This window comes from Ascaphus truei, chromosome 5, assembly GCF_040206685.1.
Source record: "Ascaphus truei isolate aAscTru1 chromosome 5, aAscTru1.hap1, whole genome shotgun sequence".
Taxonomy (NCBI): Eukaryota; Metazoa; Chordata; class Amphibia; order Anura; family Ascaphidae; genus Ascaphus; species Ascaphus truei.
In genome coordinates, this window is record NC_134487.1 from 271,385,960 (window position 1) to 271,458,048 (window position 72,089).

The window sequence follows — 72,089 nt, forward strand, 5'->3', positions numbered from 1 at the left end:
GAGGGGGGGCAGAAGGGAGAGAGGGTGGGTGGAGGGAGAGGGAGGGGGGAGGTATGAGGGGGTGAGGTATGAGGAGGGGGAGATGTAATGGTTTTTTTCTGTATCACAATTAGAAAACAGTTAAGTAAAAGTTGCGCGCTAAAAGATATTTTTTCGTGGTAGGTGCGCTATGGGTTCGGGGGGGGGCTCTGCTGGGAGGTGCAGGGGGGTGATTGGAGGTGCAGGGGGGGTCATTGGAGATGCAAGGGGGTGATTTGAGGTGCATGGGGGGTGATTTGAGGTGCAAAGGGGGACAGTGATGTGAGGTGCAAAGGGGGAGAGTGATGTGAGGTGCAAGGGGGAGAGTGATGTGAGGTGCAAGGGGGGGAGTGATGTGAGGTGCAAGGGGGGGTGATGTGAGGTGCAAGGGGGGGAGAGTGATGTGAGGTGCAAGGGGGAGAGTGATGTGAGGTGCAAGGGGGGGTGATGTGAGGTGCAAGGGCGGAGGGCGATGTGAGGTGCAAGGGGGGAGGGTGATGTGAGGTGCAAGGGGGGAGGGCGATGTGAGGTGCAAGGGGGAGGGCGATGTGAGGTGCAAGGGGGGAGAGGGATGTGAGGTGCAGGGGGGAGTGATGTGTGCTGTGCAGGGGGGTATTGTGTGTTATGTGTGTGGGTGACATTATGTGTGTGGGTGAGTGGGAGAGATGGGGGTATGAGAGATAGATGGGGAGTATCGCAAAGGTTGATAGTGAGGGGTTCTGGGGGAGATATGAGGATGATGATGAAGGGTGCTGGGGGAGATATGAGGATGATGATGATGAGGTGCTGGAGGAGAGATGATGGTGATGGTGATGATGATGATTTTACCTGTGCGGCGCATTTTTTTTTATCTTGGAGCAGTTCGTCCCTTCTCACTTTACGAGTTGTGCAGGCCTGATCTAAAGTCTACATACCGTTCCTAACACATCTTGATACAAAGATGCTCCTACAATAAATACACACAAGTAAATGCACATGTATGTATACATGCATGTATACAGCTCCAACTGTGTACGCAGCACCTTCCAAAAAAGACATTACAGGAAATTATAATACGATAAGTGGAATCGGACAATACGAAAGGAAATCCCTGACCCGGAGAGCTTACAATCTAAGTGGTATGTTGGGCTACGCTTATAGTGCCGGCGACGCGACCGATGATGTCACCCGTTGCCGAGGCGATAGTTGTAATTTAAGTTTAGGCGACATCGCTGGCTACAAGGCCAGTGATGTTAGAAAAGGGGAGGGCAGAGGGACGGAGAAGCTCTCTGATTGACCACAAGGTGAGACCGTCGCTTGAAAAAAAAAAAATCAAATAACAGTGACTGCCAGATTTTTGGTAGCGCTGTTGCTTGGTCGCGCCAGCGCCAGCGCCATCGCGTGCACTACAAGCGCCGACAATTCATTTGTTTTTGACGCGCTGTCGCTGTCACTATAAGCGCTGCCTTAGGCTGCGTCCAGGGTCAGCACTTACCTGCTGACCCGTGCGGAGGCGCTCTCTCGCTTACAAGTGAGCCCCTGCAGCCGCAATGAGAGCAGCTTTAACAGGGGCTCGTGCACGCTTCCGCAAGTGTGCGGAAGCGTAGGTCTTTTTCAATTTTTAGATTTGGCGCTCACGGGAGCGGTTCGCCCAATGAGGGCGAACCAGCTCCGTGATTTCACAGCCCCCCCCCCCACGCCCCCAGACGGCGTGCGGACCAAGGCCAGGGAAAGCACCCACTTTCCCTCAGACTCCGCGCGCCTCCGCACGGCTGCAGTCCTATGGACGCAGCCTTAGGCTGTGCTTATAGTGCTGGCGACGCGACCGATGACGTCACCCGTCACCACCAGCGAAAGTTATTTGTTTTTTCGCGACTGTCGCCAGTGACGTCACTAAAGGGGGCGGGCCGCGCAATTTGATTGGTTTATAGACAGTCACATGTGACGACTGTCTCTAAAAAAAAAAAATCAAATAGACCCGGCTTCCAATTTTCCAGATGCTCCGTCGCGCTTACTATAAGCGCTGGCGACTGAGTCAATTGTTTTGTTTTCGAGCTCCGTCGCATCGCCGTCGCAAGGCACTATAAGCGCAGCCTTAGGAAAGGCAGAGCAATCCTGGCAGTGAAACCTCAGACAGATACAGATGTCCATCCTTCAGTTCTAAGCAGTTTTATACACAAGCACAACAGATTAGCAGAATGTAAACCATAAACTGCATACATGGTCCTGACCTCCCACTGATGCTGAGCAGTATCAACCAGTGGTGAGTGAGCGTGAAAGGGGCGGCGCTGAATACCCAAACTCTCCATCCAGATGTGGGGCAGTATTACCAGCAACACAGAAGCCTGCAAACATCTTCAACCTCCCCCTCATCAAGAATAGGGTCCTACAGAGGGGGAGACCCCCAAACACACAGCCACCCCCCCCTTCCTTTACCGCACAAACCTCAGTAGGGGGCAGCACGACACCCTCTTCCGAATAGAGTCACCGCCAAGTCCCTTCTTTGCTTCGGGCTCAGGACCAAGTCTCCTCATCAGCAGTCCAGGCGGCACAGCAAGGGGTCGTGCTAACGTGTCCAGCGCAGAGCACAGCGGCGGGACACAGGCAAAGACCGGTCTCTCTGCTGGGGACAGCGATCCTCTTCATTCAGCGGCACAGGGAGAGGACTCCTGGCAGGGACACCCCAGAAGACGCGGGGACACGGTCTGGTCACCATGCGTGATCAGGTGGCTCTGCTGGCTTTTGTCACGGTGGCAGCAGTCTTGGAACAAGGTAAGCGTTACAGCAGATCCAGATAATGAAGTTGCGGTAACCTCAGTAATAGATACTGTACCTCAATATACGCCAGCAGACACACTCACTCTCCCTCACTCTCACTCCCTCACTCTCACACTCTCTCTGTCACTCTCTCTCTCCCTCACTCTCACTCTCACACTCTGTCACTCTCTCTCCCTCACTCTCACACTCTGTCACTCTCTCCCTCCCTCTCTGTGACTCTCTCCCTCCCTCTCTGTCACTCTCTCCCTCCCTCTCTGTCACTCTCTCCCTCCCTCTCTGTCACTCCCTCCCTCTCTGTCACTCTCTCCCTCCCTCACTGTCACTCTCTCCCTCCCTCACTGTCACTCCCTCCCTCACTGTCACGCTCTCGCTCCCTCACTGTCACTCTCTCCCTCACTGTCACTCTCTCCTTCACTGTCACTCTCTCCCTCACTGTCACTGTCTCCCTCACTGTCACTCTCTCCCTCACTGTCACTCTCTCCTTCACTGTCACTCTCTCCTTCACTGTCACTCTCTCCTTCACTGTCACTCTCTCCCTCACTGTCACTCTCTCCCTCACTGTCACTCTCTCCCTCACTGTCACTCTCTCCCTCACTGTCACTCTCTCCCTCACAGTCACTCCCTCCCTCACTGTCACTCCCTCCCTCCCTGTCACTCACTCTCACTCTCACTCACTCCTGAATATCTTGTATGCAGGTTTACATGACAGGTTACATCAGTTTAAACATTTGCTATGAATATTATTGCCGGTTTCTACTTGTTTTAAGCAATTGGTAATACAAACTAAAGTACTACAGTGGGTCTACATTTATTAAACGTTTAAGACAGGGCACTTTAATCTCAATTTTAGAAAGATTTGAACAATAATTATGTTATAAAAAAAAAAGGGCGAGAAATGCTTTGTAATCATAATAAAAGAAATAAATAAATGAAGTCTCATTAAAAAGAAAGTGGTACCCAGTAGTACCAGCACACTTTGACCCCCTTGACACCCTCTATACATATATTAGTGATGGAATGTTCTTTTATTTCGGAATATTATGTATTTTTGTCCCTCCATTTTGACTTTTGGGCAAGTGATTCCATGGATTATCTTTCTGGTTAGTTTCCAATGTAGTGTGTTTCTAGTGGTAGATGTGCCTTTTAAAAGCAGCGGCACCGTGTTTAAATACATAATAATAATTTACACCCCCAAAAAAATTACATTTATTAAACATGAAGAAAATACTCTTTGGGTTTTCTTTAAAAAAAATATTTAAACCATTTTTTGTGTTGTGAAATGGGCCAGCGGCTTTCTGACTGAAATCTCCTTTCCTTTCAAAAGAAAGGCGGTTCAAGGAGTAATCCAAGCAATATCCTACATGTGTGTTTTTAAATAAATCAGTCCTGTAGTATTTGATAATAATATCATTTGTAATTAGTTTTAATAGAATGAGCATCCTTTTGATTTCTATGGCCCGGGCCATAGAGGGGGGGAGCCGTGCTGAGGCGAGCGAACGCTGAGGCTCGCCTGCAGAAGCTGGGCGATTTCATGCCCATACAGGCGAGCCAGCGTCCGCGATCGCAGGTGGGGGGAGACTGTAGGGAGGCGGGGCAGTGACGTCGCTGGGCCAATCGCCCGCGACGCACTGACGTCGACGTCACGGCGCTGACGTCACGGCGCCGTGACGTTGACGCAGCCCCACTCTCATTGGAGGGTTTCAGCCGACAGCGCGCTGAAAAACAGCGTGGCGCTCGGCTGAAACCTCCAACTCCTCCGCACGCCTGCGGACGCTCGTGTGAGCCCCCTCTCAAGGCATCCTCATTGAGGATGCAGGGGCTCAGCGCGGAGCGTCCGCACGCCTCAGCACGGCCTGTCCATCTATGGACACGGCCTTAGGCAGGTTTTTCCCACTTCCCAAGCAGTGCAAGATATTTGCTACACTTTCCTGTTTGGGATAATTTGTTGCCAATATTCCCAGCAGTTTGAGCTGCAAACTGTAACAATAGATAAGGTTACCTTTGTAATTTAAGAACACATTGCAGCTGCTGAGTTAGACTGGGGCCATGGCGCCTTCTCCCATGTGGAGGCGTGAGGTAAGCGGGTGTTTTTCCTGGCCATGGTGGACGGGCCGTTGGGGGTGTTCCTAGGGGCATCACGGAGCTGGTGCGCCCTCATTGGGTGAACCGCTCATGTGACCTGTCTGTCACGCTGAGAGATCAGTTTAACTGATTTCTCTCGCGGACACGCCCGAAGGCGAGAGAACACAGTCTGTTCGATCAGCGTGCGGACGCCTCCGCACGGTCTCTAGTACCATGGCCCCAGCCTTACACTGACTGAGGGATTGATTGAAACTGAAAGGCAGCCATTTAGTGAACCCTGGGAAGCAGGACCTTTGCTGATCGATCACAGGAGAACAAATCGATCGGCAGCTCAGGTTATTAATTTTCAATAAATGTAATGAAAGGCGGCATATATTAAAAAAATATATTTTTTTAATTTAAAGGGCCACTTGGATTGCCTCTTTAAATTTGTAAATAAATAATCTGTTGGTACTACAGGTGCAAAATAAAATGAGTGCTACTGCAAGTTCCAATGCACTTCATCAAGTGACTTGCTATTATTTTAGTCATCGTCTCTTATTAATATTACTATTATTATTGTTATAATTAATAATACAAGGCTTAATCGCCACATTTATGTGTATTCATTGGTCAGAAATCTCCAGTCCTATGTAAATCGTAAAAATGGGAAAGGCAGTAAAGTTAATCCTACAGAAAACACAACAGGAGTCTTATTATTATAATGTTCTTAGCAATTATATAATCTGCCTTAAATCAATTAACAGCAAAAATATTACTTCCCAGGGGAGAACTGAAACAATATTAAAACATGCAATCTGGATGTGTTTTAGCATTTAAGACGTCTTCTCAGCGCTGGTAAAGAGCTCAGCTCTATTCAAATGCACTGGGCTAAACTCCCCCTTGCATGGGATGGGCATCACAGTAGATTGAGTAGGGGGAAAAACTAAGACGATTGACAGTTGACCTCTACACACCAGCAGTGTTACCATGAAAGAGCTGACTGTAAAGTCTCAGAAGCATTTGTCTTCTAGGGAAGCATGGAAAGTTAAAAATAAATACTTTGTGTTTAATATTAATTACAAAAACAGTGTGTATTTACCTGGCCGCCGGCTTGATAACCTCCCTCCTCTCCCTTAGTTAGCCGCCAATGATTTTCTCCTAGGTTATCAGGACTCAAGACAATGTGGGTTGATGGGTTGATGGGTTGATGGGTTGATGGGTTGATGGGTTGATGGGTTGATGGGTTGATGGGTTGATGGGTTGATGGGTTGATGGGTTGATGGGTTGATGGGTTGATGGGTTGATGGGTTGATGGGTTGATGATGAGCAAGGCTGCTGGTTAAATAAGGCTGTGCAATCTCCTTATTTACATGTGAAGCGCATATATTGAAAGTCACTGCTTAATTTCATCCTTGTGGGAAATCTTTTAATTCTCTGGGGATCTTTAAGGAAGGATCACGTGGAAATTTGAGTACTGCAAGAAGCTGTCAACAAAGTTGATGCTGTTGCTGTTGTCTAGTACAAACACAACAGAAGATGTTGGAAGCAATTTGCAAATAAAATGTATTGATTATAGCAGATCCAGGCACCTACTAATAGGGAACAATCTTACCTGTATTCTGCCCCCTCTAGTGGCACATGGGTAGGATGATCAGATTTTCAAACATAGAAAGCGGGACACATTCAAGTATTATTTATAAAACAAATTATATCACTTAAATGAGTATTTTATAATGGCATTTGTCTAACAGCACAATTATTTATGCAGTATTATTGATTTATTTTCTAACATAACACAAACTCTAGTGTGTAGCAAAATGACGGCTTGGTTTATATTAATAAATCGCTTAGAATTTACCAATATAATTAAAATGTTTACTCTTTGATATGGGCGATCACATAAAAACATGCAGTTTTAAAAACATGCAGTCTATTTTTATGTTTTTAAGCGTTTTAAGTGAGTCCAAACAGGTAAAAGCCAAAAAGCAGGACATTGGAACGATTTTGAAACAATTTGTCAGGACATCGGGATGTTTAATGAAAATTCGGTACTGTCCCAGCTAAACCGGGAAGTATGGTCACCCTACACATAGAGTGCAAATGAGTAAGCTACTGTATATATTTCAACCAATGTACTCGTTTGTGGGGGCGGGGGGGGGAGTGTACACTCGAACACAAGGGGCTCCAAATCTGTGCACTCACTTTGCCTTCCCCCGGCACACCCGTGCTGCGTCCTCTGGTTCCTCCGATCAAAGGCTCTGTCAGTGTCAGGGGATTAACGCAGTGGGACTGTGCAAGGAGTCTGAGAGCAGGAAAGACCATTACACTGATGGAGCCTTTGATCGGAGGAACCAGAGGACATATTGAACCTTAATACAATTTCAGTTCTATGTTCAAGTTCTGTCCATCCTTGTGAGTGGCCTGTTTTTATCCGGATTTTTCATGAAATTGTTATACCGAATTATGCTATGGAGGCTGCGCTGTCTTCTTTTGTTTTACATTGAATCGTAGGCGGTGGTTGATCCTGTGGACAACTTCACAGCATCCCCAGCGTTTATTTTTTATACTTTTGACATTTTATACTTTTGGCACTTTTTTGCTGTTGGCATTATCCTCTTGTTTCTGTCCTCCTTTTCTTTGTTCCCTTTCCCTTGTTTATTTTCCTTGTTGTTTTTTTATGGTTGTTTGTCTGTTTGTTTTTTTTATGTTGAGCTTCTCATGGGGTAATGTCGCGGTCGGTGTAGCCGGCCTTCCTTAATAAAGGTGGAGTCTGGCTGGCTGCCCCTGAAACCATATGGTATGGGCTGAGAGTGTCAGCTCTTGGGTCTAATATTGTACCTTACTGTGTTGCCTGTAATTGTGTTCCTCTGTTATACTGTCCCCCATAGGGTTATAAACTAGGAACTGTGTATGTGGGGTTAACTGTGTAAGCCCAGTGGGCTAGTTAATGCATTATCTGTGTATTCCCTTTGCCTCATGGGCCTGCAACTGCCTGTGTCAGCTTGGAAGTGGATTGCCTTGTATGGTTGGCCTCTTATGAGAAATAGCTGCAGGGCAGGGGCTTCTGGAACATGAGGGAAAAGGGGGGAGGGGAATATTTTAACCTCTCTTGTCTGCCAGCAAGGTATTCTTAGCTGGTGTTTTAGAGAAGAGAAGGTTTTAGAACCTCACATGATAGGTGCAGATGGGGAAATGCAAGCTTGTGTCTAAATATTGGTTCTCTGGGTTTTAAAACTGCAATGCATTGTGTTTGTCCTGTGATTTAAACCCAGGTTGGTGACAAAAGGCAGTCTGAATTAGCATGTGAATTACATGTGGATTAGCATTTCAATGCCCCAGCTCAGATAGGGATTCCAAGCCCAGATCTCCCCAATTTATGTCCCTTATAGGTATAAGGTCCCCCAAAGTATATTCTGTAAGGAAGTGTACTTTATATTGTGTTTTAATGTTTACTACTGTATATGGTTCTATACAGAAAGCACAGGCATATGGAAGATGCTAAATAGTTTGCATAGATTCCATAGTTCAGAGAGGGGGGAAAACCATTTGGTGAGCAGGATGTTCAGATTAGGATGTCTCTTTTAGGTAGACACAGCGGAGCCAGGGAAAAAACATCCCTGGATGTCAAAACTGATAAGCAAGGTTTCTATTGGCAAGTTTTGAATTTATCCCTCCTATCAGGGAATGCGTAATTTCAATCCCTGCTTTAATTGGCTATTACGCTCCTCAATGATTTAGATAGGAATTCAGCCTATATAAGAGCGTGCAGTAAAAGCAGCTCTCTCTCTCTTTTTCCTGTTGGAGATCTGAAGACAAGCAGCTGCTGGCGGGCCTCTCAAAAGATGCTTCTGTGAAAGAGCTATTCACACATGGAAGCATGGGGAGGCCTAGCCAGCAGGCTGGATTTCGGTCCAGGAGCCCAGAACCAGGGTCCTATCAAGGTAAGCCTTTGCTGAACAGGCGCCTTGCAACTAGGAAAGGGTAGATCTCTTCCCCAGACCCCAGTAAGTGTGTATATTCTCTGTTTCTTGTATTTCTGTGTGTTTCCGAGGTCTTGTCCGAATAAATCGCAATTTATTTTACTGCCTGTTTTGCCTTGTGACTGATCCCTTAAATATAAATGTGTATTTGGCCTGCGCTCCCGTCACAGGCTTATTTACTGGTGGCAGCTGGTGGGATCATAGGGCTTTGCACTATAACTTCCTGCGGCCACTACCCGGGCGCTTCGGTCTGGATGGTACCGGTCCTGGAGACGGGCAGCCGTGGCTGCCCGATGTAAAAGCTATATGCTACCAGTGCATAGGCAGTCTAGGGCATCCCTAGAAAAGGAACTGGAGTGGCATGAAGCCCGCGGGGCTGAATGCACTCCTGAGGTAGTGGTCCTAGCCACTACCGGCGGGATAGTGAGCCCGGAGAGCGAGACCCTCAAGAGTGTCTTGGAGGGGGACCTCAACCCTCCTGTGGCTCCCCCTGATGGAGAGGGCAGAAACAGTGATTCAGAATATTTCCTCGTACAATCTGTCACCGGCAGAAACCTCAGTTCTCAGTATATGTCTTTCATATGTTCCAACCTATCAACAAAAACCCTTTGATTGGGAAATGTATATGTTTAAACTAAATCGACAATTGAGGATGAAGGAGTATTTTAGTCGTGCAGATGACAGGTTTGGATTCTGGTAATGCAGCTATAATTGTGGGGTGTACTAATAAGTTCAAACTGAGTAGTACGTTTGACCCACAGATGGTTAACTTCAGTATATCAACCTTTATGGGTTTGTTGGAAAGAGACACAAGACAGGCGATTAAATGCCATAAGACTAGTTTTTACAATTTGACTAGAGAAGAACATGGAAGGTTGAAATCTCTTAGGGAAAATAGAAACATCATCATAAAAGCTGTGGATAAGGGGGGAGCCATAGTGTTTATACAAGTACTACCGTGAGGAAATCATGTCTCAGCTAAGTAACCTTAGTCATTATAAAAGACTACCCGGTGACCCAACAACTATCTATAAAAAAAGAAATAGATACGATCATCGAGAGGGGTAGCAATAATGGATGGATTTCTGATGACACCGCTGCTTTTCTTACTCAGGATTTTCCGGTAATACCGGTTTTGTACACACTACCGAAAGAACATAAATCTTTGACATCCCCGCCTGGAAGACCTATTATTTCAGGAAGTGGCTCTCTCTGCCATCCTATCTCGCAGTATGTGGACTTCTTTTTGCAGCCCATTGTACAACAGATGACCTCATATACAAAGGACACCACCGATTTCATCAACCAACTGGCGGTGGTTGAACAAGCTCTGACGGACATCATGTTGGTGACTTTAGATGTGTCAAGTTTGTACTCAAATATCCCGCACCATGATGGAATTGAGGTTATCAGAAACCAACTTGAGAGACATCCTATGGTGATGGGACCACCTACGGAATTCCTTGTGACATTGATGGAATTGATTCTTCATAAGAACTTCTTGAAGTTTGAAAAGTCATATTATTTGCAATTAATGGGAACTGCGATGGGGTCGAATAGGCCTCGATCATTTGCAAATCTCTTTATGGATGCCTATGAGCAAACCCACCTTCTCAACGATGCACCACATTCGGTGGGTATCTTGCATTACAAAAGATATATTGATGACATCTTTATACTTTGGGATGGGACCGAACAGAATCTTATGGAGTTTGTGGCACACATCAATGGGATACCATCTACCATTAGGTTCACAGAATGTCAATGCCCAATGGAAATTAACTTTTTGGATATAGTGGTTTTCTTGAAAAATGGAAAACTTGGTACACGAGTTTTCCATAAGTTAAGAGACAGGAATACCCTGCTGGACGCTAGAAGTCATCATCCCTCCACACTGAAAAAGGGTCTTCCATATTTGCAAATGCTGAGAGCAAGGCGCATCACAAGTAAACCTCTGGAGGTGGACACTGCATTGGATAATATGGTGGATTGCTTCAGACAAAGAGCGTATGACAATGAGGAAATGGAGCATGCCCTCATTAAAGCCAAAACTATAACCAGAGAAGAGCTATTGTTACCGGTCATCAGACCACAAGGCCCTGAGCGCTTTAATGTTGTCACAACATACAGAACGTCCTCGAGATTGATACAGAATAGTATCAAGAATAACTGGCATATTCTAACTAATGACAGAAAAATTGTAAAGAACTTTATATCACCACCTCTTTTCTGTTACAAGAGAGGGCGTAGCGTGGGGAACACATTGAATATTTCTCCACAGGATCAGATGATATCAAAGGGTACGACTTGGTTAAGGAAGACACTTGGTGTACACAAGTGCAAGGGATGCGTGAATGGTCAATACCTTCTGCTAGGGAAAACCTTTGCGCATCCACACAGTGGAATCCCTATCAAAATCACTAACTTTCTGAATTGTGAATCACGCTATGTAGTGTATATCATCAGAAGCCCATGCGGACTGCATTATGTAGGGAAGACCTCAAGAAGGTTGAAGGCGCAGATTGCGATGCATAGGTCCTCCATACGGAAGGCACTTTTGGAGACCACTGATCATGAAGAGTTGAAACATCAACCAGTGGCTAGACATTTCAAAAATCTCAAACACAGTCTGGCTACGTTCCGGTGTATGCCGATAGCACAGACACATGTTTCTAGCAGGGGTGGCAATAGGAACAAATTGATATTACAGATGGAAGCTAGATTTATTTACAGTTTGAATACAATGGCCCCAAAGGGTCTTAACGAGGACCTTAATTTGGGGTGCTTTCTGTAATTTGTTTATTGACCAAGTAACAAATGTTTTACTGGATTGTATTGCATACCGTATGCCAACGTGTGGACGTGGCTGTATTTAACATCAGAAATCTCACCTCCTATATTTTGATTTCTCTGTGTACTGTCTCTGGGTTTTAAGGTTTTTGTAATATATATCAGACACCGCGTTATTGGGTTGGTTTTATATTCCTTTATATGTATATATGTATGTCCCTTTTGTTTTCACATCCCTTATTCCCTGTGTTAGTTTGGATGCTTGTCTCTTTGTGGTGTTTCACGTTTTGACACACGTGGTTTTGGGAATCCGTAAATCAGTAGTGGGTGTGTTGATTCAAGCTTATATATAGAAATCTGATAAGGTTCTTTCTATAGGCTTGTAGTTGTGGTGGGGTAGTTATTGGGACAAATGCTGATAGTATATGTGTCTATATGACCATATTTGTATATGATGTGTCTTGAGCATAACTAGCTCACAATGATAGGGGGTATAACTGTTATTTGTGAGTGACTGTATATACTTTAGTGTAATTGTATAACGTGGCCACCTATGTATCACTATACATTTATGGTAGCTGGTTGCTTTATGTGTTTCCTTTGTACATGTGCAGCAAGGTTGCTTAAGATAACCGAGTTTACTGTGTATATGTTGTGATACATATTAGGCAAATGAATAATGGGGCAGTGCCCTTAATGTTCATAGTAGCGTGTTCGCGTTGATCAGTGGGCATTAATAGGTGCATGAAATGAGTGTTCAGTTAACTCTAATAATCTTAATTATACTGTAAAATGAATATCCACTCATTAATAGATAGTTTTGAGCTCTTTGCCTTACAATGCTGCTTTATTATGGCTGTGACGGAGGGTGCATGGCGTTGTACAGGTGAGGTTGGTTGCTATGGTTCCCGAGGCGCTGCTTGGTGTGAATGGTGGAGAGGGGACCCGGTTGGCACATGCCCAGTGGAATCTAGCTGGAGCTTTGCCCTGACGGCGGTTTTGCGCATGGCCAAGGTGGTGGCGTCTCCGATGGCGTTCAGGGGGCGGGCCGTTGAGTCGGCGGCCACGGGGATGCACAGGGAAGTCCATCATGGCCGGTGGGAGGTAATTCGAGTGGTAGGTGAGCGTTTGTGAGTGTGTACTTTGAGTGATTGGTGGGCATGTGGTTGTGGTGCTGGATTGAGTCCCGTATTGCGCATGCGTGGTGGTTTCTCTAGTAACCAGGACGCCTTTTTGACATGCAGGTGTTGAATAGCAGGTAGTTAATGTACACCTCCTCCAAGATGGTGGCTCCGATTGAGCACTGCAGGAACTGATTTTTGCAGGCTTACAGAGGGCAGACAATTGCACACAGGTGTGTTTGGCACATGTGGTGAGGGTATATATATGTATGTTTGTCCGTCTGTCTTTGCACCCCTTGAGAAAGGTGCCGTTCTGGGACCGAAACGTCGGTTTGGGCGGCCTATTTTCGTACTTTATGCCCAATACAGATCTTTTGGAATTCTAAACTTGAGTGCAGTCTTTTCTTACCGGATGCAAGAATGGTAGTGTGTGTGTGTGTGTGTGTGTGTGTGTGTGTGTGTGTGTGTGTGTGTGTGTGTGTGTGTGTGTGTGTGTGTGTGTGTGTGTGTGTGTGTGTGTGTGTGTGTGTGTGTGTGTGTGTGTGTGTGTGTGTGTGTGTGTGTGTGTGTGTGTTCCGACCTTAATGGGTCTCATCAGTGTGAGGTTGGATATACTGGCTTTGCAAAATGAAGCATGTGATAGGTTTCACCACACTTAGTTAAGTTATGGTGGGTAAAACAAGTGACAGAAACCCTCCACAGTTAAGCATATAGCAAATGGAAATATTACCGTGTGCTCATTTGCATGTCTTAGACAGGTCTGCAACCCCGCCTTTCACCATTATCATAGAGAGGAGCACATTCACACTGAAATATGGTGCTGGAGGGGGGTACTTATCTGCCGGTGCAGATCCAGGGAGGTCCAGGGAGGTCCAGACATCCCAGTGAGAACAGTGTAGAAAATGGAAGCAGGCACACGGTCTTATTCAAAGAATGTGGGCATCGACGTCCTGGAGACTGGTAGCAGCAGCCATGGAGGGGTGAGTACCCATTAGGTATATATAGTGGTGATTTTAGATGTATGTTGTAGCCCTCTCCTTGATAAAGGCAGTTCACTGCCAAAACGTTGGACCTTCTTGTGGCACATTAAATATTCTTTGCATAAGACCGTGTGCCTGCTTCCATTATATATATATTCTTCAGTATTAGGTGATACCTTTTTTATTTGGACTAACAATTTATGTCATCGGACAAGCTTTCGAGAGTTCTACTCTCTTCTTCAGTTCAGCAATACTGGATTACAAGGGAGTCAATGCTAAAACAGAGGTTTAGAAGGCTGGAAAAAAAACAGATTTAGATAAGGGTGGGTGGGAAAGGGATGTCTGTAGACATTTGTAGGTTCATAAAATGGTGAATGTGACATGCTTAAAGACACACACACACTCAGAGAAATGAGAGCGGGCTGTGCATAGTCACAGTGTTCCCTCTTTCACTCTCCACACCCCCTTGCTCTCCCCCTTCGCTTTTTCTCCCCTCACTCTTCACACCTCCTCGCTCTTCCCCCCCCTCGTTCTCCTCCCCCCTCCTTTGCTCTCCCCCCCTGCTGACCCCCAGTAGCGTAGTAGCACAGGCTCCAGGATTGAGTTCTTAAGTTCGGGCACCGGGGGGGGGGGGGGGTTCTATCCCTGCCTTAGTTCCTCTTTTGCCGTTAGACAGTTAGGGATTTTATCTTTTGAGTGGAAAAATAAAAATCTTTTTCTACACACGCAGAATCATATTTTTGTGCACTAGGGCTCGTTTCCTTTTTTGCACCGATTTGTTTTTCTAACTGAATAAGAGGAGAGTTTAGGGGAAACATTAAAGCGTTATTGCTGCAATAGAAACCATGATAACATCTTAAAGAGAATAGAAACTAATTACAACGAGACATTCCACATTATATCAATCACTTTCATGAACCTGGCCCAGGAGGACCATTTATAATGGTTAGGATCCAGAAAACGTCATACCCTGGAGAAAATAAAGACAAAACCCAATATGGTCAATGTGTTTCTCATTTGGTTTCATAGATTGTGCAACGGTGCATACTCCAAATAACATGAAATAGTGTCCTTATCCAAACATTTCTACCAGCGGTTCCCAACCTTTCCTACATTGTGCCTCCGCTGCTGGAAAATATTTGTTCAGTGAGCCCCGAATGAGTAAATCTTAGGCTGCGCTTATGGTGACGGTGTCAGCGACGCAACGTCGCGGCAAAACAAATGCATTGCCGCCGTCGCGTGCGCTTATTGTAAGCACGGCGCGATGGCTTGATTGCGATCTCAATTTTGGCACTATAAGCGTTGCCTTAGGCTACGATTATATCTAAACTGCTGGGCGGCAGCGCTCTCCGGTGACGTCACCGCTGCGATCCGGCAAAGCGTCAAGTTGAACTGAAGGCAGGAGGCAGCCGGAGGAGACAGGGAGGTGTGATGGAGGCGTGGCCGCGAGCGGTTCGCCCTCATTGGCTGAACCGCTCACGTGACGCGGCCGTCGCCCGGCTAAAACAATTTTCAAAGTCTCCTCACCAGTCTGCCACTTTGCCATTCGGCGCGGTGCGGCCGTCGCGATAGGTATGCAAGGTTTCATTTGATTCGTGCACTTTGTTTTTAGGCCGCCGGGCGATTTTAGGTATAATCACGGCCTTATATCCTACTCAGACTATTGCTAACAAAACTGTGTGACCGATCCCAGGCAGTATAATGTCCTGAGATTGAGGGGGGAACACACGCTTTATAAGGCCCCAAACTTTACCTCACTGTGTGCAGACAAGGGCCAGCTTGACTGCACCTGGCCCAGGCTCTCCCCAACTGCGGGCCTCCCTCACTGACACTGTCCCACGCGGAGGCTCAGTGTGGGACAGTGTCAGTGAGGGAGGCCCACAACTGGGGAGAGCGGCAGCCCCGCGGCAATGAGAGGACCGACAGCCAGGCAAAGAAGTTGGGCCCGGCAATGGGGGGTCGGTGAGAGGTTGTATGTATTTGGTTGGTGTGAGGCGGTTTGTATGTATTTGGGGGGGGGGGGGGTTTAATGTATAAAGGGGGGTGGGTGGTTATGTATATATAAGGTTGTATGTATTTGAGGTGTGGGGATCTTGTATTGGGGGATTGTAAGTATTTTATGGGGGGGGTAATTATTGTGGGGGGGGGGGATTGTGTGTGTGTGTGTGGTTGGGTGATGCCAAGGTCGGACAAGAGGCTCCGCGCATCACGTGATGTTGCGTCGTCAAGGTGATGCGTTGTAGCAGGAGGAGATCACGGGTCTGTAAGAGACCCCGCCATACGCTCTCTGCACCGGGCCCCACCAAACTCCCAGCTGCCCCTGTTACAGACAGCATGTGTGGTATACTGCAGGAGCTTCCAAAGCCACTCCCCAAAATTGTGGTGCAAAGCATTGTGGGCAACGACTTTTGAAGCTTCTGCTGCAATTGAGAGCTATACCTCCCACGCTAAGGTGCAGTCTTAAAGGAGACACCCAAGGCCAGGTCCCCGCTGGCCACTCCAGCACCCGCTGTGGCGGACGCCGGAGGGACAAGAGCTGCCACAAAATAGGGCCGGGCCCGCTGCAAGGGGGAGGCGCCGCGCCGACAGAAACTCCTGCTCTCAAGAAAATTGAGATCAGGTGTCGCGACAGAGTGCTAGGCAACACCCCCCGTCGGTTCAGCCAATGAGGGCAAACCTGCCGGGTGACGTCACGGCCGCGTAGGGTGACCAGTTGTCCCGGTTTAGCCGGGACAGTCCCGTTTTATTAATGGCTATCCCGGTTGCCCCGCATTCTTTAAAATGTCCTGGTTTTTTTGTGGCTGTTCCGGTTTTGGCCATCAGAGCAGGGGAGGCAGCAGAGAGCAGAGAATGCAGGAACAGAGCAGAGGCCGGTCTGACTGTAGCTGCAGAGGGTGGGGGCGGGGTTAGAGGCAGAGGAGCCCCAGCAGTGAGACAGTGGGAGCTTCGGTGTCTGCTGCCAGGGCTCAAGATGGCTTCCCCCCCCAATGTTCCACAGAGGCAGGTAGGGACCAGAACGGACACACACGAGATGCAGCATGGGGGAGAGAGAGAGGCAGCATGAGAGGGGGAGGGAGAGGCAGCATGAGAGGGGGAGAGAGGCAGCATGAGAGGGGGAGAGAGGCAGCATGAGAAGGGGAGAGAGGGGCATGAGAGGGGGAGAGACAGGTAGCATGGGGGGAGGAGAGAGGCAGCAGGGGGGTGGGGGAGAGAGGCAGCATGGGGGGAGAGAGAGAGGCAGCATGGGGGGGGGAGAGAGGCAGCATGGGGGGGGGGGAAGAGGCAGCATGGGGGGGGGACAGAGAGGCAGCATGGGGGGGGACAGAGAGGCAGCATGGGGGGGACAGAGAGGCAGCATGGGGGGGGGACAGAGAGGCAGAATTGGGGGGAGAGAGAGGCAGCATGGGGGGGGAGAGAGGCAGCATGGGGAGAGAGAGAGGCAGCATGGGGGGAGAGAGAGGCAGCATGGGGGGAGAGAGGCAGCATGGGGGGAGAGAGAGGCAGCATGGGGGGGGAGAGAGGCAGCATGGGGAGAGAGAGGCAGCATGGGGAGAGAGAGAGGCAGCATGGGGAGAGAGAGAGGCAGCATGGGGAGAGAGAGAGGCAGCATGGGGAGAGAGAGAGGCAGCATGGGGAGAGAGGCAGCATTGGGGGGGGGAGAGAGAGAGGCAGCATGGGGGGGAGAGAGAGGCAGCATGGGGGGGAGAGAGAGAGGCAGCATGGGGGGGAGAGAGAGAGGCAGCATGGGGGGGAGAGAGAGAGGCAGCATGGGGGGGAGAGGCAGCATATGGGGAGAGAGAGAGGCAGCATGGGGGGGGGGGAGAGGCAACATATGGGGGGAGAGAGGCAGCATATGGGGGGGAGAGAGAGGCAGCATGGGGGAGAGAAGGGGGCAGCATGGGGGGGGGAGAGAGGCAGCATGGGGGGAGGAGAGAGGCAGCATGGGGGGAGGAGAGAGGCAGCATGGGGGGAGGAGAGAGGCAGCATGGGGGGGAGGAGAGAGGCAGCATGGGGGGGAGGAGAGAGGCAGCATGGGGGGGAGAGAGAGGCAGCACACAGAAAATGGGTGAGAGACGCACACAGAGAATGAGGGAGAGAGACACACACACAGAGAATGGGGGAGAGAGACACACACACAGAGAATGGGGGAGAGAGACACACACACAGAGAATGGGGGAGAGAGACGGAGAATGGGGGAGAGACACACACAGATAATGGGGAAGAGCGAGACACAGAGAATGGGGGAGAGCGAGACACAGAGAATGGGGGAGAGAGACACACAGAGAATGGGGGAGAGAGACACACAGAGAATGTGGGAGAGCGAGACACAGAGAATGGGGGAGAGAGAGACACAGAGAATGGGGGAGAGAGACACACAGAGAATGGGGGAGAGAGAGACACAGAGAATGGGGGAGAGAGAGACACAGAGAATAGGGGAGAGGAGAGAGGCAGCATGGGGGGGAGGAGAGAGGCAGCATGGGGGGGAGGAGAGAGGCAGCATGGGGGGGAGGAGAGAGGCAGCATGGGGGGGAGAGAGAGGCAGCACACAGAAAATGGGTGAGAGACGCACACAGAGAATGGGGAAGAGCGAGACACAGAGAATGGGGAGAGCGAGACACAGAGAATGGGGGAGAGAGACACACAGAGAATGGGGGAGAGCAAGACACAGAGAATGGGGGAGAGCGAGACACAGAGAATGGGGGAGAGAGAGACACAGAGAATGGGGGAGAGAGAGACACAGAGAATGGGGGAGAGAGAGACACAGAGAATAGGGGAGAGAGAGAAACACAGAGAATGGGGGAGAAAGAGACAGAGAATGGGGGAGAGAGGGTCACAAACAGAATGGGGGAGAGAGACAGAATGGGAAGGGTGGAACGAGAATGGAGTGATGGGGGGAACGACAATGGAGGGATGTGTGTGTGTAAGGCTGCGTCCCCGCTAGCGCTGAGAGGGCGGCGGTTACTTAAATATATAGCTATATGTAAGTCCCCGCTCACGCTGTGCGCGCGGTGCTCGTGCGCGGGCACACATGCTCACCCGTGCTCGGCGCTTAAGTAAACAAAAAAACTATACTTACCCGCGCGCTCAACTACCCGCAATGCCCCACGCGCGCATACATGCAGGACACCTGGTGCTCATGCTTGGAGCGCTCTCCAAGCATGAGCGCCCTCAGTGCCAGCGGGGACTCAGCCTAAGGCCGAATCCATAGAAGGACAGGCTGCGCTGAGCCGTGCGGACGCTCCGCGCTGAGCCCCTGCATCCTCAATGAGGATGCCTTGAGAGGGGGCTCACGCGAACATCCGCAGGCGTGCTGAGGCGCTGGATTTTTCAGCCGACAGCCAAGCTGTTTTTCAGAGCGCTGTCGGCTGAAAACCTTCAATCACTGCACAGCAGCGTCGGTGCATTGCGGGCGATTGGCCCAGCGACGTCACTGCCCCGCCTCCCTCAGTCTCCCCCCGCCTCCGATCGCACCCGCTGGCTCGCCTGCATGGGCATGAAATCGCGCAGATTTCAGCAGGCGAGCCTCAGCGTCAGCGCGGCTCCGAACTGCTCCCCCCTCTATGGCCCCAGCCTAAGAAGGGGGGACAGAGAGCGGCGGAAAGACATAAAGGGGACATAAAGCGCAGTTGGTGATGTCATGTGTTTTATAAATATTTTTTTTTTAATGTGTCCCGGTTTTTACTTTTGTCACCCTACGGCCCCGCCCCCATCACTCCCCCCTGTCTTTCCCGCTGCAGCTCACTGCAGACCGGGGAATTCAGCTGCACGCGCCCCCTGCCTCGCAGGCGCGTGTGCAGCGCAGGCAGTGGGGCCGCAGCCTAAGGCCCCACTGCATGCACCCGCATGGCTGCCTTGCTTGCCGGGGGTGCGTGGCCAAAACGGGTCGGGTGGGCGCGGCCATGATGTGGGAGGGGCGGGGCCATCACACAAACTCAAAGCACAGCACTGCCTGTCCTCAGATTGGCTGCTGGGATCCAATCTGTGATTGGCTCCCTTGCGTACCATGTGACGCGTCACCGCACCGGATCACCAGAGCTGCGGCCGGCTGACTCATCACAGCACGTAGTCAGCCACGGAGGGAGGAGGCAGCGGGGACCACCAGAATGCAGGTAAGGGGCTGGTGGCGCACACGCCGCCGACCGCAGCGGTCCTCAGCCTTAGATAGAAATGTAGTATCTCATACGTTTAATTATTTAATTAAGTGGGAAATAGAAAAAATAGACATATTTATAAATAATTAGTAACTTTTACTTTGCTATCCAGAAATATTCACACCGCTTATGTAATCTGTCTTTGGGTAAGTCTGTGAGTCACTTCTCTTCCTTCACATGGGAAAGTGTTACCCTTTTGAAAATAATGACCATGCTGTACACAGCTAAACAGGCAGCTTAAAGAACAATAAGTCATTGATGCAACAGATAATTAGTGTTCTCACCGGAAAGATAACACCACGTTCACTTTATCGGTGTAAAGCAGGGGCGCGCAACTCCAGTCACCAACTGGTCAGGTTTTAAGGAGATCCCTGCTTCAGCACAGGTGGATCAATCTTCGACTTGTCTTCAACTGAGCCACTGATAGAGCCAGCTGTGCTGAAGCTGGGATATCCTTAAAGCCTAACCTGTTGGGAGGTCTTGAGGACTGTAGTTGAGCACCGCTGGTGTAAAGTCCCCAACAGGTCAGGTTTTAAGGATATCCCTGCTTCAGCACAGGTGGCTCAATCTTCAACTGAGCCACTGATAGAGCCAACTGTGCTGAAGCAGGTACTGATTGAGACACCTGCGCTGAAGCTGGGATATCCTTAAAACCTGACCTGTTGGGGGATCTTGAGGACTGGAGTTGAGCACCACTTGTGTAAAAGTTGTTTTTTTGGGGGGGTGGGGCGGGGTAGGAAGGCAGGTACACCGGTAAGCATTTACATGATCCTGCTGTCTCTGCTCTCTGTCTGTGCAGCATACTTCTCCATGCAAGTGATCTGGGCACGCAGAAGGTACAAGATCACCCCACCTAACACAACTGGTCCTCCAGGTTTTGACCGTGTCTTCCGAGCGCAGTGAGTTTCTGCCATCTATTGTCATTTATACCTCAAACTGCATGGCACCTATGTTAATAGTTATTGAATGAACCAATACATTATGTCAGCACTATGCAGGACAATTGAAGAAGAAACCTATGAGGTTTCGAAAGATCTGTACACTATGATTTCTTCTATGAAGAACTAATGTTGGTCCACTGAAAGATATCACAGCCAACAACTAATCTGCCCACCTGCACGATAGCAAGGGTCTTTTCACTTCCCCGAGTTCATTCTCCTCCTTACCTTTAAGGCTCTCCACTCATCTGTTCCTACCTACATATCGCCGTTGATCTCTCGTTATGCCCCTGCTCGTCTCCTGCGCTCTAGACATAACTGTCCTGTTGTTTTTTGTGTTCTCTCTCTCGTTCTCGTTCTCTCTCTCTCTCTCTCTCGTTCTCTCTCCCTCTCCTCACCATCAAGACAAACCATAAAACTCACCTCTGAAATGAAGCATTCCAAAAGCCTGGACTCATGGCTACTGTCCCACCGGAAGAAAGGTCCATGTAGGACCTGAAAGGTTGTCTCGGTTTCTGCTGGTTTTCTACAATAAATCTACTCTGAATTCATAACACAGAATTCATACCAAGTGATCTACCTTGCTTGGGTATAGCTGGCTCTTGTTTTTGCATATGTGATTTGTGTTGGCTACAAGGACGGTTTGGTCCCCCATTTTCTTATTCCCCATTTTTTTCTTGAACTACTGTCCCCCGCCCACAGTCGCCCCTACCAACCATTGTGACCAAGCACTGCCATCTACTGCACTTGTTCCCTCACCTGCTGTCTCTCAGTCTCCCATCACACCACAGTATCTTTTGTAAAGCTCTGAGTACAGCAGTGAGTGCTATATAAATAAAGATATACATACATCTTAACTTTTCAAATGTCAGAGGGCATGTTAACATATGCCATTCCTATTCAAGGGTTTACAGGGAATGTTGACAAGAGTTATTCCTGTGCAAAGTGAGAAGTGCTGTCTAGTGAACTATACAAAAGATGAGTATGATCAGGGGCGTAGCTATATACCGGGGGTCCGCGCTCTTGAGGGGCCCGCTCTCTAGGTTGAAAAATGCATATCTTTGCAGCTGCGCATGTGCGACCGGCACTTTTCACCACTTGCCGGCCGCTCGCGCGCATGCGCAATCGGAACTTTCCTGTTGCGCATGCGCACGAGCTGCCAGCAAGTTTCGATCGCACATGCACAGTAGACAAGTGCTGGCCAAACGCAATAGAAACATTTTGCCGGGGGCCCGCACATGCCTTGCAGCGCCACTTAGTGTTGTTATGTTTATGAATGATAGAAATGTAAAATGTATAACAGGCTGTGTTTACGTGACTTTATGAAGATGTTCCCTTGCAAGCCAGGTCCCCCATGGCTCCCCTGTACTCCGTTTCACCCCCCCCCCTTACCTCCGCTGTTACGGGGAGGTGCAGGTGGCGACGGGCTCGGCAACGGTTCCCTCCGCAGGGTGCCGCCATGTTGTGTGTGCACGCGCAGAGGCTCACACATGCGCAGAAGATTCAGTGGTGGCCATTACAGGTTCGCGCATGCGCAGTACCCTAGGCGCACACGGCGGCAATAGGGGAAGGCTCCGCAAGGGACTACAACTCCCAGTAGGCATAGGGACATGCTGATCACATGGCGCGAATCGGCCAATACGGCTGCGAGGATCACTCATGGCTACTGTCCCACCGGAAGAAAGGTCCATGTAGGACCTGAAAGGTTGTCTCGGTTTCTGCTGGTTTTCTACAATAAATCTACTCTGAATTCATAACACAGAATTCATACCAAGTGATCTACCTTGCTTGGGTATAGCTGGCTCTTGTTTTTGCATATGTGATTTGTGTTGGCTACAAGGACGGTTTGGTCCCCCATTTTCTTATTCCCCATTTTTTTCTTGAACTACTGTCCCCCGCCCACAGTCGCCCCTACCAACCATTGTGACCAAGCACTGCCATCTACTGCACTTGTTCCCTCACCTGCTGTCTCTCAGTCTCCCATCACACCACAGTATCTTTTGTAAAGCTCTGAGTACAGCAGAAGGGCAGGAAGGGCAGTCGGAGCTGGGTGGGACGGTGAAGGGGTATCCAGGCCATAAATAAAGGTATTATGCCCGGTTGGGTGCCCCTGAGCTATATTGGGGAATTGTGTCAGCTCTTCAACCCAATTGTGGTATATAACTGCTTGTATAATAAAGATGTATATGTTTCTGTTCCTGGAGTGACAACCAGCGGGACGCACCAGGCGTGAGCGTCAGGGATGATTTTACAGGAAAATGTTGTCAGGGTGTGTTTGGGTAGAAGGGGACCCATGTTGCGGATTACCCGAAACATGCACTCAGAAATCCCCCCAGATTCCTGAGTACATGAGGAACACAGACCACTGGATAAAATCCTCCCTAGAACGCAGTTTGCAGCTCACCGCCAAATCCCCCTGCTTCAGCACAAACAAGAGCAGTACGACCAGGCAGGGAACTTGGTTACATTCCAGGTCTCAGGATATGCCCGAATCCCAGGACCCAGTGAGGGGTTCCATAGCTCTCTCACCAGGGATAAGGTGGAGAGAGTTGTAGGGGTTACATTTTAAGTTAATACGTAGTGTGTCAGCTCTGCAGCCAACTGGTGGCTGCAGTCCTGTGAATGTGTATAAATTGTCTATATGCGCCTGGCTAGGAAGAAGAGAGCCATATCACCATATTAAGGGTTAATGAATACCCACAACCTACATGAGGCATAAGCGGTTAATGTATATCCCCACACTCTACACAGGGTTCCTAGGATAAAGGGACACTGCCCAAGTAATGCCAAGGTACCCTGAATCCAGTATAGGGGTTCAGGGGGGTTACTCCAGCTCAGGATAACGCTGAGAGTTTATTGGGGTGTAAGGGAAATGGGAAAGTCAGGTTAGAATAAAACTGTGTAAGTTAGGTTTTTGAAGTAATGTCATAGAAAGTCATTTAGTATGGATAAACAATCCATTTGCATAGAAAACAGGGAGAGCTTCAAAGGGGCAGCAGGCACATTTGGGATTCACAGTGAGTCATAACTTAAGTCCAAGACTTCTAAGGCATCACATGGAGATAACTCCGGCATGTCTGGGGAGACCCAGATTTAACAAAAGAACCTAGCTTGTAAGGTGTTACTTGGGGAGGAGGAGAAGTGAACATTTTGGCCTGACAGGTGGCTAGGTGTCAGGGAGACATTAGGTCTCCAGGGAAGTAGGCTTGGCTAGGTATGCTAAGCAGCTGAAGGGCGAGGTTTGCACATGCTCAGTTGCTATACTGAAGCTCTCTGCCAGGGTCTATAGAGACCGGCAGAACTCTGCTATAGGTGGGAGGATTGGTTCCCACGCAAAAGATTGGCTGCACATGATACAGATAGGCTTTTGGTGTTTTTAAAAAGCCCGGCGCAGCCAGTCAGGGGTTAATTCCATCTTGTAAAAAGTTCCATCAGATTCATCTGAGCTACAGCGTGCGGTGCAAAGGTCATAAAATCGTAACTAAGAATTGCACCCTGCTTCAAAAGTTCGTTAGAACTAAGGATTGGCAAACGAATTCTGCAAGGACAAAACGAAAAGTTTACTTTTGGCAGAGATACAGGGGTTGCTGCTAGCGCCCCTAGCCAAGGACTATTACACGGCTCTTTTTGCGCATCAACCCCACATCTGGGAATTGATGCCTAGAGACTTGATTTCTGAGGATTTCGTTCCGTGGACATTTTATTTAGTTTTGCCCCATCCCAGTAAGTGTTTATTTGTGATAATTTTGTAATTCAAGCGGTGTGTGTTCTTTATGTGAATAAATACAATTTATTTTATTTCGTGCTTTATTCAATCAAAGGCTCCAGATGGTAAAGTGTTGATAAGCTTGGTCTCCCGTGACACTGGGACACAGACAAGGGAGGGTGTAGTTGCGCAGGGGTCTGTGACTCCTGCACTAGGCCAGACATCCCCCCTAGGCCCCGACTCCCCTGGTGAGAGTGAAGCAGTGACAGGGACAGGCCCTTAGGTAGGGACACTGCACCATTAGCTGTGTATGCCAGGGACACAATTGCGACGTTGCGCATCACTGGAGAGCAATGATCTGGGACCAGATCACCAGAGCAAGAGAGAGATTATCTGCGTGTGGGATCATTCTGCGGGATATCACCCCACGCGGAGGCAGACATCATTGCGGAGGACATCGCTGGATCGGCGGATCCCATTGTTTCCTCAGTCGGCACGCCCGGGTGCTGAAGCACCCGGCGGGTACCTATATCCTAAGTGCACCAACAGAGTACATACACAATAGTGGAAGCGCTGACCACATATAGGGGTGGGGGGCTGTTATCCTTGTGGACACCAGGGTGGTTGTGCCTGCAAAATGTCTCTGTAAAGCGCTGCGTAAAACTAGCAGCGCTATACAAGAACATGCTATTATTAGGTGCACTAATACATAGAACAGTGATATGATATGTGTATTTAAACAAACGTGCAGCAATTGAATGAGCAAAAAAACAATAAACTGCACACCGAATGCGGCTTAATATATATATATATATATATAATAATGAATAATTTTGAACAATTTACAACCCAAATAAAGTTGTGAATTAGAAGTGCACTTGTAAAGGTTTAAGGGAATACAATGTTGTGTTCCTAAATGTGAAATAAATAAATTGAGATGAAAATAAGATACAAAAAACCTTTAACATCCGCGGAGAGTCTGCGGCCTGTCAGAGTGGATGGCTCAACATCACACAGGGAACATGCAAAAAAAGGCGAAAACACAGCGCACGACTCCCATAGTGTAGTAAAACGTAATTATATTGTGACAATATTAAAATGTATATGATTGCACGTACAAGATAAATTAATCATAAAAGCAGGACATGTTTAGGGTACATGTTACCACTCTGGAGATTGATGACTTGCTTCGTGAGGATCCCTTAGCATACACTCCTTCTGGTGCGGGCAGGAAACTTAACCCCAGTTGCAGCAAGAGTATCCAATCACGTTAGTGTAGCAAAGTCCGTTACATAGTACCCACAGGGTTACAATGAAGACAACAATAGAGCAAACCTCTCCTACACCGCTAGACCCACTTCAGCTTTGACCCGTCAGTCAGCCACAGACCTCCACCCTGTAGCAATCGTGGATCAGGGTAATGACGTCACCTCAGTGCGTCGCAAGTCCGCAGCAGCCAATTCAATAATCAGCAAAACAAACAGGGTCCCCTAAGCAGCATGTGCAAGGTCAAAAGCACGCTGATAGTTGCAGGAGAGAGTCCAGTATACAGCAAAACAATCCTACGCACATTTCGTAGCGAACGAATTTTTTATTCATTTATTTTTATTCATAAAAATGTTTAACCGGGAAGTAATACATTGAGAGTTACCTCTCGTTTCCAAGTATGTCCTGGGCACAGAGTTATAAAAAAATCAATGGTTACATTAACGAACAGGGTTATACAGTCAAATCACGGACAGATAGAGTTGGAAAAAATGGGTACAGGGGATATGTGAGTTTTAGATTGAAATAGAGCAGCTTTAACATCACTTTTACATCACCAAACAGCAGCGAACGGCTCACACCCTTTGGCTGCGCCTCAGGCTGTGCGCATTTGGGGCAACACAGATGTACACTGGAGTGGCTGAGATGCAATGCAGCTGTGAACAAAAGCTCTTTGTGTCCTCTATGCTCATTAACATTCCAGTGGGTGGGGTTGACGTTCCACAGAGAACAAGCACATGTTAACCCTTAGCACACTGGTCCTTTGCAGAGGGGTGCCGTCCTTGGGGAGCCCCATCAGGCTGTGCGCCTTTGGGGCAACGCAGATGCACACTGGGGTGGGTGGCTGAGATGCAACTTTGTCAGGGATATTAAGAATGACTAATCTAACAAAATATATATCCATTACTGACTTGGTGGGAAAAAAGAAACCAATTAACCTATCATTGCTTAGGGCATGTAGCTGGCACAGGTGCAGTCCTAACTAGCAAACATTTGCACCATACAAAAACCTAATAAAAACATACATAGACATTCTTTATTACACCGAATAAGTTTAAAAATAAATAAAAATGTTTAATAAGCGTTATGGCCTTTGTAAAGCGGACACTGCAATGAGAAAAACAATATTAGTACATGTTTGTAATATCATAATAACAGAAATGACATAAAACCTAAATAAGATAGGCGAAGGGGTAGCTGTAACCAGTAGAGTTATTATCTGGTTATCACTGTTTATTATAAGTTTTTCAGTAAAAGGTTATTCTTATCACATACTGTGTGTGTATATCAGTGTTGTGGTTCCTGTGAGGGGCTACTCCCAATACGTTGGGATCCCTCTCAGGTGGAGGTGCTGTACCCAGTTGTATTGTGGTATCACCCCGGGCTCCCCGTGGTGGAGGTTTGGGATCTCTGCGAGCCAACAGGTAAAGCCAGAACCCATAGACTCCTTACCCTTGGGGGAAAGAGGGCTACATATAATAGAAGAGTTGTACTACCCAAAAGCTTCTGGCGCCCAACTTATCATCGCCCAGCCAACCACAACAGCCCCTGAGATAAGGTAAACTATTGCTGAGTTGGCGATTACACCATGACACTGATGTAACCTCCTTAGGGGGCGGGGCAAGGAGGGGTACAATAATAATGAAAAAGTATATAAAAAGGTGAGTAGCGTGGGAAGAGCGGGGGGGGCATGGAACTGAACCCTTAAATGTAGTTGATCCAGACACACTACGTGTATTTCCTTAGCAGGCTGACATGTTTTCTCCCTCTAACCTTACAGCGGGGGCTGGTATCAATGCTGCAAGATTAGATGCAGAATAAAAAAAAGCTTTGGTGAAACTATAATGTGTGAGAATATCACAGCTTTGTGTTGATCAATTCAGCTTCATTGCGACTAGATTTACATATTACTATAATACTGCAGATTAGCTGTTTGATATTCAGGATGCTTGGATAGGTTTGGGTTGATTTGTATGTTGCCAAAAAACTGTGTAGCCAGGTCCCCCAGGTTTACCCTCACCTCCGCTGTAGTGGGAGAGTCAGGGAAGGTTGCAGAGCGTGCAGGGAGCGCTCCGGTGCACAGGAGGCTCCACGGCGGCCCGAGCATTCAGGGAGCCGCCATTTTGGTACTCGCACATGCGCAGTGAGTCCCGGAGACGACGGCGCCAGAAGAGAGTTTGCGCATGCGGATAGAGTGGCTGCGGTAGCGCGCAAACACGGACCAACCAGAGGAGGCCTAGAATCGGGAACTACAAGTCCCATGAGCCTCAGCCAGACCAGGTGACGCCAGGGAGCTAATAGGGCGACAGGAACTCAGCAGGAAGAGGATAGGAGGTTGCGCAGGGGAGCACGCTAGTCAGAAGATCAGGAAGGGGAAGAGATAGGAGCTCTATGTGTAGAGAGGCAAGTTGCCTCTACACTAGGCCCGAACCAGGCCCAGATAGGCCCCTGAGTCCCAGTCAGTTGTAGTCAATTCAGGGACAGGCCCTACAATAGGAACCTGCCCCGCTAGTGTGTTGAGTTAGGGACACAGAGATTGCTACAGCATCATTTCAGAGGTTTGGGACCAGACCTCTTCAGAGACATTACCAGCCCTCCGGGTGGGAATCGCCCTGGAGGACAGCGCAGACGGCTCCGCGTCATCGGATCCTTTGCGGGCCCGAGCGCAGTAGTGCTCGGCAGGTAACATCCATTAAAGTGCACCAACTTTAACATTGCTCATCTTAGTGGCTGCGCAGTCACACACACTCACACACATTTAGGGTTTGCAGTGTGGGGTGTTGGACACGGTGTGGGAACACGGTGAAGGGTCGCGTCCTGCAAGACGCGTTATCTACTGTGTCTCCTCAAGGAGAAATACTGAAAGGTTATGGTACATGCAAGGTTATGGTTACCGATAGTAAAGCTACTGTTTCTTTTACATACTGTGTGAGTAGTAGTGTGTTATTGTCATGCGAGGAACCACTCCCGCTCTGCTGGGAGCCATCGCAGGTGGAGGCGCTGTACCTGGTAAGAGATAATCCATATACATATATATATATTAAAGTGAAAGAATTATAGACAGCGCCCCTTACCAAACACACCAAAACTGCTGCAACGCTGATATATGTGGTAGGTGTTTGCACCAGGTTGATAATTTAAGTTCAAACAGATCAATAACAATATAAAAATATAAAAAGTGGCAGGGGCCGTATATATGCCCAAAAAATGAATGTGTTAAAAAGAAAAGAAAAAGTGTGCATAAAAATCAAAAAGAAAAATAAAAAAATTGTGAACAAAAATTAATTCAAATTGTATCAAAAATAAAGGACAAAAGAATATCTGTGCAATAGATATAAATGACTAAAAATATGCAGGGTCCAACCTAACCTAAATTGTGAATTGATTTCAAATCATAACAATTAATGGACCAAATATATTAATATTCAAAAACCAAAAGATTGAAAAAATGGTAAAACAATTGTAAATGTTCACAAAAAATACTTAAGTCCTCAGATTGTCCAGGATAATGATTCACAGAAGTACAGGCTGCTTCTTCTTGGGTTCACCGAACTCCCACAGCACCTATTTAGATAAAAAAGAAAAGAAGCGCCCGATCCTTGTGTAAAATCAGATAAGAATTTTAATATATCACGGACAAGACAAATGCACACTTACAATTTGTCTGATAAAATCAGGCATGTTATGGGACCAGCCCATGCACCAACTGAAGACTCCACGATCGCCTCTGTGTAATCTGAAGTCCTTTAGAGTGCTGGATCTTATGTCTGTATCAGCCTTTGTTCCAGAGAGTTGTCCCAGAGAGTAAGGGAATCAGTAGTTTCCTTTGCGGCTGCTTAGTTGTAGCGTGCGGCCGCCATTCACCTCTCTCGTGGAGCACTGGGACCCGGATGGGACTTCACACACGTCTCTGCGTCTCTGCGTCTCTGCGTCTTCACGTTGGTAGCTGGGAACTGCTCGACCACCGTAGGTTCACTGCCACATATCCCTACGCGTTTCTTCCGTCCTTGCGGATTTCATCAGGGGATGGATACCACACTGAACTGTCTGGTGTTAAATAGTCCTTTCGACCAATGTCTAACGTTTTTACACAGCTGTATTCAGTTCAATGGGCAATGTTTGAGCTTATTTAAATTAATTTAAACCTGGTGCAACGATGTTCATCTACAAATGAATTAACTAAAAAGTAATAATACTCAATTAGCATGTTAACATCTTTAAAACAAATAGCAAATACATTGGACTAATATATAATATATTGGAACATAAATATCTGAATACTGAAAACAAATTATATAATAATAATATCTAACAACAAAAGCTAATATTTAAAAATTAAATAATATAACCTTTTTCACCTAATCAATTTAGTAACAAATAAAACGGAACATAATATTAGTAGATTAACCATATGTATACAAATAATAATAATAATAAAACTCATGTTATATAATAGCCCCTGTTGACGAGAAAATTATTTTTCCTTTATAAAAACATTGAGTGCTTTAAGAGGACAACCTAGTATAAATTATTTTGTTGAATCATAATAACCCAAATAATTACTAATTGGAACTTATACTATTAAAGATAAACCATGTAGTAAGAACATTACTAGAATGTTGATTTAAGCTTGTTTCGGAGAGTGGATGGAAGTTAAAACTCTCCATGTGTATTGCAAAGGAAGAGATGAACTGACATCGTGTTAATGCTGTAATGTTAAGTTCGCATGAGTGATTTTATATTTGTTAAATCAAATGATAGACATAGAATGATAAGTTTCACATATATAATTAACTTTATATTTTTATATATATTCATTTATTATTTATAGTTGTATTAACCCCACTGAGATTGATTATATGATTGGAGATTGGGATACCACTGTTCCCACTTGCGGTCCCCACTGGACTCCTAAATGGAAATACTAAAGTGACAAGAGATTTATATGATGTGTAAATACTCAGAACAGTCTCCCTATTTGTATGGGAGATTGGAGATGATGATGGAAAGAGTCCACGCTACAAATGAAGATTGATGAACTAAGAAGCAGCAATCCAGAGTTTGTTGTGAAAAAAGGTTGATAGTATTTGACTAAATATAGAAATTGTGTGTACTGTGCAATATTAATATTGATTGTAAATGAACAAGTGATAAGTGTAAATAAATTCCCATGGTTCTAATTTATTTATTTATTTATAAACATCATTTTGAATATGTATGTGTTAAGTGATATAGTGCAAACCTAAAATATGTTTTGATTCTGTGTTAAATATTCTATATATTAATAAAGTGTAAAAACTTTTAGTAACATTTTATAATGAATGTATAGTGTTTGTGTGATTGTGATTAATACAGTTCAGACCAGGGGTCTCTCATTGCCTCCACTAACCGGGACCCCAAAGGGAGCACGATAAACATGCTCAACCCAGACCTCCGAGATCCCAATAGTGGATACACGAGATGCATTATACAATAGTGCTAATATCGATACAGTCATTGAGACCTACTGGACTCAATGTTTCTAACATATATATCCAGTAGGTCTCCCTTAGATTCAGTTTCTTGACTCTGTCACCACTTAATACAGTTAGGGGAACATGTTCCAAACACAAGACTCTTAAAGAAGATGGATCCTTATTATGTTTGTCCAGAAAATGCCTAGACAAGTTATGAGTTGTAATCCCGTGTATGATGTTTCGTCTGTGTTCCAGGAATCTTGTGCTTAGAGTTCGTGTGGTTCTCCCCACGTATTGGTATCCACATAAACATGTGATTACATATATAACAAAGGAAGATAGACAGTCCATATAACTTTTGATTTTATGTACAGATTTATTATGATGAGACTTGATTTGGTCAGTTTCACACATGTATTTACAGGTTAAGCATCTACTTCTACCACAAGTGAAATTTCCTTTTGTTATTGGTCCAATAATGGGGGAATCGATAGTTTGTTTCAGGCGACTTGGAGCCAACATGGTCTTTAGATTCCTGGCTTTTTTATATATAATTGGAATATGTGTTGGTAAATTGTTCCCAATTATAGGGTCATTTAATAATATTTTCCAATGTTTGTTGAGAATTGTTGTGATACCCCTTGCTGAATTGTTATAAGTCGTAATGAATAATGGTGACTTGAGTCTATCTTTAGACTCAGCCGTTTTCTGTTCTTTCCTATTAGGTTTGTTAAGTAAGGTATGACGGTCTAACAGACTCACTTGTCGGAATGTCTCCAGTATGGTATGTCTATTGTACCCCTTGGCTAAAAACCTTTTTACCAGTAGTTCCCCCTGGGCCAGATAGTCAGAATGTAATGAACAATTCCTCCTAATTCTGAGAAACTGGCCCCTGGGGATGTTGGCAAGCCATCTTTTATAATGATTGCTATCATTATGTAAATAGCTATTTGTTGCAACTGTTTTGAAGTGAGTTTTTGTAATGATGTCACCACCTGGACTGGCCTCCAATACAAGATCCAAAAACACTATACTAGTTTTATTTGTGTTAAATGTGAATTTTAGATCCATGTCATTTTGATTGAATGATGATAATTTTTGTTCTAAATGTTCCAATTCACCGTCCCAAATAAAGATTAAATCATCTATGTAACGGCCATAGTACACGAGACCCACCCCCAGATCCGCATCACCCCACACGTTGAGCTCCTCCCACAAACCCATGTAGAGGTTAGCATAGCTGGGGGCAAATCTCGTGCCCATGGCCGTCCCACAGATCTGCAAATAATATGTGTCTTCAAAAAGAAAATAGTTGTGCTCTAATATGAATGAAATTGCCTGTAAAATAAATGTGGACTGTGTGTTGCCTAAATTGCTATCCAAATTAAGAAAATGCTCAACTGCTTCAAGACCTTTGTTGTGTTTAATGCATGTGTATAGCGATGTAACATCGCACGTGGCCCAGATGTATGTTGGTTTCCACCTTATTTCAGAGATGGAGTCGAGGACGTGCAGCGTGTCCCTCAAATGGGACCTCAATCTGCTCACTAATGGTTGTAAAAAATAGTCCACATATTGGGACACGCTGGACGTCATCGACTCCACCCCCGAAACAATGGGTCTACCTGGTGGATTCGAAATGTGTTTGTGTAACTTAGGAATATGGTAAAAAATGGGTGTTCTGGGATAACGTATAAATAGAAAATTAAACTCAGCTTTTGTTATGATTTCCAAAGTGAGGGCTCTATTGAGGAAATCCTTGTACTGTTTCTGGAACTCCTCCATAGGGTCCTCCATCAAAACTATATAGGATATTTTATCGTTTAACAGCCTGAGAGCTTCTGACAAGTAGTCCGTTCTGTCTTGTAGGACTATTCCTCCTCCTTTGTCTGCTTGTCTTATTACAAGATCTTTCATATTGCTAAGCTCTTTTAATGCAGTATTCTCCTCTTTTGATAGATTTCTATTTCGTATCGAGGTAGTATTTAGACACATTGACTCAAAATCTTTAAGTACCATTGTGTAGAATGTTTCTACAAATGATCCTTTTGAATGGTAAGGAAAGTACGTGGATTTGGCAGAAAAAGGTGAATGGACTATTTTATTTTCTTTTAACTTCTGAATGTCAATTTGTTTGGTAATGCTTGATTCAATCATTGAGTTTAATGATGGTCCTGTTTCCAATGTATTTGGAAAAAGATTCTTATTTGATGAAATGGAACTATCCATCTCATACATGGATAATTGACTGTGATCTAACAGATTTATTGATTTTTCAGTTTGACTGTTTTCCATCAGCAATGTTGTCATTGCTTCAATACAAGCCACTTCTTGCGTATTAAATATACATTGTTGTTCCTTATTTTGTATAGTGAAATGTCTCATTAAGGTGATTTTTCTAATATATTTGTTTAAGTCCACAAACAGATCAAATCTGTTTGGCAGACTACTTGGTGCAAAAGAGAGGCCCCTGGTCAGAAGTGAAACATGGTTGCTAGACAGTATAAAGGTGGATAAATTAAAAATACCGTGTGTCTCTGGATTGCTGGTCCTTAGCTCACCTTCCTTCTTTCTTTGCTCGCGCCTCCCTCCCCTGGTTCCTCGCAACTTCTTTTTCTTCGTTGTGGGGTGTTTGAATGATAGGTCGGTTTCCGATCCCACAGAGGGTAAGATTTCCCCCTTTCTCGATTCTCTTCTTGTGTCACCAATTCTAAAAAAGAGGCAGTGTGAGATTTAACAGTGGGAACAGTGGCATCCATTCCATTTTTACTCTCTTTATTGGGATTTTTCGGTATAGCTCCACTACTTTTAGTGGCTACCAGATTCTCCTCACATGGTTCTCCCTTATCCTGTAATGCATCAAATCTATTCTCTGTAGGGCAGGAAAAATGTGTTTTTGCTGGTTTATTGTCACTTTTTTGGGGGTTGGATCCCTTTCCATTCACTGTTGAAGGGGTGTTTGAGTGATCCTTACTACTATCCCTATGTCTATCATTTGTGTTCTTTTTATAATATCTATTTGGGGTATAGTGTTTAGATCTATCTCTCCTATCATATCTTCTCCAGTCTCTAATTTTGTCTGTAGCATAATCCGTTTGGTCTCTAACATATTTGTTACTCTTACGTTCACTAATGTCTTTTTCATATTTGAGTACCCTAGAGTCAACTAGTTTATCGAGTTCTTGGAATTCTTCACTCTCCACATAAGGGATCATGATATGCTGAGTTTCCTCTATTTCTTTTGCAATTTCGTTTAATTTCTCCTCCCTATAATTGATTAGTAATTTAATTAGGGTGAAAGAACAAGATTCCATTGCATCGTTCCATTTAGTTTTAAACTCAATATTTGTATCAAATGTTGGTTTCTTTGTAAACCTTAATCCCCTAGGGACTATTTTGGCATCCAGATAATTCTGTAATGATAGGAGATCAAGCCAATGTTTCATCTCTTCCTTTGCCAACCTTTCAAGCTTAAAAAAGTTGGTTTTTAAATCAATGTTATCCTCATTATGTTCAGTCATATCAATCTCTGCTGATTCAGCATATTGCTGTCTCCTAATGAGACGTTCCTTGCTAGTTTTCATCATCCTTCCAGATATATCAGAACTTGCAAATTGCAGGATGAGTGTAATCGGGGAGGGGCTGCTATCTGTTTGGGATGGATATTAAAGTGAAAGAATTATAGACAGCGCCCCTTACCAAACACACCAAAACTGCTGCAACGCTGATATATGTGGTAGGTGTTTGCACCAGGTTGATAATTTAAGTTCAAACAGATCAATAACAATATAAAAATATAAAAAGTGGCAGGGGCCGTATATATGCCCAAAAAATGAATGTGTTAAAAAGAAAAGAAAAAGTGTGCATAAAAATCAAAAATAAAAATAAAAAAATTGTGAACAAAAATTAATTCAAATTGTATCAAAAATAAAGGACAAAAGAATATCTGTGCAATAGATATAAATGACTAAAAATATGCAGGGTCCAACCTAACCTAAATTGTGAATTGATTTCAAATCATAACAATTAATGGACCAAATATATTAATATTCAAAAACCAAAAGATTGAAAAAATGGTAAAACAATTGTAAATGTTCACAAAAAATACTTAAGTCCTCAGATTGTCCAGGATAATGATTCACAGAAGTACAGGCTGCTTCTTCTTGGGTTCACCGAACTCCCACAGCACCTATTTAGATAAAAAAGAAAAGAAGCGCCCGATCCTTGTGTAAAATCAGATAAGAATTTTAATATATCACGGACAAGACAAATGCACACTTACAATTTGTCTGATAAAATCAGGCATGTTATGGGACCAGCCCATGCACCAACTGAAGACTCCACGATCGCCTCTGTGTAATCTGAAGTCCTTTGGAGTGCTGGATCTTATGTCTGTATCAGCCTTTGTTCCAGAGAGTTGTCCCAGAGAGTAAGGGAATCAGTAGTTTCCTTTGCGGCTGCTTAGTTGTAGCGTGCGGCCGCCATTCACCTCTCTCGTGGAGCACTGGGACCCGGATGGGACTTCACACACGTCTCTGCGTCTCTGCGTCTTCACGTTGGTAGCTGGGAACTGCTCGACCACCGTAGGTTCACTGCCACATATCCCTACGCGTTTCTTCCGTCCTTGCGGATTTCATCAGGGGATGGATACCACACTGAACTGTCTGGTGTTAAATAGTCCTTTCGACCAATGTCTAACGTTTTTACACAGCTGTATTCAGTTCAATGGGCAATGTTTGAGCTTATTTAAATTAATTTAAACCTGGTGCAACGATGTTCATCTACAAATGAATTAACTAAAAAGTAATAATACTCAATTAGCATGTTAACATCTTTAAAACAAATAGCAAATACATTGGACTAATATATAATATATTGGAACATAAATATCTGAATACTGAAAACAAATAATATAATAATAATATCTAACAACAAAAGCTAATATTTAAAAATTAAATAATATAACCTTTTTCACCTAATCAATTTAGTAACAAATAAAACGGAACATAATATTAGTAGATTAACCATATGTATACAAATAATAATAATAATAAAACTCATGTTATATAATAGCCCCTGTTGACGAGAAAATTATTTTTCTTTTATAAAAACATTGAGTGCTTTAAGAGGACAACCTAGTATAAATTATTTTGTTGAATCATAATAACCCAAATAATTACTAATTAGAACTTATACTATTAAAGATAAACCATGTAGTAAGAACATTACTAGAATGTTGATTTAAGCTTGTTTCGGAGAGTGGATGGAAGTTAAAACTCTCCATGTGTATTGCAAAGGAAGAGATGAACTGACATCGTGTTAATGCTGTAATGTTAAGTTCGCATGAGTGATTTTATATTTGTTAAATCAAATGATAGACATAGAATGATAAGTTTCACATATATAATTAACTTTATATTTTTATATATATTCATTTATTATTTATAGTTGTATTAACCCCACTGAGATTGATTATATGATTGGAGATTGGGATACCACTGTTCCCACTTGCGGTCCCCACTGGACTCCTAAATGGAAATACTAAAGTGACAAGAGATTTATATGATGTGTAAATACTCAGAACAGTCTCCCTATTTGTATGGGAGATTGGAGATGATGATGGAAAGAGTCCACGCTACAAATGAAGATTGATGAACTAAGAAGCAGCAATCCAGAGTTTGTTGTGAAAAAAGGTTGATAGTATTTGACTAAATATAGAAATTGTGTGTACTGTGCAATATTAATATTGATTGTAAATGAACAAGTGATAAGTGTAAATAAATTCCCATGGTTCAGTGTGGTATCCATCCCCTGATGAAATCCGCAAGGATGGAAGAAACGCGTAGGGATATGTGGCAGTGAACCTACGGTGGTCGAGCAGTTCCCAGCTACCAACGTGAAGACGCAGAGACGCAGAGACGTGTGTGAAGTCCCATCCGGGTCCCAGTGCTCCACGAGAGAGGTGAATGGCGGCCGCACGCTACAACTAAGCAGCCGCAAAGGAAACTACTGATTCCCTTACTCTCTGGGACAACTCTCTGGAACAAAGGCTGATACAGACATAAGATCCAGCACTCCAAAGGACTTCAGATTACACAGAGGCGATCGTGGAGTCTTCAGTTGGTGCATGGGCTGGTCCCATAACATGCCTGATTTTATCAGACAAATTGTAAGTGTGCATTTGTCTTGTCCGTGATATATTAAAATTCTTATCTGATTTTACACAAGGATCGGGCGCTTCTTTTCTTTTTTATCTACATATATATATATATTTACATTGCCCCAGGCTCTCCGTGGCAGAGGCTCAGGCCCTGCGAGCCAACAGGTTACACAGCATTGGTAGTTACACTGTACCCAGGGGGAAACAGGGCTACAACTGTTTAAATATATAGTGTGAGAAAATACTTTAGGAAGGTTTGTGTATGTACAGTTTTATTTATATAGTGCCAACAATGTACGCAGCACTTTACCAAATTACAATGCGAGGTAAATACAACACAAACAAGGCAGATAAGTGAAACAGGTAAATGACAACATTGGGGAAAAGGAGACCCTTAATTCCAATAATATTACCTGATCCGGGGACTTCCTGGAGCTGATTTGTGATTCCTCCACCTCCAGGGACAGCCCCTAGTTCCTGAAATATTTAGGAGAGAGGAGGGGTTTTTTATTGCGCTGGTTTCTGACACAAACAGCTACAAATATGTATATAACGCAACTCCTGGAAGGTTCTTATAAACATGTTAGTTGGTGGTACCCTAGGTCCTAGGGTAAGGGTCAGCAGAGTAGCTGACCCCGACTGACCAAATTTGAAATGTTCCTCCAGTCCATTCCTGCTGCCTCTAACATAGGGGTGCGCAAACATTTTGGCCTGCGCCTCCCTGCCTGCTCTCCTCCGGTACTCGGCTCCCCCCTTACCTTCTACAGAGCATCAAATAACGTTGCGGGGTCATGTGAAATGACGTGTAGTGACCCCGCGGCATCATTTGATGCTGCGTTACCATGGTGACGCGGTGTCAAATGACGTCACGTCATGTGACCCCACGGCATCATTTGACACCACGTTGTGATGGCGAAGCGTCGTCTGAATCAAGGTAAGAGACGGTTACAGAGGCCTCGCGCGGTCCCCGGGCATTTAATTTAAAGGCTTTGGGGAAGAGCGTGGGCCTCTGTAAGCCCTGCGCCCCCCCCAAAAAAAATCCTGTGGCCCCCAGTTTGCGCATCCTTTCTCTAACGTATGCAGGAATTAGCACACACCTCTCTCTTAGATACTCAGTGTACTTTTCAGACAGCTGACATATTTAATTAGGGATTCATGGTCAAATCTATCTCTTTATTATGGTCTTTCTTATTCTCTTTAATCACATGTGGTCTATGAAGGGGAAATACCAAAATATATAACAGGAAATAACACCCCTACTAGTATCGGTATTAAACAATTGGTCTCTATTGTTAAAAACAAGTCTGTAAAGCACAGCTTAGCAACACGAGACGGCAATGACCTGTTGACTCCTCATCTGTGTTCTGCACATCTACATAAACAGGAAAAAGTCATCCGTTTCAGGGTGTGACAATGGCACACAGACAGAAAGAAATTAAGGGAGTATACTCATTCTATGCTCCTTCCCAGTTTGGGATAACATGCAGGCAGCACCTACAGTAGGTTATACTAAATTACATCCATCTCACTTCAGCGTGGAACAGTAACCCAGGGAGAAATGCACTCATGACCATTTAAAGGTGCAATACCACATATTTGACCAGTGGGATTTCTTAGGGGCCTCTGAATGGGGAAGTGTCACGTTAATGCCTTTTACTGTGCAGCTGTATTAACAAATACAGCAACAAAAGGGCTCATGCTTATTTTTCTGTATTGCTAGGGAGGTTATCTAAAAATGACGTGGTCTTGGTTTGTTGGGAGGGTAACAAAACACCTGAACAAACAACCATGTTTACAGTGAGTTGACTAGCAAACAGTATACAGATGAGCCAGAGCGTGACTAGGCATGACGACGTAGCCTCAAAAGCTGATCATAAAACGTTATGGACTCCCCTTAGCCAGAAACTATTTGGGAGGATTCGTTGACACCAACATGGATGTGTCCTGACTTCACCAGGTGCACCAAGATGACTACCTATACAGGAAGTCAACCTCGGATTGGAATATTAATATCAATTGGTTGCACTTTGTCCTTCAATTTTTTTTTTTTTAAATGAAGGCCTTATAAAGGGCAAGGCCAGGTGCAACCAATTGCCATTCTAATCCGAGGCTGACTTCCTGTATAGGTTGCCATCTTGGTGCACCCGGTGAAGTCAGGAAGCATCTATGTTGGTGTCGGCGAATCCTCACACCATTCACTTCCCCACAGATTTACAAAATGTAAGCTAAATAAAAATCTGATAGCAAATCACAAGGATGAGAAATATAGATTTGTGACGAGCGAGTTTAGCTGTATAAATTAATATCAAACATGCCAAGGGTATGTGTGCATATTTCAGATACCTGTTTACTTATACAAAAGTAGAAATTGTGTTGGAAAAAGGGGCATCTACACCTTCGGGAGAATCATGTGAGCACATTAACGCAGGTAGCATTATTCTGGGGGTTACGGGGAGAAAGTTATGGGGTATTTCATACTTTCAGATTAATTTCATCTCCCAAGCCAGTAGAGATGCCAGTAGAGATGGATGAGTGGGACAATAGGACACGCCCAAGAGGGTCAGATTAGTCTGGTCCCATTGCAAAGTTTTTGGATAAAAACCATGTATTTGGGATATAAAACTAGAATTCAACATAGAGGTGTGTTACGACAAATAACATGTGGATTGTCATATTTCAACTTCAAGCCATCTCTGAAGTAATTTAGTATGTGGTAACGTATGTAGGTTTTTCTGATTTTACCCCATTATTTTCTGAAACTGTCTGCACTATTACATTGAATGTCTTGTAACGGTCTTTTTCTGTAACTAAGCACTGTACCACTTTTCGTATATTACATCTAAAATTTAAAAAGTACTGTCTTTGGGCTCTAATTGAACCTAGTACCTTTTTTTCTTGGTAGTGGAAGCGTATTGAGGTGTAGGGTGACGGTTTTTGGGGAGTTATTGTTCACTTTGAGGGCGGGGAGGTAAATGAGTCAGCAGGATAACTAGATGTATTAACCCTTTTCACATATGTAACAAACCTTAGTATACATTTATGTATACACGCTGTCCCCGGTGCATACCACAGTGTCGTGTATTGATGGACATACTTTCCGGTCAATGGTTGAGAGCAGAAGAAAGGAATAAGCCCATTGGACCCTGAGGAGCTGGAACGTCATGGCAACGAGAGTGTGGAAAAAGACAGGCAGGGCGGAGTGAGCTGGTCGGGCCTCTTGCTTCCGCCCGGCATCTCCTCAGCTGCTGGCCTGCCTCCTACACTGTCCCACGCCGGGCCTCTCATGCCAGTGCACGCCGAAAGTGCGTGTCGCAACTTCTGGCGTGCGCCGATGTCACAGAGTCTGGAGTGGGACAGTGCAGGAGAGAAGCAGGCAAGCAAATGGGGAGATGCCGGGTGGCAACAAGTGGCCCGAAGAGCGCCGGCCGCCCCTGCAGCCACCAACAGGACAGACAGTGACAGAGGCAGCAACTGGGGAGCGGCCCCAGGGAGTCTTATGTAGCCCTTGTACGCCCGGGGTACTACAACTACACGTGCTGCTGTCACCTGGGTGGCTAACAGGAGGCCTGAACCTCCGCCACTGGTAGCCAGGGGTATACTTATACACGGTGCAGCGCCTCCACCGATGAGGGATCCCAACGTGGTGGGAGTGTTCCCTTATCAGAACCAACATACACAGTAAATACACACACAGTATGATAAGAACAGTATTTACTAAGCATATGCATATAACTTCTCTACATAGACCTCATTGCATCATTCCTCATGTTAATCATGGCATCACCCCACATGTCAATCATTGCATCAGCCTTTGTCCTTTCAGTAGCAATGTGCCTGGGCACTTAACCCCGAGTGTTCACAAACAATAGTGCGAATGGAATGGTAGCGCTTCCCTGTGTTGGGGCCCGGTGGTGTACTTATAATACCTCCCTGGTCATAGTCCTGACCAGGATAATCAGCGGCTCTGCAATGTGGTCTTGCTGTGTGGCACGCTGCTCCTTGCGTGGATGATCCTTTGGGAACAGTCTCTACTATTGAGTCCAGATCTCCTTTCAGCTCTCAAGCTGCACTGACATTCAGGCAATGTCCTGCAGCATATCTCTCTCTCTATTGCTATAATGGAAAGAGTCCCTATCTTAAGGCCTTTTCCCTATATCATGCACCTAGAACACTTTTACAGTGGCTCAGGGAACTAACTGGGCCCTGGGGGGTTACCTCTGGCCTAGTCCCTGGAGCACAGCTCTGTGGACACTACCTGCACCTTCAGGGTCTAAGTCTTGACTCTGTTTCCTGTCCCAGCATGCAGTACTCTTTCCTCCGTTCAGTAGCAATCCAGCCATCCTATTGGTTCCCTGGTGTCAGGTGGTGTATCTGCCCCTGAGCATCATGGGGCTTGTAGTCCTGTCTGCAGCCTCTATCATTGGCAGCCTCGTGCGCTCTCTCTAATGGCCGCCGCTGTGTACTCTGTGCTGGCGCGAACCCAGTAGTGGCCGCTGCATATCGCACTGCGCATGCACGAGCCCTGCGAGTGCGCGCGCAACCCAACATGGCGGCGCCCTGCTGAGGGAGCCGCTGGCGAGTCCGTCGCCACACCAGCAACACTCCCACTGTAACAAGGGTAAGGGGGCGGGGGGTGGAACGGGAGAGCGGGGGACCCGGCTACACTTATATCAAAGAGAGTCCTGAATTGAAGTGCTATCAAGATGGATAACACATTGATCAAACTCCTCTGTGGGTGACGCCATCATAATGTTCATCGACGTGGTTTGTAGCCTTTAATTTTAGATTTTGATTACTTAAAAATATAATTGGCTTCAAATATTGAGAAACTGTGACTTTATGGATGGCAAGTTAAGTTTAAAATGCTATGTCTATTACCTTTGTTGCAATACAAGGCTCCTCAGGTGGTATAGAACATTTCAAGGTTGTCATGAGATTATTGAATACATTATGAAATTACATTTCCTAAAGGAGTGCTTATGACTAACATATCAATGTGTATTAATTAACCCCTTCGTGATTGACTTCCTGGCAGTGAAGGGGTTAACTCCGATAGTGCATCTTCCTCTCACCTGAATGCTGCAGCCATGCACTTGATGAAAGTTTTTGTCACTCTGTTTGTCATAATGTTATAAAGGATCAGAGGATGTAGTCGAGGGGATCTATCAAAGCTCTGATAAATCAGATGCTTCTTTGGCATCAGGTTTGCCATCAAAGACAAAACTTACAGTACATTTAGAACAATGCTTTTGTCTTCCTTCTGGGACAGTACTGGTATACAGTACTGTAAAATGATTGCCCCAATATTGCAGCCTCGAGATTTTCTGTAGATTAGTAATGAACTGTTCATTTTACCTTTGCCAATTTTGCATTATGTGAATGTAACTTTTCTATATATATATATATATATATATATATATATATATATATATATATATATATAATATATATATATATATATATATATATATATATATATCATTTGAAATTGACATCAGTAACATTAGAAACTTAATTAATGTGCCTTAAATGTGTTTGGTACGTTAATGCAGCATGAACGTGTCCTAAATAACATGGGGACATCTTGTACTTGACTCCAGTGTGTGTGTGTGTGTGTGTGTGTGTGTGTGTGTGTGTGTGTGTGTGTGTGTGTGTGTGTGTGTGTGTGTGTGTGTGTGTGTGTGTGTGTATGTGTGTATGTGTGTATTTAGGAGGGGTTGAGTGTGTGTATGGGGGGGGGGAGTAGTGTGTGTGTGTATTTAGGAGGGGTTGAGTGTGTGTATGGGGGGGAGTAGTGTGTGTGTGTGTATTTGGGAGGGTTGTGCATGCATATATTTGTGGGGGGAGGAAAGGGTAAAAAAAAACAATGAAAAAAACAAATTATTGTGAGATGCATTTTATTCCCCCACATTTTTTCCTTTCCCTAATTCTGATTTAGTTTGTCGTATGTTAATGCTTATACCGTATATACTTATTAGTGTGTGTGCAGTATATGCATGTGTTTGTGGGGGTGTAATAGTCATGCATGTGTTGCAGCTCTTGGAATATTCTAGACAAAGACATTTTTTATAAAATGGCTCTTCTTCCTTGCAAGGTTGAAGATCCCTGGTCTAGCCGCACAACTGCTCCCAATGGGAATGGAAGGAGTTGAATGTTAGGGGTATGCCAGATAGGCTTCCTTGAAAAGTTGACTTTTAAAATATCGAAAGCTGAGAGAGAGTCTGGTGATATTGTACTTAGTAGGGAATTCCAGAGTGATGGGGCAGCACGGGATAAGTCTTGCAGACAGGAGTGAGAGGATGTAATAAGGTAGGAGAAAAGGCGGATGTCTTGGGTAGAATGTAGGAGGCGTTTAGGTATGTGTCACGGGAGACCAGGACTTTTAACACATTTACACCTTACTGGGATCATTCATTAGGCAAAACAAGATTGTGGAATAAAATGAGGTTTATTCGTGTAAACCCACGTACACACAAATGAAATACAAAATACAGACAGAATACACACTTACTGGGGGTGAAAACTAGCCTCAAATATGTGCAAGGTGCCTGCTTCAGCAAAGGCTCAACGTCACTGGACTCCGTCTGGAGCAAGTAACATTGTTCCTCAGAACTTGTCCTCAGCTAGGCTAGGCTTCCCTGGCACCTCAATGTCTAGTGCTTTGCTATTGCGAGCAAAACACCTGGGAAAGCCTGCCGGAGCTTCACTGGAGCAAGTCCCAAGATTGCCTGTAAGTCAGAGAGACAGAGAGCTCTAATTGGGCAGTCCCTTACATAGACCTCTGTGTCCTATGTCTAATATGGAAGAGGGACTAACGGCCAATCAGAGAGTAGGAATTTTTCCCACCAGCCATTCAGAACGGGGGCTCGTCTGGCTGCTGATGTCAGAGGGGGCATGCCAAGCCAGCTTGAAAAACCGGGTGGGCGGGAAATATGAATTAGCCAATTGGAAAGACGCCTACAAGCAGCATCTTTCCCCAGCTATTCCATTGCCGGCCCCACTAGGTCTGGCAGTCACAAATGGGCCCCAGTGGGGTGCCCCTGTTCTCTGGAACTGGCACTTAGCCTTTCCCTGCTCACCAAAAGGTTCTATCACCTCTGAAGTTCAAAGGAGGAAAGATGTACAATGTCTATGCAGACATCCTGGCACCTACAGTCATGTGAAAAAGAAAGTACACCCTCTTTGAATTCCATGGTTTTACATATCAGGACATAATAACAATCATCTGTTCCTAAGCAGGTCTAACAATTAGGTAAATACAACCTCAGATGAAAAACATGGCATATTACACTGTCATGATTTATTTAACAAAAATAAAGCCAAAAAAAAGAAGCTATGTGTGAAAAACTAAGTACACCCTTACTGCTTCCATAGGAATTAAGATGCTAAGTAGCAGACATGTGCTCCTAATCAAATGCCCTTGATTAATTGATCATCAGCAAGTGTGACCACCTCTATAAAAGCCGAAATTTTAGCAGTTTGCTGGTCTGGAGCATTGAGGTGTGTGTTAACACAATGCCAAGAAGGAAATACATCAGCAATGATCTTACAGAGGCAATTGTTGATGCCCATAAATCTGGGAATGGTTATAAGGCCATTTCCAAACAATTTAAACTCCATCATTCTACAGTGAGAAAGATTATTCAAAAGTGGTAAACATTCAAGACAGTTGCCAATCTTCCCTGGAGTGGACATCCCAGCAAATTCATCCCAAGGTCAGACCGTGCAATGCTCAGAGAAATTGCAAAATACCCAAGAGTTACATCTCAGACTCTACAGGCCTCAGTTAGCATGTTAAATGTTAAGGTTCATGACAGTACAATTAGAAAAAGACTGAACAACTATGGTTTGTTTGGAAGGGTTGCCAGGAGAAAGCCTCTTCTCTCTATAAAGAACATGGCAGCACGGCTTAGGTTTGCAAAGTTGCATCTGAACAAACCACAAGACTTCTGGAACAATGTCCTTTGGACAGATGAGACTAAAGTGGATATGTTTGACCATAATGCGAAAACCAAACACAGCATATCAGCACAAACACCTCATACCAACTGTCAAGCACGGTGGTGGAGGGGTGATGATTTGGGCTTGTTTTGCAGCCACAGAACCTGGGAACCTTGCAGTCATTGAGTCAACCATTAACTCCTCTGTATACCAAAGTATTCTAGAGTCAAATGTGAGGCCATCTGTCCGACAGCTAAAGCTTGGCTGAAATTGGGTCATGCAACAGGACATTGATCCCAAGCACACCTGCAAATCTACAACAGAATGGCTGAAAAAGAAAAGAATCAAGGTGTTGCAATGGCCCAGTCAAAGTCCAGACCTCAACCGATTGAAATGCTGTGTCTGGACCTTAAGAGAGTTGTGCATAAACAAATACCCACAAACCTCAATGAACTGAAGCAACGTTGTAAAGAAGTTACAAAAAGCCAAAATTCCTCCACAACGATGTGAGAGACTGATAAAGTCATAAAGAATATGATTACTTCAATTTATTGTTGCTAAAGGTGGTTCTACAAGCTATTGAATCATAAGGTGCACTTAGTTTTTCACACATGGCTTCTCCATTTTGGCTTTATTTTTGTTAAATAAATCATGACAGTGTAATATGTCATGTGTTGTTGTTCATCTGAGGTTGTATTTACCTAATTTTAGACCTTCTAAGGAACAGATAATTGTTATATCCTCATATGTAAAACCATGGAATTCAAAGAGGGTGTACTTTCTTTTTCACATGACTGTATGTAGATAACAGACGACAGAGAAGCCTAATGCCACATCCAACATGACAAAAATACACAGTAAATTACTTAAATATTCTCTTGAAAAGGGGTAATTTAGTTTAACCCTTTGGCCAAAGCATTGTAAGCTTGCGAGCCCCGACAAGGCAGACCCTGTTCACAAGTCCTAACACTACCAGATAAAATACTAATATACCTCTATTAGGATTATAATTCTCATTTACCTCTATTAGGAGGGAGAAAGACCACATTGGATCTATATCCAGTAGAATGAAGGACCTAACCGCTATAGTAATTAAGGGGTTAACACCACTCCCTCTCTACCCACCCAGGCGGCCTAACCACCCTCCCCAGGGCAACTATACCCTTGGGTAATAAGTATAAAAGAAATAAGTCAAAACCGATGTGGCTAAATCAACAGGTAGGGGAGAAAGTGGAAAAGAAGAGGCAGGTGTTTAGATTCTTTAAGTCAGAAGGGACGGAGGCATCGTATCAGAATGATAAGAAATGTAACAAAAATTGCAAAAGGGCAATCAAATTAGCAAAAATGGATAATGAAAAAAGGATTGCAATAGAAAGTAAGATTAACCCTAAAAAGTTCTTTAAGTACCTTAATAACAAAAAAACGATAAAAGAAAATATAGGACCCTTTCAGTGTGAGATGGGCAGGCAGATTATTAGATATAAGGAAAAAGCAGAGGTATTAAACAAATTATTATGCTCTGTGTTTACCAGGGAAGAAATCCATTTCAATAGTAGTGCCGCAGGAGGCATTAACCACATTAATGAACAATTGGTTAACTGAGGAAGAAGTTCATAGGCGGCTTGAAAAAAATGTAAGTAAATAAGGCACCTGGCCCCGATGGCATACATCCAAGAGTTCTCAAGGAGTTAAGTTCGGTAATAGCCAAACCATTACATTAATATTTAAGGACTCCATTTCCACAGGCTCAGTTCCACAACATTTGTGTAAAGCAGATGTGCCTATATTAAAAAGGAAGCTAGATCACAACCAGGGAATTACAGACCTGTAAGCCTGACTTCAATAGTGGGGAAACTAGTTGAAGGTTTAATACAGGATAATATTCAGGAATATCTCATGGAAAACAAAATTACTAGTAATAGTCAACATGGATTTATGAAGGATAGATCATGCCAAACTAACCTTATTTGTTTATTTGAGGAGGTAAGTAGGAATTTAGAGCAGGGTAATGCAGTTGGTGTTGTCTACTTAGATTTTGCAAAGGCTTTTGAAACGGTTCCACACAAGAGATTGGTGTAAAAAATAAAGAAAATTGGACTCAGTGAAAATAGATGCACCTGGATTGAAAACTGGTTGAAGGACAGACAACAGAGGGTTGTCATAAATGGAACTTTTTCAGGTTGGGCTAAGGTCATGAGTGGAGTACCTCAGGGATCGGTACTGAGACCCCCGCTTTTTAACTTGTTTATTAATGACCATGAGATTGGCATAGAGAGCAAAGTCTCCATCTTTGCTGATGATACTAAATTGTTTAAGGTAGTAGAATCAAAGCAGTATGTAATTTCTCTCCAGGAGGACTTGGAGAGACTGGAAACTTGGACAGGTAAATGGCAGGTGAGGTTTAATACAGATAAATGTAAGGTTATGCATTTGGGAAGCAAGAATAAACAGGCGACTTAAAAATTAAATGGGGATAACTTGGGGGAATCCTTGATGGAGAAGGATTTAGGAGTGCTTGTAGACAGCAGGCTTAGCAATAGTGCCCAAAGTCATGCAGTAGCTGCAAAGCCAAACAAGATCTTATCTTGCATGGAAGGGAAGTAAACATAATTATGCCCCTTTACAAAGCATTAGTAGGACCACACCTTTAATATGGAGTACAATTTTGGGCACCACTCCTTAGAAAAGACATTATGGAACTAGAGAGTGCAGAGAAGAACCACCAAATTAATAAAGGGGATGGTGTGACGGTGAGGGGGTAACCCGGCTTTATAATAGAGGTTAATCCCACTTGGTTGCCCCTGAACTGTGTTTTGGGGGTCCTAGAGTGTCAGCTCTTGGACCCGTGTATTGTGCATGCATTACTGTGACTGTGTGCAAATTGAGAGACAATAAAGATTTTTTTTTCTGTGTTTCGCCTTTCCTGGGGTGCTGGGACAAGGAGATTTCTAGGCTGTGAGTTTCAGGGTAGGTTTGACGGAGACATTTCTTTCAGATTGCGTCTAATTTGCGGGGTTCCAAAGTTACTGGAGACCCCAAAAATGTACCCAGGATTCGGCTTAGATTCCCCGCTACATTGAAGCGCAGTGCTCCAGTCAAAATCCACTAGGAGGTCCTGCTTCAGCATAGGCCAGAAAAGGTAAATGGGGCAGGAAGGGGTTAATGTGTCCCCCAGTGTAAAGAGGGGGTGCCAGTTCTTGCCCAGGTCACCCTAAACTCGGGTATAAGGAGTTTAGAGTTTACTCCAGCCCAAAAATAAAACTGAGAGGGTTTTATTAAGATGAGGCTGAGCAGGTTTTTATTAAAATAAGAAGTTTATTTATTGAGTGTCAGATATGTAGAGTGGGAAAAAACACAATTACAGTTTTCACTCTATCTCCCACACCAAATAGACATAGCACATTTTAATAAAGAAGAGCATAAAAGTATATTTTATTAAGCAGCAGTGTTTTAAAATATGTTTAAACTGCATTAAATCAGGCAGGATCTTTTGTCCTGCAAGATTCAGAGGGGAGCTTATGGCTAATAGGGTGTGGAGCCATCCAGGCTTTGCCTAGGTCCCTAGATCAAAGTCACACACACGTTGGCAGAGGTGTGAAAGCCCTCTACACAGGATAGCTGAGTTAAGTGTCCCAAATCCTGTGATGAACACAGGCCAGCCTGGCCAGTTGTCACTTTTCCCAGACTTAGAAGCACTGAGCCTGCAGAGGGTTTGCATAGTGTGGGCAAGATGGCGGTTTGTGCACATGCTCTCTCACTGTTCTGAAGCCATCGATGCCAGCTTTCACAAACCTGGCAAAGTGTTAGAGTGGTTGAGGATGAACCCACGTCACGGGTTGGAGGACAAGCTGTGGGACTGCCAGTCCCAAAGTATATAAGACAGCTAGTTGCCATCCCAGAAGTCTCTGTTGTTGTTCTCTCTTTTGTGTTCCATGTTTTCCTATGTGGTTCTATGTGTTCCCAAGTTATTCCAGAAGTCCAATTTGCCATAAGGGCAAGAACGGGTTGGATCAGACCCAGAGACGCCTTGCAGAGATTGCAAGGGAAAAGGCTCCAGCACTTTTTAAACTGGAATATTTTCGAAGTCCCCACTTCAGCACTGGACTGTTTAAAGACTTTATTTCAACTAGGAAAGTCAGTTTGTCAACCCCAGATCCCCAGTAAGTGTATCTTCTTCTGCCTATTGTAATTCAATGTGTGTTTGCCTGTTTCTAGGGAATAAATTACAATATATTTTACTTATTGACTTTGCTCAGTGATATGATCCCGGTTTTAAATATGTAAGTACCTGGTCTCCCGTGACAGATGGACAATATAACTTATGAGGAGAGGCTAGCTAAATTAGATTTATTTACATTAGAAAAGAGGTGTCTAAGAGGGGATATGATAACTATATATATATAAATATATTCGGGGACAGTACAAGCTTTCAAAAGAACTATTCACCCCACAGGCAGTACAAAGGACTCGGGGCCATCCCTTAAGGTTGGAGGAAAGGAGATTTCAAAGGAACAAAGGAAAGCATTCTTTACAGTAAGGGCAGTTAAAATGTGGAATTGTGGAAATGTGGAATTCATTACCCATGGAGACTGTGATGGCAGATACAATAGATGTGTTTAAAAAAAAGGTTGGATATCTTTTTAGAAAGGAAAGGTATACAGGGATATACCAAATAAGTAAACACAGGAAGGATGTTGATCCTGGGAGTAATCCGATTGCCCATTCTTGGAGTCAAGAAGGAATTTATTTTCCCCCCTATGAGATATCATTGGATGATATAACACTGGGGTTTTTTGTTTGCCTTCCTCTGGATCAATAAGTAAGTATATATACTTTATCCTATATCTGTTGTCTAAATTTAGCATAGGTTGAACTTGATGGACGTATGTCTTTCTTCAACCTCATCTACTATGTAATTATCCCTACCCTCTACCCATTGATTGGCACAGTTGTACATCATGCCCATATAATATGGTTACTACTGCTATAGTAATGAAGGGGTTAACCCCTCCCGCAAGGCCTAAACACCCACCAGGGGCCAAATACCACCTTCACCCACCCGCGCTACCCACAATCACAAGAGTGAAGGGGCACTCTTATTTAACCCCTTCATTGCCTTAGTAGTTAGCCGCTGACGTAATGAAGCTGCCTGTAAATGTATTTTTATCTCATAGGATTGAAGCCGGAGATCTCCGGAGCTGGTATTAATGTGTATCATCTCCGGAGACTCCCGGCTTCAATCCGATGCAGGAACAAAGTCCTACTCACAAATCCCTTCAGGCCACCCTTGGGGCGAGAGGAGATCTGTGATAAGCTCGCTATTTCAGAGCTCTGGTTGTCTCGGAGCTACTAGAACCGCGTGATGCTAGAAAAAAATGTGAGTTGGAGCTGTTTGTCAGCTCCTGCTCTATGTGTTTGCGCGGCTGCAAGACCGTTCGGGGGAAAACGCACTCCCTTTACGAGTATGGCAACTCATCTGAGCTTTCTGAATAGCAAATCTGCCAAAACGTAGCGAAAGTGCTCAAAAAGCTCCATGAGTTAGTTATTAAAGATACTAGTATAAGCTCCACTGAGATTTATGTCATAATGTAGATGTGTATAAGGTCAAATACTATAGGTGCCCAGTTATCCTGTTTCATGCTTTTCTTTTCTTTTTGTTCCCAGGGTGAACTGCTCAGAATATTTCCCTATTTTTATCTCGGTTCTTTGGGTTTCTGGAATATTTTTTCACCAGGGTAAGGAAATCTAAGTCTGCTTGTGTTTGTTACGCTGTTACTATTTTGGCACTATAGGCTAATTCAGGGGTGCTCAACTCAATACCTAAAGCCCCCCTAACTGGTCAGGTTTTCAGGATATCCCAGCTTCAGCACAGGTGGCTCAATCAGAGGCTCAGTCAAAGACTGAGCTTCTGATTGAGCCACCTGTGCTGAAGCAGTGGCTGATTGAGCCACCTGTTCTGAAGCTGGGATATCCTGAAAACCTGACCTGTTGGGGGAGGGGGGGGGGAGGGCTTGAGGATTGGAGTTGAGCACCCCTGGGCTAATACTCTGATAAACCATTCATATCTGAAAGCCGATTGGCTGATTTCAGGGCATTATTCAGCCAGTAATGCCTGGAAATGTGGGCACCTTGACCAGGTACCAGGTTTGAAGTTTATAAATACAAAAGTTCCGAGATCAGAGGAGGGGATTTAAGAAATTATGCCAAAGGGAGACTTTTTGGATTTATAAACTCCAAGCCATGTTCCCACAGGGTCTTAATGACAATATAGATCTAGCTGCTTTTATTGAATAAATGAATAACATTATACATTTTTGATACCTACATTTGTCATTATTATAGTTGGACTCTTGGGATGCGTTTCCATCCGCTACATCCATTTCCTTTATTATGATTTTATTCCGCCTTTTAGGAATTGTTTTTTTTCTTAAGCATTTTTCAATATAATGATTTTTTTATGTGGTTGATGTTTTATCACTCTGACTATCTATTTTATTTTAGTTTTGTGTATTTTTTTTAATATATTTTTTTTATGCACATCTCACCATTAGTATTATTTTTGCTCCTTTTTATATTTTAATGTTTTTTTTTTTACTTTCACTTTTTTTTTTTCTTTTTCTCTTTGAGAGTTGTTTTACGGGTTTTTAGTTATTTGCAATGTTCTTATGGTTTATTCTTTTTATTTTAATCGCATACTTTCTTTTTAATCGGCTGTATATTTTACATATACACCGTTTTTTGTCATGGCTCTATTTTTCTGCAATCTCAGCACATCATTTCTTTTTATTGTGTCCTTTATATATTTTTGATACCATTTCTCTGTACCATGCCACTTCTAGTGTTATAATATCTCGCATTGCAAGGGTTTTTTCTTTATAGTATTGCTGCATCTATCTCTTTTCCCATTATCATTATACTACATGTGTGACATTATATCTTCCAATTGCCTTCTAATAACTTGTGTTAACTAGCACTGAGTGCAGGTATTGATACATTTTAATAGATCTTTTTATTATTACCAGTTTCTCCTAGCACATCAGCTTTTTGTTATCATTTATGCATGATATTATAACAGACCTTGGGGTTGCCAGGTGTCCGGTATTGAACCGGACTGTCCTGTATTTTGACAATCTGTCCAGTAAAAAATGAGAGGTAATACGGGACATGTATGTGCCACTCCTTGAGAAAGAACACTAGTTGGTTGAAACGCGTAGGAGGTACTTTAGTTGTTCACCTATGTTGCAATAAATCTGTTTTCGCTTTATTCAATTTTTGGAGACCAGCGTTTATTATTCATCCAGTTGGGATCCTGTTTGGCTTAGGAGTGCCCTGGAGACTGTTTTTTCCATTCTCTGGGCACGTGACCTGACCGGCTTGTGGGGCCGCAGGATTTCCGGAGCAAGGAGAGAGCAGGACTGTAGCTAGGGGGCTGGGCAGCTTCCTCCACCCTGATTGCTGCTACTGGGTAATGCAGCCAATCAGGAGGAGGTGTCAAGAGCCTGGAGTTGGGACCAAGGAGTAAAGGAAACAGCATGGAGAGAGATGAGATGAGAGGGGTGGCTGTGTGTGTGTTTGTGTCTCGAGCGCATTGCACCTTTCACCATTGTGTCCAGTATGTTTGGAGAGGCCACCTGGCAACCCTACTAACTGGAGACCCTTAGAAAGTATTCACATATCTTATTCATATATCCTATGCATTGAAAACATAACATATTTTAGTATATTAAGGAATGTAATGATTTGTAATACAATTGCTCAACCAACCGGGCAGCAGCAGATGGTATTTAATTGTAGAATTCCCCGTTGTGGATGATTCCATCCCTGAGCAAGCAAGCAAGCCGTAGTCTTGTGAAACGTGTAGGAGATAGGACTGTGACTGGCGTCCTGAGCAACCACGCCCACAAGTGACATCACCAGCCCCCACGTCATCGCTGCAACCAGACGCTGGAAATCGCGGAACAACGTGTTTGAAGGCGGAGAGTGTGCTGGAGCCATCAATCAGAGGACAAAAAGAGTGGCAGGAGACTGGAGAGCCAGTCTAATTTATTTAGTTTATTCATTTTAATTAAGACTTCTGACTTAAGCACACATACTTTTTTTTAAATAATAGAATATAATTTGAAATACTACACCATTGGAGGCATGTTTGTGCTTTTTTGCCAGGCTATTTATTAATATATGGATGGCGTGAGAAAACCCACATAACATTCATAGAAATCCGAGACTAGAAGAATGTATGTCAAATTATTAGATGAACTCTTAATGTACTAAAATGATATGTTGTGCTTGATAAAACATTTATTAAACATATATATGAGCTTGATGTAATAAATAAACTCTTACATGATGTTCTCAAATATTAGTGTATAGTATGTGAGGCATCTCTAACACATATGGATTGTATGGGCACATACTGTATCTGGTACCTATACTGTACCTAAATCTACCAAAGGAAGCAGACCCAAAAGAAACCAATCTATAAATGGGCTGTAGAAAAATAATGAACAAAGGCTCTGTTCATGAAAATTGAAACTATATCACATTAATCATAAAAAATGTTTCAATTCCCATTCTACACTAATGCCCACAGGGCACAATGTGTCTAAGCTATAAATCCAAAACATTTCTCGTTCATTGAGCATGTTCAATCGGTCACTCTCCCACCCCCGAAGGGGGTCACGAACATGCTCAACACCCGAGAAAGTTACATTCTCAATGCCACCCTGTGCAACGCGTTCCGCTAATTGGCAGCTTCGTCCTGACTCCCCTATATAAGAGGAATATAGCCACAGTTTTGGGACTGCCTATCTTATATCTACTACACTGTGAGGCAAGACATACATATGACCTACAACTACTACAATACACCTGCACTTCGATGCCATGCTTTTCTTGTTGATATCCCCCCATGCTCCCCCTGGATTTTGAAAATCAGTTCATCGCATTAGGGGCCAGTGAAGACAGCCCCTACCAGAGCATTTGAGCAGCGGTTTACAACTTAATTATCTGCATATTTTATTTTCATATATTCACATTCACAGAATGCACCTTTTTATTTAAATTAAAGGCACAGTCACAAAAGTAATGTATATTATTTTGTCTTTTCACTATTTTCTCTTGGTTCACCGATTATTATTATAAGCACTTAAACACTCAATACGTGGATTCTGTGGGAGGGCCCATTAATCACATTGTTGTTTGCCTCAGGCATGGTGTAATACAAATTTTTCCTTCTGGCTCTTTTGTTCTTAAACTGACTGTAAAGTATTGTGGTGCTCCCTAAGCGGAGGCATGTTTTTACTTAAAATAAAATGATGACGATGATACTTTCATTTTCATTCCTGTTTTCAGGCGCTGCTGCCCTCTGTGGGATTTTCTATCTGTGCGCCCGGTATGAGTATTTTCATAGATACACAGAGTGCGCTCAGGGAAGGTAAGAAATGTGAAAGGGCTTACGGACTACTGTATAACTATATCATTTCACATAGAGAAAAGAGACAGAGAGCGTTACAGGGAGAAAACGAGTCGTCGTGAAAACAGCGTTACAGGGAGAAGAGTCACAGGGAATAAGTGTAAAATTACCGAGAGAGAATGAATATGTAATATATTATGTTGCTGACAAAACTAACCAGTTTTGTTATTTAATATACTTCTGTTCTAAATATCAGCGTATGTGGGGACCCTGAAGAATTGACATCAAAGACCTTTGTTTGACTCTACATTAAGTGTTATTTTTACTGTTAGATTTTGCAAAAATACTGGTTTGTCTGACATTTCCCGTTTCAACCATCTCAAGGTTCCCTCCCCCTTTTTTTCCACTTTCCAGAATGATATACACCTACAATTCTTTTTTTTTTTTATAGGAATTACATTGCTTTATAATACTCCTGTAATCAAATCTGTATTTGTCCTTCCCATTCTGTACTGTTTTTATTTTTTTTGCTCCATTCAATTAAAAAAAAATAGGTGAGAGCTAGAGAAACATTGTTACAATAACATTACAGATTCCGACCATAACCAGATTTATGAAAGAGAAAAAAAAAATGCATAAAAAGCAAATTGATTTTTTTTTTTTTACAGTATTACACCAGTTTTGCTGCCTAACACAGACTGCTACATAATATTCTTATTATCGGTTATTTATAAAGTGCCAACATATTATTAAGTGTGGCAAAGTGGGTGATCGGTAGTTACATTAACTAGAATGACCTACAAACAGACACAAACCAATACTAATGCACTGAGGGTCCCTGCTCTTTAGAGCTTCGTTCTGAGTGGCATTTAGATCGGTGTGAATCATTATTCAGCCTGTTTACTTCAGGATCCCTTTAAAATCTGTGGTCCCTTAAACAGTGCTTGAGCAAGAAGCCCGGTGGTGGGTAACTGTATTTATTTAAAAGGCCGCATGTATGTGTCCTTGTGCCCTTAAACTGGCCGTACATCACACACAAACGGTCCAGACGTTACAACCGTGGGTAGGAGCTTCAGCTACTTAATGCTGGCACGCTCCTCCTCTTACCCTGGGAACAAGTGATTAGCACAGGAGAGGGGCAGTGTTTATCAGGTCAATAACAGAGGAGGGAGCAAGGAGAAAAGCGATGAGCCACACCAGAAATATCTTCACTGTGTCTGAACTGGGGAGGTTGGGGGTCGCAGGTCAAGCCCTCAGCCACCTGTGGCCCATTAATGCTTTTAGCATTGCTAATAGTGTAATATTGTACCCGACTCAAAAGGGAAATCAAACCTAGATATAGATCATATAGCTATATTGTCCCTTCCACAAAACTTTTAGAACAAGGTTCAAATTGTTGCTTCCTTAGCAAAACTTGTTTCCTCACAAATCCCTAACAATGAAAGAGCTGTTAACGTTTTTCTTTTCTTTTTTGGCTTCTGTGATTTTAATTAATTTCCCAGGCAGCCATTGCGATCTCCAGGGTCTTTATGGGCTTGGTATCAGGAATGGAAAATATTACAAATATGGCAAACTTCACAAGGTTAAGACAGTTCGAAGGAGAGGAAGAGGAAGCAGCATAAAGCTACTGTACATAAAAACATTGTGTACAACTTAAAAATTACGCACGTTCCATGTGTGAGCTATGCATGATGCAGCTGTTCTAATAAAAACAGTATAATACAATTTTTCAGGGTGCGCAAACTGGGAGGCGCAAGATTTTGTAGGTTGGGCGTAGAGTGGAATAGGGTGGTGATAGAGGCAGGCGGGGGGAGATGGTAGCGGTGGCGCGGCCCACCAGAATGAAGCAGCTGGCAGAGGAGTTAGGAGTTGCACGGAGGCAGAGCAGGACAGCGGAGGAGAGGAGCGCTCCCCATCGATCCGACCCAGAAGTCTTTCTTACTTCCGGTGTCTATGCTGCTACATGATATTGAGTAGCAAAGGCGGGAGGTGGTATGATACCTTTTATTGGACCAACAAGTAGTTCATATGTTAAAAGCTTTCAAACCTCTTGGGGTCCTTCACCGGGTCAACCTGATGAAGGACCCCGAGAGGTTAGAAAGCCTGTAACATATCAACTACTCGTTGATACCAGCTACTCCCTCTCCCTCCTTTTCTACTGCCATGGAAGAAAGGACCAACACGTTCATGATATTGCAGATCTTAATACTTGAGCACATTATTTCAGTAAAGATCAAATGTTATATTTAGTTGGTGAACGCGGGTTTTTACAAGTTGCGGATCATTTTCTTGCTGTCTCCACAGACTGAAACCTATGTACATCAGTGCAACTCTCCTCTGGATCCTCATCGGATTGTCCCTTCTTGGTCTGCTGGAGTATTTCTTATCTGCTTATGTCGGTGGCAGCATGAAACAGCATCTGGGCTGGTAGCCTTTTAAATATAAATATTTTTTACCATTAAGAAAAATGTGCATACGTAGTACTGTGTGGGAGGATGGGTATATGCAAAATAGCTAATATGACAAACATGCCATTTCTTAAAAAAACACACAAAAAACATCAAAACATTATTGAACAGCTCTTAGCATACACATATCTGTAATCCGGTAATTGCAACAGTTCTCTACATTTTACCTACATCTTCTATGCTGCTTTAAAGGGTTATTGCAAATGTATTTCTACTTCTAAACTTGCTTTATTTGTATATATTGTTTGTTTGCTTATTTTCCCTATATTTGAAGCTTGGACATTTTTAGCCACTTCTGTACCCGGGGGGGGGGGGGGGGGGGGGGGAGAGGGGGGGCTAAAGGGAACCTCACCTGATAATGGTGAGGGGTTGAACATTTGCAAAATTCAAAATGTACATGATATTATTGGTGAAATCCTCACTAAAAAGTCAGCAGAATAAAAGGGATATTACATCAGAAGTCCTTTTTTTTTGTTTCCTATGCTAAACGGTTTTGTTTTTTTCTTTCAGTTTATTAAGGGAAGTTTGCCCTTAAATAGCCGGTTCTTATTGACGGATACTCCCACTCTCTAGGAAAAGAAAACTCTAATACAGCCCATCTCAAGATAAAAAGACTTCTGGACATCCCTTTAGTCTGTGGTCAAACCTCTCACGTACACTGATGTAGCTGGGTCCCCTTCTGCTCGGCGACCCCCCCCTCGTTATCTCCGTGCCAAGAGCGATGACGAGTGCTGCCGGCGCCAAGCGGCATACCCGCCGGAGTTTCTGGAGGGTGGGGGCCGAGCAGGGAGCGCTCTGGTGCGCCGGAGACTCCACGGCGGCCCGAAATTGCAGGGCACGCCATATTGTCCTTCACGCACGCGCAGTGCGGGAGGTAGAGGCGGCGGCCACCAGAGTGCTTGCGCATGCGCAGTGATAGCGCGCGAACGCAGGCCAATCAGAGGAGGGCTCTAAGCAGGGACTACAGGTCCCATGAGACTTAGGGGACCCCACGTGACACCAGGGAGCCAATAGGGCTGTAGCATCTCCCTGCAGAGGAGATTAGATACATTTCGCAGGGTTTTGAAGCAAGTCAGTCGGCGCCAGGAGAGGCTAGGGGAAGGAGGTGAGGGTGCAGGAGTCAGTGACTCCCTGCACTAGGCCAGCAGCCCCCTAGGCCCCAGTTAGCTCTGAGCCATCAGTAGCTTGTGTTGCTTCAGGGACAGGCCCCAGGTTAGGGACCCTGCCCCTTACTATCAAGAGCCAGTTAGGGACACAGCGGACGCTGCACTTCCCATCCAGAGGCTTGGGATCAAGCCTGCTCTGCAGAGAGAGTGGAACTGTATCAAGGGTGGACCGCCCTGACCGATCATCTCCCCGGAGGGACCGGACATCGCCAGAAAGCACGTCTGATCCTTTGCGAAGACCCTTTAATGCCCAGGTGCCATCGCACTGGGCAGGTAACGTTACGCACGTGCACAAACGAGTACTCGCACATAGTGGCAGCGCTGACCACGGAACAAGGGAGGTTATACTGTGGACACATGTGGGATACACGGTGGTGCGTGTGGGGATTACACTATATCCTAATGCAGAGCTAACCTTGAATGTGATTGGTATAAGTTATGCGCATATATGCAGTAAAGCCTGTTCTGTTTTACAACCGTGTGATTACCGTGATTGTTTCCTGTGAGGGCCTCCTCCCACTACGTTGAGATCCCTCCCAGGTGGAGGCATTGCACCACGAGATTGTTATATGTATGTATCCTAGGCTCCCCGAGCGGAGGCTTAGGCTCCTGAGAGCCATACAGGTATACACAGTAGTAGTAGTGTCTGTATTCACAGGGAATACCCGTTACATTTGGAGGCTCTGCTGAGAGAGCCCTGGGGTGCCCTACTCAGTAGTTCACATAGTATCGTATCAGTCAGCATGCCCGCGTTCACACCCCAAGTGGGCGCCTGGGCCGAAAAACTAGGAGAGGCCCTGTGACACGTAGTCGCCGTAGAAGGGGTATCTGCCGATGTACCCATGTTTACTGTCTGCAGTGCAGTAATGACATTACCTGGTCTGGCGGGAGCCCGCCTCATCAGTAAGCACTACAACATTGACCGGCAAGAGAACACCCTACTGCTGGCCACAGAACAAGCTCTACCCCCTAATGGAGGCCCATTATCTACCAGAGACTTTACCGCAAGGGTGCCCTCTCATTTACCCTGGAACCGTTTCCAGTTACGTAACTTCCCCTACCAGACATGCGGGTTTGGAAGGCAAAGACATGGCCACCAGTACTCCCATCAGAGCAGACGTATCCCCACCCCGAGTGACTTTCTCTGCTGATGCTAGGCAAGGGGCCACCAGCTGGGCCGGTAGCCCACCAACATCACCGGTCCCTAACAGATTAATGAGCAGCTTCACACCAACCCCTAACAGTCAGGGAGCGGGGATCGCAAGTTCCTCAGACAGTGGCGGCTCCATGCTAGGAGTGACATTCCCGCAGCTTGTGGAAGCTATAAGTATGTCAGCCCAAGCTCAGAATTACAGGAAGTTGAAGGCGTTTTCAGGAATGGTTCCCGTCCCCGCAGGTGAGGAAGGCATAGAGTCTTGGAAGGAACACACCCTCAAGGTGGTCGATGAATGGCCCTGCTCAGAAGTGGTAAGACGGCAGAGAATCCTGGAAAGCCTCAGACCCCCGGCATCCTCCATGGTCAGTACACAGCGCGACCAAGACCCTGATCTCTCTGCTCATCAGATGGTAGACTTGTTAGTCCAGATCTATGGCGAAGAGGAAAGTGAGATGTGGTTCAAATATTACGGTCTCAGACAGAAAGAGAAAGAAGACCTGTCAGATTTCCTGCAACGAATTCAGTTGGTACTGTGGAAATTGCAAACTTGCGGCCTCATTCCAGCCTCAGATATGGACGAATACCGGCGCAAGCAGTTCCTCCGAGGGGCCATTCCCACGCATCACATAGTGATCATGATCAGGTATTCCCTAATGGAGGGGCCTCCCCCTACATTCATGGACATTTTAGGGCCCGTCAAGGGGCATGAAGCCTATACCAAGCTACATACGTCCACCAAGGTCAAAGAACAGCTTACGAGTGATATCCCGGGAGCCTCCGCTCGCCGGGTCAAGAAACCTGTCAAAGAGGAAAAGGAGCCACCCAAGTCGCCCTCAATGAAAGGCGGAACTTCGGGGAGATCTTCCCCCCCTTACCCAAGACGACGTGATCCCAAAGATATCGTCTGCTATGGTTGTGGACAGAAAGGCCATTTCTCCAGAGAGTGCCCTGAAAGAGTCAACCAAGAAAAGAAAACCCCCCGTAAAGGAAGCTCGGCTAGGTCCATGATCTGCCGGATACAGACCACCGAAGCCAAGACATCCGAGGCCACCTCTGCGCCTCCCGAAGCTCCTACTGACCTAAGCCCCGATGATGGAACTCCGCCCGGGGATGCTTACAGTCAGGTAGGCCCATCTGCCATCGTGCGTGTGGTAGTAGAAGGAGTTTATGTCTCTGCTCTACTGGACACTGGATCCCAAGTGACCATAATATACCGACAATTCTATGACCAACACCTCAAACACTGTCCCCTGCGGTCGGCGGAACATATGAAGGTGAGGGGGTTAAGTAACGAAGATTACCCCATCTATGGGATTGTGAGAGTTCAACTGGAGATACTCCAACTGAACACCGGCAAGAAACATCCTATGCATGTGGAGGCAATGGTATGTCTGAAGCCTCAAGGACAGTGTCAGTACCCGGTCATCTTGGAAACGAATATGGATATAGTGCGAGTCATATTCAGAGCCTACCTGAAAGAGACAAACGAATTACCCATGGCCAATCCACTCCTGGACCCTGTGCTGCGGGAGGAGTGCAACAGAGTATATGCCTTAGAGCAGGGGTGGGGAACATCCGGCCCAGGCCCGCGAAGTCATTTGGCCCGGCCCCCAAGAAGCAAGCCTGCAAGAATGGTTTAAAAAAAAAAAAAAAAAAATTTAAAACTCCCCCTCTCCTGATTGGCTGCCCGTGCTGTCACTCTGCCAAGATTTTTTTTTTTGGCCCGCCTCTTCCCTCAGCACTGCCCCCCCTCCCTTCTCTCCTCCAGTAATGCCGGGCTCCTTAGGCTCCGCCCCTCTGTCCCTCCCTTTAGGCTCCGCGGGCCTGCCAGTCTCTCAGCTGCACTAGCTACCTATGCTGCTCCAGCAGCCCATCCACGGGCCCCAGGTAACCCACATGCACCCTTATACCCCCTCCCAGACTCCTTACCCACCCCAAGGGGGGAGAGACCTTATTTTTGTGTGTTTGCAGAGGTGGGCTTATTGTGTGTGTGTCACTGTCTCTGTGTCTGTGTGTGTGTTTGTGTGTTTGTGTGTGTGTCACTGTCTCTGTCTCTGTGTGTGTGTGCCACTGTCTCTGTCTGTGTGTGTGTGTGTGTGTCACTGTGTGTGTGTGTGTCACTGTTTCTCTCTCTGTGTGTGTGTATGTGTGTCACTGTCTCTGTGTGTGTGTCACTGTCTCTGTGTGTGTGTGTGTGTGTGTGTCACTGTCTCTGTGTGTGTGTCACTGTCTCTGTATGTGTGTGTGAGTGTGTGTCACTGTCTGTGTGTGTGTGTGTCACTGTCTGTGTGTGTGTCACTGTCTGTGTGTGAGTGTGTCACTGTCTGTGTGTGTGAGTGTGTCACTGTCTCTTTGTGTGAGTGTGTCACTGTCTCTGTGTGTGTGTGTGTGTGTGTTCCACTGTCTCTGTGGGGATAGAAGAACGAGTCTGCGGTGGGAGAGACACCTAACTACCGCCTCTCCTCCTCCTCCCCACACCGGGCAGCAATTTTGGAGGGGACCTGCTCCGATCCCCCCTGCTCGCCCCCCCTCCCCGTGCACTTACACGGCTCTCCTCCCCACACCGGGTGACAGTTGCAGAGGAGGGCACTGTAGAGGGAGAAAGGGGGTGGCCCGGGATTAAAGGGGTTACACCCCATTTGGCCATCCCCTGACCTTCCCCGTGAGTCAAAGGGTTAACTGGGCTAAGACCCAGAACGGTGATTTAACCCCTGTAATGACATGTACATGTGTATTCCCCTGTTTTATTGTAACATCTGGTCTGCAGCACACACACACAGTGATCCATCCGAGAGCACAAGGGTTAATAGTGGTATAGTGATTATAGCCCTTTGTGTAATTTTCCCGCCTTTTCAGGCACCATTTTGCAGGTTCCCATAGGCCGCCATTAGGGCTCAATGCTTTTTAATGGTGAATCTTGCTGTGGAGTCCTGTTCCTGAGAAGACCAGCAGATGGCGTCCGAGAGGGAGAGCGGCGGTTTCCCATTGAAAGTCTATGGGCTCATTGACTTCAATGGAGAAATCCTCGAAAGAGCTTTCCAGGAACGAGTTGGCTGCCGTCCAAACCGCTTAACCGCAAAGCGGATAAATTTTCAATAGGAGAGCTTTGATCACTTACAAGTCAAGTTCAACGACAAGTGGCGTGGGAATAAACAGTTCTAGGGCCCCTAGGAATAAAATTATTTCTGTCCCTAGTTCCTAGACCTCCCCCCACTCGACCACAACCGGGTCCCCGTATCCTGGACCCCCAATAAGGGTCGAACCCATAAGAGCGGGCCGCTCCATAGGTTCCAATGGCGGCATCAGAAACAGCTCAGGAAAACGGATGTGTCAAATGCTGAATTTTGGCATTCCATAGCTCCGGTTCCGGAGGGTCCAGAGAGTCAGGGTTTGGGGTGTCTGTAGCCACTGCTCCGGCATCGCTCCGGCATGGCGGCGAAGCCTGTTGTTTTCAATGGGGATTTAGTGAAAAACCGTGATTTCATTTACAGCGGAGATTTGTGTATTAAAATGTAAAACGGTTTTAAGTGTATTTGTGTATCTCCGGTTTCCCAGGTCGTAGCAGGTCGCAAATTGGACCCTAGGGTGTCCCAGTTCCGCCATTGAGAACTGGAAAGTTTGGACCTGCTGGACCCAAAGGAACCGGATATTTTAAAAAGTTCATGTTTTATCCAACATACTGTATTTCGAGATATGGGTAAAACTCAGAGGAAATTCCTTTGCATACCAGGGTAGCATATGGCCAGAAAGGCGACCCAATGTCTAGGACCTGAGTATGTTTCAAAGGATTTTGTCACCTCCACTATTTGCATGAGGGTGGAGACTACTCAAACCAGAGCAGTCTTCAAGTGTTCCATTTCACACCTCACAACAAAGGATTTCCTGCCAGGTACTCCATTTGGTAGACTAGCTGGCATTTCTGATCTAGAGGAGGGGTTATAGAAATGGGACCCCCGAGCTCTACTGCGCATATCCCAACTAGCCGGGGGCATGGGTCAAAACGTGTTCCCACGTTAACTACTGGCTAGAGGTAATTGAGAACCAATCCACGGTACTCAATGTTAAGGATAGGGCACAAAAGGTTTATAAACTGATGTCCACCCTGTATCCTTGGTCTTCAATTTATCATCTGAATGCTAGCTGATTGCGAGAGAATTGCTATGCTCCATACTTCTCATTCCCCAACCCCAAAGTAAGTGTACTTCTTGTTTGTTACTGTATTATTCGTGTGTTCACCTATCCAAAGGAATAAATATACTTTATTATATCTAAGACTCGTCCCAGTTCAGACCCAGTGATATAAATATATATCATGTTATATATATTTGTGTGACTATACAGCCTGCCATAATCTCACCGTGACAGGCACCTGCTCAGATTCCCCCCCCCCCCCCCCCTGGCGCACTTACACGGTCCTCCTTCTCCCCACACCGAGCAGCAGTTGCGGAGGGCACCTGCTCCGATCCCCCCCCCCCCGATCAGATTTCCCTCCCCGTGTGTGACAGAGAGTGTGTGTGTCTGAGAGAGAGAGAGTGTAAGAGAGAGAGTGTCTGAGAGTGTGTCTGAGAGAGAGTATGTCTGAGAGAGAGTGTGTCAGAGAGTGTGTCTGAGAGTGTGTGTCTGAGAGAGAGAGAGAGTGTGTCTGAGAGAGAGAGAGAGAGAGAGAGTGTCTGAGAGAGAGAGAGAGTGTCTGAGAGAGAGAGTGTGTGTCTGAGAGAGAGAGTGTGTGTCTGAGAGAGAGAGGGGGTCTGAGAGAGAGAGGGGGTCTGAGAGTCAGAGAGAGGGAGTGAGTCAGAGAGAGAGAGAGAGAGAGAGAGAGAGAGAGAGAGTGTCTGAGAGAGAGTATGTCTGAGAGAGAGAGAGAGTGTGTCAGAGAGAGAGTGTGTCAGAGAGAGAGTGTGTCTGAGAGAGAGAGAGTGTGTCTGAGAGAGTGTGTCTGAGAGAGAGAGAGTTTGTCTGAGAGAGAGAGGGGGGTTTGAGAGTCAGAGAGAGTGAGTCTGAGAGAGTGTGAGTCTGAGAGAGAGAGTGGGTCTGAGAGTCTGAGAGAGAGAGTGGGTCTGAGAGATAGTGGGTCTGAGAGTCTGAGTGGGTCTGAGAGTCAGAGAGAGTGGGTCTGAGAGTGAGAGAGAGAGTGGGTCTGAGAGTCCGAGAGAGAGTGGGTCTGAGAGAGAGAGAGAGAGAGTGGGTCTGAGAGAGAGTGGGTCTGAGAGAAAGTGGGTCTGAGAGTCTAAGAGAGAGTGGGTCTGAGAGAGAGTGGGTCTGAGAGAGAGAGAGAGTGGGTCAGAGAGAGAGAGAGTCTGTGAGAGAGAGAGAGAGAGAGAGAGAGAGAGTGGGTCTGAGAGTCTGAGAGAGAGAGTGGGTCTGAGAGTCTGAGAGAGTGGGTCTGAGAGTCAGAGAGAGTGGGTCTGAGAGAGAGTGGGTCTGAGAGTCTGAGAGAGAGAGTGGGTCTGAGAGTCAGAGAGAGTGGGTCTGAGAGAGAGTGGGTCTGAGAGTCTGAGAGAGTGAGTCTGAGAGTCCGAGAGAGAGTGAGTCTGAGAGTGAGTCTGAGAGAGAGTGGATCTGAGAGTGAGAGTGAGAGTGGGTCTGAGAGTGGATCTGAGAGTCTGAGAGAGAGAGTGGGTCTGAGAGTCTGAGAGAGAGTGGGTCTGAGAGAGAGAGTGGGTCTGAGAGTGAGAGCGAGAGTGGGTCTGAGAGAGAGAGAGAGAGTGGGTCTGAGAGAGAGTGGGTCTGAGAGTCTGAGAGAGAGAGAGTGGGTCTGAGAGAGAGTGGGTCTGAGAGTCTGAGTGGGTCTGAGAGTCAGAGAGAGAGTGGGTCTGAGAGAGAGTGGGTCTGAGAGTCTGAGAGAGAGAGTGGGTCTGAGAGTGAGAGAGAGTCAGAGAGAGAGAGAGAGAGAGTCTGAGAGAGAGTGGATCTGAGAGAGAGTGGGTCTGAGAGAGAGAGTGGGTCTGAGAGTCTGAGAGAGAGAGAGTGGGTCTGAGAGTCTGAGAGAGAGAGAGTGGGTCTGAGAGTCTGAGAGAGAGAGTGGGTCTGAGAGTGAGAGAGAGTCTGAGAGAGTGGGTCTGAGAGAGAGTGGGTCTGAGAGAGAGAGTGAGTCTGAGAGAGAGTGGGTCTGAGAGTCGGTGAGAGAGAGAGAGAGTCTGAGAGAGAGTGGGTCTGAGAGAGTGAGTCTGAGAGTGAGAGTGGGTCTGAGAGTCTGAGAGAGTGGGTCTGAGAGTCTGAGAGAGAGAGAGACTGGGTCTGAGAGTCAGAGAGAGACTGGGTCTGAGTCTGAGAGAGAGAGAGTGGGTCTGAGAGTCTGAGAGAGAGAGAGTGGGTCTGAGTCAGAGAGAGAGAGAGAGAGAGAGTCTGAGAGAGAGAGAGAGAGAGAGAGAGAGAGAGAGAATGGGTCTGAGAGATTGAGAGAGAGAGTGGGTCTGAGTCAGAGAGAGAGAGAGTGGGTCTGAGAGTCAGAGAGAGAGTGGGTCTGAGAGTCTGAGAGAGAGAGAGTGGGTCTGAGAGTCAGAGAGAGAGAGTGGGTCTGAGAGTCTGATTTCCCTCCCCCCTGCCCGATTTCTGTGTGTGCGTGCGCACAGACACCAACCCACAGTCAGTCATAGTCACCCACCACCCAAGAGTCAGTCAGTCACCCAAAGAGAAGCAGTTCCAGCCATCACATTAGTGGTGAGTTCATTAAATGTTTGACCAAATATAGCAGGCTAATTTTTAAGTTGATAATTTTGGATGGCCCTCGAATGATTTTATAAATATCAAAATGGCCCTTGGCAGAAAAAAGGTTCCCCACCCCTGCCTTAGAGCGTCACGAGGACCTCTACAATCGTCAACGTGGACTGACAACCATTTTACCCGGGGGAGTGCAAAGCATAGCCGTCTGGTGCTGTTATCCCGATCGAGATGAGACCGATCACCTTTTCTCTCTGGAGAGTACCGCTGAGGAAGAGGTTCAGAGAGGGTATAGGGTAATACCCGAAGTAAGAGACCAAAATTCCTCTACGAACCTACGTGTATGTTCAGAACATCTCCCCATTCCCGATGGATATTGATGCAGGACGCAGTTTGGGCAGCATATATCCGGTCAGCCCTGTGCAGTGGGTGAGCAGTTAGTCGATATGGATTTCAACTTCGGAGACTCAACGCTGCCAACTGAGTGGAAGGGTCGACTGACGGCCAAGCTGAATGAACGAAGGACGGTGTTTTCCACAAGTGAGATGGATGTGGGCCACAGTCGCAGCGCCCAACACACCATTAGGTTGAGTGACGCAACTCCGTTCCGTGAACGCTCCCGCCGCATCGCCCCAGGGATGTGGACCATGTAAGGAACGTCCTGAAAGAAATGGAGACCGCTGGGATACTGACGGAGTCCCGGAGTCCTTGCGCATCACCCATAGTGGTGGTAAGGAAGAAGAACGGATCTGTAAGACTGTGTGTCGATTATCGAACCCTGAATAATCATACAGTGCCCGACCAATACAACCTTCCCCACATTGAAGAGATTCTAAAATCTCTAACCGGGAGCCAATGGTTCAGCATGCTCGACTTACGATTTGGGTACTACCAGGTACCTATGAATGCAGAGGACCAGGAAAAGACAGCCTTCTTCTGCCCCCTGGGTTTCTACCAATTTACACATATGCCCCAAGGTATATGTGGGGCCCATGCTACCTTCCAGCGACTGATGGAGAAGACTATCGGAGACATAAACCCTCGGTAATGTCTAGTCTACCTGGACGACATCATTGTCTTCGGAAAGACCCTGGAGGAGCCCGAGGAGAGGCTCTATAAGGTGATAGACCGTCTTGGGAAAGGATTGAAGTTGTCCCTCGACAAGTGTCGGTTCTGTCACACCTCGGTGACTTACGTGGGACACAGTGTCTGCTCAAGGAATTGCTACCGATCCGGCCAAAGTAGAAGCGGTAGTGAACTGGCCTCGTTCCGAGAATGTCACGGAACTGCGATCATTCCTGGGTTTCTGTGGGTATTACCATCACTTCGTGGAAGGGTACGCTAGTCGAGCTAAACCCCTGAACAATCTTTTGAAGATATACCCCGAAGATACCGGAAGGAAGGCCACGTCGGCCCGTCAACCGTTTGGCGATAAGTGGACGTCCGAGTGTGAACAAGCCTTCCTGAACTTGAAGAAAAGCCTAATGAGGCACCAGTGCTGGCGTATGCTGATCCAGAACAACCATACGTTCTGCATGTGGATGCCAGTCTCAATGGACTGGGCGCTGTCCTACATCAGAAGCATCCTGAGGGTCTTTGGCCTGTAGGTAGCCTACATCAGCCGCAGTCTGACACCCAGTGAACAAAAATATCCTGTACACAAGTTAGAGTTCCTGGGTCTCAAATGGGCGATTACAGAAAAACTCCATGATTACCTTTATGGTGTTACGTTTGAGGTAAGGACGGATAACAATCCCCTCACATACATCAATACCTCGGCCAAATTGGATGCAGCAGGGCACCGATGGTTGGCAACTCTATGTAACTACAGATTCTCCCTGAAGTATAAGCCGGGGCCTTTGAACATTGGAGCTGACGCTCTATCCCGACAACCAGGCCTAAGTGCTACTCCCGATGACGATGAATGGGAAGAGATCCCGGGGCCAGGGATGCGAGCAATGTGTAGTATAGCGGCGGTCATCAATGATCAGGTGGCCTTCTCCGAACTACGAGTTGCAGATTCTTTAGGATGCCAGTCGCAGGCTATCCCAGCCGCCTACTGCGATCCAAAGGGAATGAACATAACTCACGACAAGGTCATAAGATGGAAAGACCTAGTGGACTGCCAAATGAGAGATCCGGTAATCAGCATCATTCGGCAAGCTGTTCAAAGAAAGAATCCAGCTCTACTGAAAAGTGCTCCCAGAGACCTGATCGCGTTGCTAATGCGTGAGGTGGACAAGTTCGCGATAGACAATTGCTTGCTCTATAGGGTAGTCCAATATCACAACCACCCTGATAGGCGACAACTGGTTCTACCCCAAAACTTGAGATATATGGTGTTGAAGTCTCTACATGATGAACATGGGCATTTCGGTGTAGAGAAGACTTTTGGGTTAGTCCGAGACCGCTTTTCTGGCCCAAGATGCGGGAAGCGGTGGAACAACACTGCCTCCGTTGTTCCCGGTGTATACAACGCAAGACTTTGCCTACAAGAGCAGCACCCATGGCCCATCTCAAGAGTTCTGGCCCGATGGACCTAGTGTGTGGACTTTTTGTGTATTGAGCCCGATACCCGAGGAATCTGTAACGTGCTGGTCATCATGGACCACTACACCCGGTATGCTCAGGCCTTCTCCACGAAAGACTAGAAGGCCATCACAGTAGCAAAAATACTATGGGACAAGTACTTCGTTCACTATGGTCTTCCAAACCGACTTCACTCAGACCAAGGTCGAGATTTTGAGAGCACTCTGATCCGAGAATTACTCAAAATGCTGAATATTGCCAAATCGCGGACAACTCCGTACCATCCCGAAGGAGACGCTTTGCCAGAACGATTTAATAGGACCTTGTTGGACATGCTCGGAACCCTGAAGGGTGCGCAGAAAACGGAATGGAGTCGACACATGGAAGCTTTGGTACACGCGTACAACTGTACCCGCCATGAGTCCACTGGAATCTCCCCATACTTCCTCATGTTTGGGCGAGAGGCAAGACTGGCAGTAGATGTGCGTCTTCGAGTATCAACGGATGGGATACACAATGCTACCCACTTCAAATATGTGCAAAGACTCAAGGACAGTTTGCAACAAGCTTACCAACAGGCTGAGAAGTCTACAGCTAAACTGAATGCTGGCAACAAAAGACGATATGACCATAAAGTCAAGTATCGGGAGCTACGTCCTGGGGTTTGCTGTGTTGCTTCGTAATCTGGGAGTCCCCGGAAAACATAAATTGGCGGCCCGATGGAGAGATGGCGTATATGAGGTAGAATCACAGATGCCTGGCCTCCCGGTCTATCGCATCAAAGACACTGAAGGCTGGGTAAAGGTTTGGCATCGTAATCACCTTCTCCCCATCCCACAAGTAGGAGACGAAGAAGCAAAAATACTGGCCACACCGCTCAACAGTGAGTCCGATCTCTCAGAGATTGGTCAAGAGACTGTAACTAATTACCCCAACTCTGAAACTCCTGAAGATCCTATGGAAGGACCCTCTCAAAGGGGCTATTTCACTGAAGGGGCATCTCCTGGAGGAGCTACGGGTAAAGGGCCCCGTAGGCCAACGCCTACTAAGGTGGCACCAACAGGCCAGCCTTTGGATCCACAGAGCCTGTGCTTTGTGCCAAACAGAGACTGTTCAGAGACATTTCTCCCCTCAAGGGAAGAGGCTGAGCCTCAGGACTGTACTTATTACTCCCCAGAGGGAGTTGCTGAAGAACAGCTCTTTAGGAGCCAAAAAGAGTAAGGTACCCTCCAAACCGGGTAACATGATCAAATTGGGGCACCCCATTATGAGGCTCAGCAGTGGGCTCGCAGCAAAGTGCAGTCCGTCATTGTGATGTTCAATGAAATGTACAAGCTGATATAGAGCTGATAAGTGTAAGATCGCATTTGATTGGTGCATTTTTAGTATATAACGATGTTGTGCCATTTTTATTATATAACTGTTGTATATAGTTATCCAAGTTGTGTGTCCCATGCGAGGTCGTTGGGGTTTTTACCAAGGGGAGGATGTAGCTGGGTCCTCCTCTGCTCGGCAACCCCCCCTCATTACCTCTGCGCCGAGAGCGATGGCGAGTGCTGCTGGCGCCAAGCAGCAGACCAGCCAGAGTTTCTGGAGGGTGGGGGCCAAGCAGGGAGCGCTCCGGTGCGCCGGGGACTCCGCGGCGGCCCGACATTGCAGGGCGCCGTTATATTGTCCTTTGCGCATGCTCAGTGCGGGAGGTAGAGGCGGCGGCCACCAGAGTGCTTGCGCATACGCAGTGATAGCGCGTGAACGCAGGCCAATCAGAGGAGGGCTCTAAGCAGGGACTACAGATCCCATGAGCCTTAGGGGACCCCACGTGACGCCAGGGAGCCAATAGGGCTGTAGCATCTCCCTGCAGAGGAGATTAGATACATTTCGCTGGGTTTTGCAGCAAGTCAGTCGGCGCCAGGAGAGGCTAGGGAAAGGAGGGGAGGGTGCAGGAGTCAGTGACTCCCTGCACTAGGCCAGCAGCCCCCTAGGCCCCAGTTAGCTCTGAGCCATCAGTAGCTTGTGTTGCTTCAGGGATAGGCCCCAGGTTAGGGACCCTGCCCCTTACTATCAAGAGCCAGTTAGGAACACAGCGGACTCTGCGCTTCCCATCCAGAGGCTTGGGATCAAGCCTGCTCCGCAGAGAGAGCGGAACTGTAACAAGGGTGGACCGCCCTGACCGATCATCTCCCCAGAGGAACCGCACATCGCCAGAAAGCACGTCTGATCCTTTGCACGCCCAGGTGCCGTCGCACTGGGCAGGTAACGTTACGCCCGGGCACACACGAGTACTTGCACATAGTGGCAGCGCTGACCACGGGACAAGGGGGGTTATACTGTGGACACGGTGTGGGGTACACGGTGGTGTGTGTGGGGATTACGCTATATCCTAATGCAGTGCTAACCTTGAATGTGATTGGTATAAGTTATGCGCATACATGCAGTAAAGCCTGTTCTGTTTTACAACCGTGTGATTACCGTAATTGTTTCCTGTGAGGGCCTCCTCCCACTCCGTTGGGATTCCTCCCAGGTGGAGGCGTTGCACCACGAGATTGTTATATGTATGTACCCAAGGCTCCCTGAGCGGAGGCTTAGGCTCCTGAGAGCCATACAGGTATACACAGCAGTAGTAGCGTCTGTATTCACAGGGAATACCCGTTACACTTAATATCTTGATCAAAGCTAAAAACAGGGAAGCAAAATATTTTGCTATTCAGAAGGCGGGCTTTATATTGTAAATCTGCACTTCAGTATGACTGCTGTATTCTCTTTTCATTGCTTCAATATGTATTAACTCTGCTTATTTGAAGCCTGTAATTAAAAACCGGTGTATGTCCTTTTATTAGCAAAACCGCACAGCATGGCTGCTCAAAACTCCGGTGCTCAATAGAGTAATCCTCATAAGTCTCTTGTTGATAGGAGAAATAATTTCACGTCTCTGGCAATGAAATATTAGCTCTCAGTGAAAATCAAATTATTTACTTACAGCTTGATGAATGGTAAACGATCACGCATATATAGCCACGCGTCCTCGAGGTGCAGTAGTCGACTGGCATAACCGCTGGCACAATGATGTCGAGCTGCAAAGCACTCACAAACCGCTATGCTGGATTCGACCTCGGATGTGTGTAGTCTCTCGGGCTCCGCGAATCAGCGTCTCCATGTATGGCCGGTCAGACAGTACTCTTAGGGTACCACCGCCAACCAGCCTGACGATAAGCACGACATTGCCGGACTGCAATAAACACTCACAAGCCACTGAATAGTCTCCTATCTGGCGTGCTCCCAGGTGGATTCAATGCAGCAAACAAACATCCCATACAGGAAGTCCCGTGTAGGAAAAAATACTGGCGCACTGCGTCTCGCAAAAGGAAAAAA

The 72,089-nt window shown here is 45.7% G+C and overlaps 1 protein-coding gene across 1 annotated transcript; it reads left to right on the plus strand.

Moving 5' to 3' along the window:
• Positions 1-2,326: 2,326 nt before the first annotated feature.
• Positions 2,327-58,832, plus strand: LTC4S (leukotriene C4 synthase). Its single transcript, XM_075602043.1, has 6 exons — positions 2,327-2,769; positions 20,662-20,761; positions 50,994-51,064; positions 54,681-54,762; positions 57,046-57,168; positions 57,720-58,832. Exons 1-6 carry the CDS (start codon positions 2,712-2,714, stop codon positions 57,742-57,744), a joined length of 459 nt encoding a protein of 152 aa, XP_075458158.1. The 5' UTR covers positions 2,327-2,711; the 3' UTR covers positions 57,745-58,832.
• The last annotated feature ends 13,257 nt before the right edge of the window (positions 58,833-72,089 follow it).

Excerpts from the sequence above, each read along its gene's own strand:
- LTC4S (XM_075602043.1), top strand. The coding sequence starts at position 2,712 with ATGCGTGATCAGGTGGCTCTGCTGGCTTTTGTCACGGTGGCAGCAGTC. Across the intron at positions 2,770-20,661 it reads GGCAGCAGTCTTGGAACAAG|CATACTTCTCCATGCAAGTG; the intron begins GTAAGCGTTACA and ends CTGTCTGTGCAG. Across the intron at positions 57,169-57,719 it reads ATGAAACAGCATCTGGGCTG|TTTATTAAGGGAAGTTTGCC; the intron begins GTAGCCTTTTAA and ends TTTTTCTTTCAG.